The 72089-nt window shown below is 40.7% G+C and overlaps 2 protein-coding genes across 5 annotated transcripts; both read left to right on the top strand.

Annotated features, from left to right (window-relative positions):
• The first annotated feature begins 6945 nt into the window (after positions 1-6945).
• On the top strand, positions 6946-13121 carry KRT12 (keratin 12). Its single transcript, XM_068978415.1, has 8 exons — positions 6946-7503; positions 8550-8632; positions 9576-9732; positions 10797-10958; positions 11175-11300; positions 11413-11633; positions 12483-12553; positions 13024-13121. Exons 1-8 carry the CDS (start codon positions 6946-6948, stop codon positions 13119-13121), a joined length of 1476 nt encoding a protein of 491 aa, XP_068834516.1.
• Positions 13122-49585: 36464 nt separating this feature from the next.
• LOC138084109 (keratin, type I cytoskeletal 10) lies at positions 49586-71350 on the top strand. 4 transcript variants are annotated; one of them, XM_068978221.1, is made up of 15 exons: positions 49586-50161; positions 50954-51036; positions 51530-51686; positions 51772-51933; positions 52025-52150; positions 52459-52676; positions 53029-53325; positions 63855-64161; positions 64628-64710; positions 65522-65678; positions 66876-67037; positions 67219-67344; positions 70052-70269; positions 70876-70931; positions 71208-71350. In XM_068978221.1, the coding sequence occupies exons 1-15, from the start codon at positions 49586-49588 to the stop codon at positions 71348-71350; spliced, it is 2871 nt and encodes a 956-aa protein (XP_068834322.1). The 4 variants fall into 4 exon arrangements, with proteins under 4 accessions (XP_068834322.1, XP_068834324.1, XP_068834325.1 ...); XM_068978223.1 differs by lacking the exons at positions 63855-64161; positions 64628-64710; positions 65522-65678; ... (3 more) ...; positions 70876-70931; positions 71208-71350 and adding an exon at positions 53819-54165 and having other exon boundaries at positions 53029-53093; positions 53175-53417; XM_068978224.1 differs by lacking the exons at positions 63855-64161; positions 64628-64710; positions 65522-65678; ... (3 more) ...; positions 70876-70931; positions 71208-71350 and adding an exon at positions 53819-54165 and having other exon boundaries at positions 53107-53153.
• Positions 71351-72089: the final 739 nt, after the last annotated feature.

Below are 72089 nucleotides of genomic sequence, written 5' to 3'. Positions count from 1 at the left end.
CAATTTTTTATAATAAAGTATGCAATTCAGCTGTCTCTAGCATGTTCACAGAGTTGTGCAGCTATCACCGCTATCTAATCTTACAGCATTTTCATCACTCCAAAAAGAAGCTCCTTTGGCAGTCCCTCCAAACCTCTTCCCCTCAACCTCCGAAAACCACTAATCCACTTCCTCCCTCTATGGATTTGCCTAATCTGGACATTTCATATAAACGGAATCATACAATGTGTTCTTTTGTATACAAATGTTCATAGCAGCATTATTTTTAACAGCCCCAAAATGGAAACAACTCAAACGCCGCCCATCACCTGATGAACAGATACACAAAATGTGGTATACTTCAGCAACAGAATAGTGTTGCGTGCTCAGCCACGTCAGGCATGTCTGACTCGTCGTGAGTCAGGATTGTAGCCCGCCAGGCTCCTCTGTCTACGGGATTCTCCAGGCAAAAATACTGAAGTGAGTTGCCATGCCTTCCTTCAGGGGATCTTCCCGATCCAGGGATCAAATCCTCTGATTCCTGTGTCTCTTGCATTGGCAGAAGGGCACTTTACCACTGAGCCTCTGAGGAAGCCCCACAACAGAACAGTATTCTGCAATAAAAAGGAATGAAGTGCTGACACAGGCTACAACAGGGATGAACCTTAAAAACATGATACTAAGTGAAAGAAACCAGATACGAAGGGTCATATACTGTGTCCTAGTGAGACTTCTAAATTCTACATCTCACTAAATTTGCATTTTTGTGAGTAATAACTGCCTTCCAAATGTTTCCAGGAAAAAATTAATTTGCCCTCTATCATTGTATTCTAGGAAATGGATAGCTCAAATTTAAATTTTAATATTCACATTTATAAATAAATAGGATTTTGAGTGATTATTATATTGAAAATAATAATGTGATTCACTTAAGATAGTAATATCTAACATTTACTGAGCACTTCCTATGAGTTAAACAGTGTGCCAGCATTTTATATGCCTTTCCCATTTAATCTTTACAATGAAAGTCTTCTACCTGTGAGGCAGAGGGACTTGGATTGAGTCATATGAACTTGCCAACAGATGATCATCTTTGACCTTCAGAAATAGCAATTTTACCTGGTTTGACCTACCATATTATTCCCATTTTACACATAAGGACAAATGAGAATTATATATGAAGACACAAAAAAGTACTTTCCCAAAGTCACAGTTACCAAGTAACAGAGCAAGTTTGAACTCAGAGCTGTTTGTCTAAAGTCATCATGTCTTTTTCAGCAACTAATTACATTGACAAACACTTACTGAGTCACACTTGGAATGAACACCTATCCTTAGTTGTTTTGTCATTTACTCATTGTCACTTTTCACTAGCCAGACACTTACAACATCCAATTATCACAAATGTCCAGCTTACATCACACACAAGATTTGATTCAGCACAGCCTTTGTCAGAAAAGATATTATTCTCATCGCTTCTCAATCTATTACTTTTCAAAGTAGTAAAGAGGTTTCTTTCTCATTTCTTAATTTCCTTCCAAGTCACTTTAGTTAGTAAATTGATTTTAAAGATGTCAAGAATATTTAGAAGTGAATTCTTTTTCACGTCCTGAGACACGTTCCGGAAGAGTCTGAAGCTTTAACATACAAATATCTGACATTGTGAGTCTAACTAATAAAAAGCTTACAGGAGATGCTTTTGAAATTCACTACACACGACCATAGTCATATGACAATAATGATGCTTTATTTAAAAAGAGGTGGGACCATTATTTTTGACTCAACTTCCTGTCATAAAAAATGAAGATCAATCCTTGCCTTTTGGTCTAACTCTAGTTTCTTCCAAGTAATCTTTCAAAGAAAGTAGATGAGACCATACATACTCATGGAACCAGATGGTTCTATCTCCAGTTCTACCAGTATCAACTGTGTGAGAGTTAAGCATTAATCTCTGTATCTATCTATGTACTTCTTACAGGAGCTAAGAACCAGAACAGGACAATCCAATTTCTGACAGGCATACAGATCCAGAGCAGGTTCGTAGTCAGTAAATACAGGTGTTTTTTTTTTAATCATACATTAGAATTATCATCAATGTGTTTTGTTACTTTATATGAGATTGTCAGTGCAGACATGGAGCTATCCAATGCAGAGAGAATCCCTAGAGGTGAAGTTAGGGTGGAGAGAACATTTTTTTTCCTGGGCTTTGGGAATTATTTCCACACAGAGTTGTTACAACATATAAAAAGAAAAAAATGAAATGATATAAAATCAAAACTTTACCTGAGGATACCCTCTGCTCTCACTCTCACTCACTTGGTAGTGATCTCAGGTACCTGATTACACCCTCAAACAACAATTCCAACTTAAGGCATTGGGCTTCCCTGGTATCTCAGCTGATAAAGAATCCGCCTGCAACGCAGGAGACCCCGGATCGATTCCTGGATCGGGAAGATCCCCTGAAGAAGGGACAGGCTTCCCGCTCCAGGACTCCTGGGTTCCCCTCATGGCTCAGAGGGTGAAGAATCCGCCTGCAACATGGGAGACCTGGGTTCTATCCCTGGGTTGGGAAGATCCCCTGGAGAAGGGAACTGCTACCCACCCCAGTATTCTGGCCAAGAGAATTCCATGGACAGTATAGTCCATGGGGTCACAAGGCACTGGACATGCCCGAGCAACTTTCTCTTTCAGTGATCTCTATTTTTTTAATTTCCCTTTTCTCTCCTAGACTCACTTTCAAAATTCACCTTCAGTTCAGTTTAGTTCAGTTCAGTCACTCAGTCATGTCCAACTCTTTATGACCCCGTGAATCACAGCATGCCAGGCCTTCCTGTCCATCACCAACTCCCAGACTTCACTCAGACTCACGTATATCGAGTCAGTGATGCCATCCAGCCTTCTCATCCCTCTGTGGTCCCCTTCTCCTCCTGCCCCCAATCCCTCCCAGCATCAGAGTCTTTTCCAATGAGTTAACTCTTCGCATGAGGTGGCCAAACTACTGGAACTTCAGCTCTAGCATCATTCTTTCCAAAGAAATCCCAAGGCTGATCTCCTTTAGAATGGACTGGTTGGATCTCCCTGCAGTCCAAGGGACTCTCAAGAGTCTTCTCCAACACCACAGTTCAAAAGCATCAATTCTTCGGCGCTCAGCTTTCTTCACGGTCCAACTCTCACATCCATACATGACCACTGGAAAAACCGTAGCCTTGACTAGATGGACCTTTGTTGGCAAAGTAATGTCTCTGCTTTTGAATATGCTATCTAGGTTGGTCATAACTTTTCTTCCAAGGAGTAAGCGTCTTTGAATTTCATGGCTGCAATCACCATCTGCAGTGATTTTGGAGCCCCCAAAAAATAAAGTCTGACACTGCTTCCACTGTTTCCCCATCTATTTCCCATGAAGTGATGGGACCAGATGCCATGATCTTCGTTTTCTGAATGTTGAGCTTTAACCCAACTTTTTCACTCTCTTTCACTTTAATCAAGAGGCTCTTTAGCTCCTCTTCACCTTACCAGGGTATTATTTTATCTTCCTACTTCTCTTTCTTACCACGGACAATCCTCCCCTGCTTTTGAGAATCACTGAGCTCTGAAGTCCAGAAATCAACCTCAATCATGACCACTAGGATCCTTGTTCATCCTCATCTCAAAAGCAAAGCATTCTATATCAGTAATTCAATATTCTTTCACTTACTAATAGGATAAAATGTTATTCAAAGCAAAAAGAAAAGGTGTTACGAACCAAAAAAAAGAAAAGCTGTTATGGACCAAGTGATCAGTGAATTGCATAAAGTGAAAGGTCTATCTTTAAGAGAAAGAACTCAGGAGGAAATTCTGCAGTCAAAGACTAGGAAACTAACCAATCTGACATAAGATGAGCACACATTCTACTTAATAAAATCTAAAGATTTACAAATGCCATGTCAATAATCTTATTTTGAATATTCCCTAAACTCTACCAAAAAATGGAGATATGATTCTTTTGAACAGTTCACCCTGGTTGTAGTCATTTTCCCCTGTGCCTCATTTTGCCAACAACCCCATTTTATACATTTCCACCTTCCTATATTTTTACAGCTGTCAGAAAAGTTACTTGCACTTCTAAAAACTCTAAAATATGAAATTCCCTGATGGGAATTGAGGGAGTGGTTGAGACTCTGCATTGCCAATGCAGGGGATGTTGATCCCTGGTCAAGAAACCCTGACCCCACATACTATGCTGTGTAGCCAAAGAAAACAAAAATTCTCTAAAATACAGGCCTAATTATTTAACTTAGCCTCTCCTCCCCCTACAAAAAAAAAAAATCCACTGAAGAAGAAATATTTCTCTTTTCCACTTCTGAAGTTGCTCCCCATTCACCATCGGATTCAGAATAAATCTTGTTCAAATCATACCAGTAAATTAAAGCAAAGTCTTTTTCAAGTGAAATAAATTTTAAATGACAGATTCAAATATATTAAGGATTAAGTTCTTTCAAGTGCAATAACTCCAAGTATGCAAGAATGAAGTTTAGCAAACACTAGGCTAAGAGTCAGGATACAAAATGAATTAGATATAGTCCTCACCTGAGAAGCTTTCAGTCTAGGATAATATATAAAATGTATAAAAACACAAAGGTATATGTGCAAACAGTGTTACATATTGAACCAAATTATTTAAATTTTACATATAGGCATGAGATTTAGAAAGTATACATTTCAGCACAAAATTGTTTCCAAGTTCAAAAATTCAAGTTAATCATATTTCCATTGTATGTGATATCACGAAGTTATAGCTCAGAATTTGGCACATTCCTTCTGACTCTGTAAGCAAGTAACATTTGCTTTCATTTCCAGGGCCAAAAAATGGAATCACTCTGTCTTGCGGGGCTGTCACTTAACTAGTACTTCATAAGATCTCTGGAGATGTGGTTACATTTCAAAAAGTGTAAGTAAAAACACATTTGCCTATATAGGTTTGCAGGATTTCATGTGTGATGCCATTTCTTGCAAACCTGAAAGAGAAAATCGCTAGGTCTCATGGTAAACACTGAGAAATGAAGTTCAATTTTGAAAAGGGAAAGAACTAAAACTCCTGGTTGGTGGGCAGGGCAGAAACCTAGTTTCACAATTTGGGGGTCAGAGTGACCCTCTGTCCTTTTTGTTTTTACTGTTAGAGGCAGGGTTGTGTTGTCTGTCTATCTGCAGCCCCAGCTCCTGTCTTGGTCATCTCCTGGCTGTGTGGCCTTAAATAAGCCACTTGACATCCTCACCCTCAGACTGCTCATCTATAAAACCATCTTAAGAGGTTGCCACGGAAGATTAAAAATAATGTCTGTAGTTCACCTGCCCACTGTCTGGAACATCGTTAAGTATACAATAAGTACTAATGATTCAAAAAAGACAAGCTCGGACAAAGTGCTGGTAACATAGATGAATGGAATTCTTGGAAAAAATCTCCGTATGGAACTGGAACCCCTGACATTTTAACTTAACGAGTTTCCATTCTCTCAAGAAATGAAACAGATGGCTGGATGCTGTCCTCTCTCTTCAAGCTGAGTCTGCTTTGGACTGCTGCTCCCTTTCTATATCTAATGTGAAAGAGAACATGCGATTTCTGCAAATTTCTTGCTTTAAAAAAAAATCCTTTATTTAGGCATCCCACTAGCTTGCTCTTTGTGATGTGTCTAGGTTGGGAGAAAATATGTCCTTTGGCATATGTCTCTCCTATAAAAAGGTAAAAGGAAGTTGTAGTAGGATTTCACTTTGAGTTCATCAATCCCTGTCCCTAGGGAAATATAAAGAGGGTCACAGGATCCTTCCATTTGTGAGAGTTGACATTAGGCGTTCCCTCTAGAAGTCTGATATGGACTTCAAGTGGAACCCCCCTGATTTCCCCAAATCAACTAGTGGGCACAGGTAGACCCAGCTGTTCACAGGAGTGTTCACACAACTGAAGAACCTTACCTTCAGAGAGGCTGGAGTCAGAGCCAGATAATATTCAGACAATATCTGGATATTTGGGGGTCCAGGGGTTGAATGTATGAGCATTGATACAATTTCAATAACAAAAAGAGCAGTAACAAAGTTGGCAGTAGTGAACCATCAGACGAGGTTCCTGATTTCACAGAGTTTGCTAAGGTCAAATATTATGTAAAAGAAGATCGGCTGGAAATATTACTAGTATCATATTCTACTCAAAAATAGCATTTCTCAGGGAATTCCCTAGTGGTCCAGTGGTTAAGACTTCATGTTTCCAGTGTCAAGGGACTAAGAGGAACTAAGATCCAATGGAGTGCAGTAAAAAGATTTTTTTTTTTAAGTATTTTCAATGTTTAAGAGGTATTCTTATTGAATCAGAAAAAAAAAATGCAACAACCTAATGACAAGATTTTTAACTCCTTGGAAACTCAAATTCCAGTATCAATCTGGAAAATGCATCTGTTCCCCCATTTCTCCCAGTGAATTTTACAACTGTTTCTGAAACGATATTCTGTTAGAAGATAGACTAGATCATGATCAGATGGTTCATACTGAGTTTTCCAAAGGAAACAAATAGGAGATATGAGGGAAGAACTTTAAGAAGCTTAAGGTTTAGGAAGAAGTATTCATTAACCTCCCCACGCAGCAATCCCTCACTGCTTTCCCACTATGCATAAGACACTGTGCAGGGCAGAGAATGTGAGCAACAGAATAATTTGGGGAAGAAAAATCCTTTATGACAACCTATCTGCACTCCACCCAGATTTCTTCTTTCTATCACAAGTATGTAATGGGGAAAATAACTCAATTATATCTATACCAGTGAATTGTCAATATGCATGAATCGTTTTCCTGTTAAGCTGGCCAAACAAGGGGGGCCACTATACTTTGGATGGAGAGAGTGAACCTTCCAAGGCAACACCCATTCAGAGACCTATAAAAGGTTAGCCTTCCTGCCTTGCTGACACTGCCCCCTCCTGAGCTCCAGGTCCCTCCAGCAGCACCATGTCCCTCTCTGTGCGCACCTCTGGGCTGCCTCAGTGGCTGTCCTCCCAGAGTGGGACCCTGGGCAGAGCCAGGGACATGTCTGCCTCAAGCATTGGAAGCGGCTACGGGGGCAGCGCCTTTGGCTTCGGAGGCAACTCTGGGGGAGGCTTTTCTGCTGCTTCCATGTTTGGTTCTAGTTCTGGCTTTGGTTCTAGTTCTGGCTTCGGTGGTGGTTCCTTTGCAGGAGGACTGGGTGCTGGTTATGGAGGAGCTGGAGGAGGGGGCTTTGGAGGCCTGGGAACCGGATTCGGAGGAAGCTCAGGAGGGGGCTCTGTAGGGATTTTCCCTGGCATCGATGGAGGCCTTATTTCTGGATCAGAAAAGGAAACCATGAAGAATCTTAACGACAGATTGGCTTCCTATCTGGATAAGGTTCGAGCTCTAGAGGAGGCTAACACTGATCTAGAAACCAAAATTCGAGAGTGGTATGAAACACGAGGCTCTGGGACTGGAGATCCTGGGTCACAAAATGATTACAGCAAATATTATCCATTGATTGAAGACCTCAGGAACAAGGTAACAAAATGGTTTCTTTCGAGGGGCTTTGGGAATTATTTTTTACTTTCCTTTGTTCTATTTCAAGATTTTACAGTGATAAATCACCTAAAACTTAGATATTTTTCCATTCAACTGTATTTGGAGTAAATTCTCATCTCAAGATATTTGGGCTGTGCTTAGTCAGTCAGTAATGTCCAACTCTTTGCAACCCCATGGACTATAGTCCTCCAGGCTCCTCTGTCCATGGGGATTCTCCAGACAAGAATACTTGAGTGGGTTGCCATGCCCTCCTCCAGGGGATCTTCCAAACCCAGGGATTGAACCCGGGTCTCCTGCACTGCGGGCAGATTCTTTACCATCTGAGCCACCAGGGAAGCTCAAGAATACTGAAGTGGGTAGCCTATCCCTTCCCCAGAGGATCTTCCCAACCCAAGAATCGAACTGGGGTCTCTAGCATTGCAGGCGGATTCTTTACCAACTGAACTTCCAGGGAAGCCCATAGTTTCATTTTATCATTTACCATAAAATGACTGTATTCCCACTACCTTTTCTGTGGGATAGGTATGTTTCTTAATTTTTAAGTAAGATTCTCCACACATATCCTCTTTTAAAAAGTAAAGCTGCTTTATACTCTTCATAAAATAGCACTTTCAGTTCAGTTCAGTTCAGTCTCTCAGTCGTGTCCGACTCTTTGCGACCCCATGAATCGCAGCACGCCAGGCCTCCCTGTCCATCACCAATTCCCAGAGTTTACTCAGACTCCCGTCCATCAAGTCCGTGATGCCATCCATCCATCTCGTCCGTGATACCATCCATCCATCTCATCCTGGGTCGTCCCCTTCTCCTCCTGCCCCCAATCTCTCCCAGCATCAGAGTCTTTTCCAATGAGTCAACTCTTCGCATGAGGTGGCCAAAGTACTGGAGCTTCAGCTTTAGCATCATTCCTTCCAAAGAAATCCCAGGGTTGATCTTTAACATCACCTAAAATTTTCCTGCCAAAGATATATTTGCGAAACACCAGTATTTGATGACTTCACTTTGTGTGTCTTCCCCTGTTTTGCCAGATCATTTCTGCCAACATTGCAAATGCCCAGCTCATCTTGCAGATCGACAATGCAAGACTGGCTGCCGATGACTTCAGAATGAAGTGAGTAGGATAAACGACTAATGATACCTGGCATGTCCCAGCATTTCTTCTTACTTTCTATTTTCCTTCCTTCATTGATGGCAAATATTTCAAGCCTTCCTCACTTCACAGGTTCCACACATGTTTTGGTAAATTTACACTGGGCATTCTAGAAAGTATCTAGATTCAATAGAGTCACATTACATGTCCTTAATTATAAGTTGCTTAAACCCAGGGCTGTGGATTACCATATCTGACATTTGCTATTGACTCATGAAGTGCCAAGATAATTCCACCAGCATCCTAAACCTAAGTCTTCTGTGCATCAAAATGAATTAATAATGTTTGTGCCTGGGAGTTAAATAAAATGATCTTTTTCCTGATGACACATACAACTAAAATATTAACCATGTACTTATTTTTATATCCCATCCTCCTTTCTACACCACCCCCTCCCCTCAGATATAAGGAGGAAAAGCCTAAGGTCCTATTTGCTCCACAGAATTTCCACTCAAGATGTTGCTTTGGTGATGATCCTGAAACCTAGTACAAGTTACTAAAGGAATATTGATGCTTTAAATTAAATCTTGAATAAAAGTTAAGCAAGATGACTAGATGATTATTTTATTTTCAACCACTTCTAGGCTTCTGTCAGAAACTCCACCTAGAGAGGGGTCGCTACTGTTCATAGTCAGGGCAGTCAACCAGAAGTAAAGTTGTAAGCCTGGGATGCAGTGCTGCTGGGGTTCACTGCTGATAGAAAAGTATAATTTTTTCACTCCTCTCCAACTAAGCAGTAAATTATCATTTTTTAAAAAAAGGAAAATAAAAAGTTAGAAAAGCAAAAACACCATCATTCATTACACTGCTGCCAGATTTATTTGCAAAGTAGCCCTGAAGATGCCAGGGGCCTTATTCAAATGGGTGTGTGGATTCCCTAGACTGTTTTGCACTTGATTTTCAGATATGAAAACGAGCTGGCCCTCTGTCAGAGTGTGGAGGCTGACATCAACGGCCTGCGCAGGGTGCTGGACGAGCTGACCCTGGCCAGAGCTGACCTGGAGACGCAGATTGAGACCCTGAATGAGGAGCTGGCCTACCTGAAGAAGAACCACGAAGAGGTGAGAGCCAGAAAGGACAGCTCTCTAAGCAGCTTTTTTTCTGCCAGATTCAAAAATTATCATTTCAAATGTATAAATATGGAATTAGAAGAGATATGCATGATCCATTGGACAATCAGAATTTTAATTGTCCTGATTTCATGATTTTAAAAATACAGTTTGGGTGTTTTTGTTTGGATGGTTGGTTTATGGTCACACCAAGTGGCATGTGGGATTTCAGTCCCTTGATCAAACCTGTGCCCCTGGCATTGGAAGCCCGGGACCACCAAGGAAGTTCCAAAAATACAGTATTTTTAAAGTTCAAAAATAAAAGTCTACCAATAATACATACTGTTAAATATGCTAGAGAAACTGGTTATACCCAGTGCAGTACACACATGGAACTCTGATATACCACAATGTATATCAGTAATTAAGCATAACCTGGCACACTCCTAAAGAGCTTTCTACTGGAAACCAATGACTATGGTACAACCGGTGAGCAAACCCAGGGACTATCTGCAGCCCTCGGTTTGGCAGGTGCGGTTCAAAGCCCCAGGGGCACCAATTCCACCAGGCCTTCCCATCTTGTAAAGGCCATGGAGCCCCAAAAAGCAGGGCCAGCTCATCCATCAGGCACAGCACCAAGGATCCGCAGTGAGTTTAGGGGCCCATCTCTGCTGCTGCTGCTAAGTCACTTCAGTCGTGTCCGACTCTGTGCGACCCTAGAAACGGCAGCCCACCAGGCTCCCCTGTCCCTGGGATTCTCCAGGCAAGAACATTGGAGTGGGTTGCCATTTCCTTCTCCAATGCATGAAAGTGAAAAGTGAAGGTGAAGTCGTTCAGTCGTGTCCAACTCTTCACGACCCCATGGACTGCAGCCTACCAAGGCCCATCTCAAGCTCTTTCAAAAATCAGAAGAAAACTACTAATGTTTAGATAAAAGATGTTTGAATAGTTTGTATTAACTGGTTTGTCTTTAAACCAACGCAGTTGTAAAAGGTAACGTTTCCTATTTTTTGTGGATGAAGAGGCCCACGAAAGTCACAATGGGCCCCTTCGCCCCTCTCACCCACTATCCCCAGGAGCTCCAAAGCTGCCGGGCCGGCGGCCCAGGCCAGGTCAGCGTAGAAATGGACGCTGCCCCCGGAGTGGACCTCACCAGGCTCCTCAACGACATGCGGGCGCAGTATGAAACCATCGCTGAGCAGAACCGGAAGGATGCGGAGGCCTGGTTCATTGAAAAGGTACTGCTAACAAAAACAATGGACGCGAGTCTGAGTGAACCCCGGGAGTTGGTGATGGACAGGGAGGCCTGGCTTGCTGCGATTCATGGGGTCGCAAAGAGTCGGACACGACTGAGCGATTGAACCGAACCGAACAAATACAAAAGGTGTGGATACGCTTGTATTAAAGGGGAGCAGGGCTGACTCACGTCCCCTCACCCCTCTTTGTTGTGGCAGAGCGGGGAGCTCAGGAAGGAAATCAGCAGCAACACGGAGCAGCTTCAGTCCAGCAAGAGCGAGGTCACCGACCTGCGGCGCGCGCTTCAAAACCTGGAGATCGAGCTCCAGTCCCAGCTCGCCATGGTAGGGCACGTGCCAAGAGATGCATCCAAATGAGTAAGACGGGCCATTGGCAGCCTTCCGCATTTCGGTGCCCTCTATTGTTACGTTTGTGCCGTTTCTCTCCCACGTGCAGAAGAAATCCCTGGAGGACTCGCTGGCTGAAACCGAGGGCGACTACTGCGGCCAGCTGTCCCAGGTGCAGCAGCTCATCGGCAGCCTGGAGGAGCAGCTGCTGCAGGTGCGCGCAGACGCCGAGCGCCAGAGCGCCGACTACCAGCGGCTGCTGAACGTCAAGGCTCGCCTGGAGCTGGAAATCGAGACCTACCGCCGCCTACTGGACGGCGAGGGCCAAGGGTAAATAGATAACTGGGATTGAAAACAACCTCAATGGCTGATCGACAGTGGACACCGGATGCAGTTTAAGGGCAACAGAATCGGGAAGGGGTCTTTAGTTGACAGAAAAGAACACATCTGATAAAGACCTAGGGGTTCCTAGGTGGCTCCACGGTAAAGAATCACCTTCAGTGCAGGTTCTATTCCCGAGTGGGGAAGATCCCCTGGATGAGGACTTGGCAACCTACTCCAGTATTCTTGCTTGGGAATCCCATGGACAGAGGAGCCTGGTGTGCTACAGTCCATGGGGTCGCAAAGAGTCTGGCGCAAATGAGTCTCGCATGTCTAGTATGCCTTAGCATTATTAAATGCTCTACACTTTGCAAAGTGTTGTCACCATTATCTCCCTTGATAAAAGTTCATAAAATGCTGGGATGAAAAACGGCGCCACAGACAGAGGCATACTGCAGACGTGTATTAGAACAATCGGCCAGTAGAGTTCTGATTTTAATGCTAAGAATGACACATCAAATATCAGCCATGTAACCACCTTGAAACTACTATAGGGAGTTTTCCACAAGTAACAGCAGCCTGGACTGGTGGGAAGAATTCAGGATCATAAATTGGGAAACCACATCTTCCATTAATTGTCAGTTGGCTTCACTTCAAGAACCCTTTTTAGACAGGGTTTGAAAACAAAGGTAGCTGCACCACTGATTACTCTCAGGATGCACCACTCCATCATTCTTAATCAAGAAATTTAGAATACCTTCTCTCATTGGCCATTTTAAAAGCCCAAACAGCAAATTCCTTCTTCCTTCTCATTCCAGAAAGCATCATGTGATATCAACTCCCTTGTTTTCTTTACAGTGACTCTCTGGTGGAAAGTTCTTATGTGACAGCCTCCACATCTCAAGCACCATCAACTGATTCCTCTAAAGGTATGCAGATTCCCTAGGAATCATGTAGAACAAGTCAGAATCACATCTATTAATGACCAAAACTGTAAGATTATAGCAGTGTATATTTGAAGTATATTTGTATTTGGAGCCAAGAAAAAATATTTATGCATTCCTGCAGATAAACTGAGTAGTCTGCACAGGGTTAAAACTTTCAGCAAGTTCAGCAAGGAAAAAAAAAATCTACTCTACAAAGAGGTATTGTGAGAATCATAAACAATTCTTAAGTATTTAAAAAGGAAATCATTTTCATTTGTACATAAGACAACACTGAAAACATTTTATTAAATAAAATGGATTTTGTTTAGAATGAAGAGGTCACACCTGAAAGTTTAAATTCCGTTGACTGTATCAGTAAATACCTAATTTAGAAGCCTAAGTTAAACAACAAATGTTAGATGAATATTTGAACCACTAACTTTTGCTCTGTTTGTTCCATGTTTAATTTTTAGACCCTAACAAAGCCCGGAAAATCAAGACAATTGTGCAGGAAGTGGTGAATGGTGAGGTGGTCTCGACCCAAGTTAAGGAAATTGAAGAACTGATGTAAAATTTCACAAGATCTGCCCCATGATTAGTTCCTTAGGAACAAGAAATTTAGAAGTAGAAATTATTCCTTTTAGAGTAAGATGATGTATTAGTTCAATCTCTGCTTCTGTTTGTTTCATTTTCTTTGGATTCCCTGTTAACTTTGAGTCTGTTTTTTTTTTTTTTCTTGGCCTTCGAAACAAACTTTAATTACAAATCATTGTGGAAATGTGGATCTCAATAGCAAATCAAAATTGCCTTACATCTTTCTGGACCTGAGGTAGTCCTTTAATAAACTTTATTCTAGTGACCTAGAACATATTTTTAATCAGAAGACCTTAATCAAGTAGTACTGTTTTAATAAAGTTAATTTTAATAAATGGTGAATGGTAATAATGTGAAATGTGTACCTTCTTGACACCAACAATACAGTCAAGGGCGTAGAGAGAGGTTTGTGAAATACTACTGATGAAGTCGATAAACACTGAGCTAAAGATGTTGAGGCTGGAGATTAAGTTAAGAAGATTCTTGGGACTTCCCTGGCAGTCCAGTGGTTGGGACCTTACCTTCAAAAGCAGGGGGTGCAGGTTTGATCCCCGGTCAGGAGCTAAGATCCCTCATGTCTCATGGCCAAAAATCCAGAACATAAACAACAGAAGCAATAATGTAACAAGTTCAATAGACTTTAAAAATGGTCCACATCAAAAAAATAAGTGCTTCTTAGCACTTAATTAGAATAATTAATAACAACAAAAAAGATTCTTATAGTTCTTTCCTTTTTACATCAGCCCATCAAGGTTACAAAAAAAAAAAGTATTGTTCACTGCAGGGTATAACATTTGTTCTGTTCATTTTCCAGCACCTTCTTTCATTCAGTCAAGAAACTCTTATTGAACCCTCATAGTGTGCAGACTGGAGAGGTATAGTCCTTGCCTGGAGAAACTCACAACTGAGATTGAGGGCAGAGATAGACATCTACCAGGAATGGTGATAAGCTGAGACAGGGTGGATAGAAGATCAAAGGACACTAGAAGGAAAAAGAAAAATTCATGATGAGGCAACCAAATACTTCATACAGAAACCAACCAGGCAGAGAAGGGAGAAAGGGAACAGAAGAAGCATGTATGAAAGGGCATAGGGACATGAACACACATTGCTCTGATGGCCTTTCTCCTATCTGGCACCAGCAAGGCCCAGGGTGGGGTTTCTATTGGGGTGGGTCAGACCCACAAGTCAATAACAGATGTCAAGTTCTTGGCTAGGGCAGAAGATGGCCAAAGTCTAAGCCTGAGTAGATGGTGATTCAGACTGGTTCAGTCTGAGTTGCCAAATTCAAAGCCCTAAAAGGAAACCATGAGCAAAATTTACTGATTAAGAGCCAAATCTCTGAAGCCGGACTGATTTCAAATTCTGACCTTAATACTTAATAGCAAGTAACTTAACCTCTTGTATGCCTCAGTTTCCTATTCTTATAGTGGAGCGGCTTTGTGAAAATTAAATGAGATAGTGTACATGAAACAGTAGGAGCAGTCCCTGGAACCTAGCAAGTACTCAGTATTTTTGTCCTATGATTGCTTTTTGTGTGTAACCAAAATCCTATGGAGAAACCAGGGGAACTGATGAGCAAGGAGTGTCAGAGGAGCAGAATGGAGAGAAGAGGGTCGTACAGGCCTGGAGGAATTCCAGTGCTGCGTGCAAAAGCCCATGGAAGGTTAGTTATTTGGTCATTCTCAGCTGACACGCTTCGTATGCAGCTTTCTGAAGTCACACTTTCTTTTAAATTCACTAGCGGTCTCGGATACTCCATTCTTCTTCCTTTATTGTGGATGGCAGCTCAATTCTCCAGCCCTCACCTTCCAGATCTAACTCTAGGAGAACCTTACTGTTCAGACCCCAAGAGATTATCAAGGTCTTTCCTGCACAAGCTCTATCACCCACAAATAATACATGAGGCTACTTTCTGGTACTCAAAAGTGGCTGCAAATAGTTACTGTTTTAAACAACACCTGTTTTGCTTACAACTACATCTGAATTGTGTGAGACTCCAAGCAGACTCCTTTGTTGGTGGCTCAGACGGTAAAGCGTCTGCCTGCAATGCAGGAGACCCGGGTTCGATCCCTGGGTCAGGAAAATCCTCTGGAGAAGGAAATGGCAACCCACTCCTGTATTCTTGCTTGGAAAATCCTATGGATGGAGCCTGGTAGGCTACAGTCCATGGGGTCGCAAAGAGTTGGACACGACTGAGCGACTTCACTTCACTTCACTTCCAAGGAGAAATGGGTTTTGCATAGGTATAAATCTGGTGATCATTTCTTAACTATTATCTTAGTTTCTCAGCCTTCTCTTCTTTGGAAATATTTTCTCCACTGGGCTCCCAAAGGCATCACCTCCCTGGAGGCTTTCTCTGACTCTTCTTTGTGACCTCTAAGTGCTGACTTAATCCTGCTATCTTCTCTCTCTACTCTTACTCCCTAGGTGATCTCATCTAATCTCATGGCTTTAAAGTAACCATCTGTGGATGGATGTTAACTAGACTCATTGCAGTCACCATTTCCCAATATATATAGAAATATTAAATCATTACATTGTATACCTAAAACTGTTATTATAATATTGCTGCTGCTGCTGCTGCTGCTAAGTCGCTTTAGTCATGTCCAACTCTGTGTGACCCCATGGACGGCAGCCCACCAGGCTCCCCTGTCCCTGGGATTCTCCAGGCAAGAACACTGGAGTGGGTTGCCATTTCCTTCTCCAATGCATGAAAGTGAAAAGTGAAAATGAAGTCGCTCAGTCGTGTCTGACTCTTAGCGACCCCATGGACTGTAGCCCACCAGGCTCCTCCGTCCATGGGATTTTCCAGGCAAGAGTACTGGAGTGGGGTGCCATTGCCTTCTCCAATAATACTAGGTATCAATTATACCTCAGTGAAGTAACCAGATAAGGAAACCACCTATGATGACTACTCCTTGTGGTTCCTCCAAGATGGCCCCAGGGAGCCTCACCTCCTATTACAGAGGCCCCTGAGCATTGTCCCCTCCCACAATGAACACAGCAGACCTGCTGAAGAAGTGACTGTATACCTTCCAAGGTTAGGTCACAAAAGCATTTTTGTCTCACTTGGTCTCTTGGATTGCTCATTCTGGGGGAAATTAGCTGCCCTTAAGGTAATACTGTGGCGGGGGTTGGAGGGGTGGCAGAATCTACCTTTCAAAAAAAAAATCAGTGATTTCACAAAATTTCCCACTAACACACCAACAGTGAACATCTCCTGGAACAGCCAGCAAATTCAAAAATCACAATACTATTCAGATAAAATCTTAGAATATTCTATACTCTTCAATTGGCAAAAGGAAGCTTTAGGCTTCTTATTATTTAAATTCTCCTTACTCCACGCTCACTGCCAAGAAATGCAATTAGCACAGAATTCTTATCATGAAAGTCCAGGCATCATTCACTGCACCACATGCCCTAGTTCAACACCAACAGGAAAGGTCCTTTTGGACTCAGCAATTAATGAATTGCAGAAATGAGAGGTCTTTCTTAAAGGAAAACTACTCATAAGAAAAAGCCCAGGTACAGGATCAGAAAACAAAGGCAAGCATATCATTATGATTATTTTAAATTCTAAATTTTTACTGATGTAAATTTTAACTTTTATATGCACATATTGTCGGGGGGGGGGCTAGAGAAAGGTCTGGAAAATATTGTACATACTAAATTGTTGGAGTGGTTATCTCTTGGAAATTAATCAAGGGGTTTGAAGACTATTTCTTCTTTTGAACATTTTAAAATGCTTAACAAACAGTATACATAACTCTGATATTTAGAGGAAAATGAATTTAAGTTATCCAGAACAAATGGGTTTGCAAGGAGGTGAAAGTAGAAAGAGAATCATCTAGAAAACAACCATGGATTGCCAAAACAGAAGTCTTTAGGCTTTGTAAGAGTGCCACCTACTGGAAATTCAGGATATGAGATTTTAAAAATTAATCCTGCCATTTAAGCCACTTGAGATATGTCACACGCTAGCTAGAGGGAAAAATAACTAATCTACAGTGACATAGAATGGATCCATGGCGGTGGTTTACTGGTTAAGTCTCCATGTTTCCACTGCAGGGGGCACGGTTTTGATCCCTAGTCAGTCAGGGAAGTAAGATCCTTCATACTGTGTGGCAAAAAGAAAAACACCAGATCAGTGGTTGCCTGGGCTGAAATGAGTGGTGGAGTGAAGATTAACTGGTTAACTAGAAAGGGTCACAAGAGAACATTTAAGACTAATGGAAATGTTCTGTAGCTTGATTATGAAGATGGCATATCTATTTGTCAAAAATCTTCAAACAATACGCATAAAATGGGTACATTAAAGAATTGATGCTTTGGAACTGTGGTGTTGGAGAAGACTCTTGAGAGTCCCTTGGACTGCAAGGAGATCCAACCAGTCCATTCTGAAGGAGATCAGTCCTGGGTTTCTTTGGAAGGAATGATGCTAAAGCTGAAACTCCAATACTTTGACCTCATGCGAAGAGTTGACTCATTGGAAAAGACTCTGATGCTGGGAGGGATTGGGGGCAGGAGGAGAAGGGGATGACAGAGGATGAGATGGCTAGATGGCATCACTGACTCGATGGACATGAGTCTGAGTGAACTCCGGGAGTTGGTGATGGACAGGGAGGCCTGGCATGCTGCGATTCATGGGGTCGCAAAGAGTCGGACACGACTGAGCAACTGAACTGAACTGAACTGAGTAATTAAATAGTCTGTCTTCATGACAATGCTATGTTGAAAGCACCATGTAGGATAATCGATCATGTACTAGGGCAAGGTTGTACTTGCTCTTAAGTGCTGATCAATAAATATTCAGCAATTTCACAAGCTGGTTATTAAACCATTGGATTCAACTCCTGGGTCAGGAAGATCCTCTGCAGAAGGAAATGGGAACCCATTCCAGTATTCTTGCCTGGGAAATCCCATGAACAGAGGAGCCTGGCAGGCTACAGTCCATGGGTTCGAAAAAGAGTCAGACATGAATTAGCGACTAAACAACAACCTGAAATTGGCCATAAGGGGAACATCTACACTATGGGCTTTGGGCTCTACTTATGTATTCTGCTGAAGAGCTCGCTTAAACCCGCCCACCACTGAGCACAGTCATCAAGAACACAGATGCAGAAGCTGACGCCTGGGTTTGGGTTCCAGCTCCACTACTTTTCAGTGGTTTTATTTACCCTTCTGTTCTTCAGTTCTTTGGTCTGTAAAAATCAAGGCAATAATAGTACCATGACTATTATGAGGCTTCAGTGAGTTAATTCTCATTTCACAGAATAAGCATGAAGTAAATGGTAACTGTTGTTATAGAAAGAAAAACAAAGTCACTCTGTAACTAAAGAAATTAATTTGCAGATTTTCTTTCAGACTACTAGACTTATTCATTCTTTCCCTTCTCTTCATGCTATCTCCCAAACAATTTCAATCTCAGAAAAGTGCCATTTTCTTTTTCACCTGAAGTATTTCTCCTTAGCTGAGTGCTAAAAAGGTCAAATTTTCTAACAGGACATATTGGTGTAATAATATTTATCCTCCCTACATCACAAGCTGTTGTGAGCATCAAAAAGACCAGTTTCTGTGAAAGAGTATTGTAAGCTGCAAATCATGTCAGAATTGTAAGACACTGATTTTAACACCACTGCTCAGATTGAATGGAAGGGTTCTACATGTACAGGACGTAGAAAAGAGGCTGAGGAAAACCTTTGGACTCCAGGGGATTGTCACAATTTTCAGGGTTGTTTTTTTTTCCTTTAACATGCATGGTATAACTTTTAGAAAATCCTGAGTAAATGCAATGCTTTACATATATGCCATAAATAGCAAATTTCAGAGTAAATATTTAAACTCTATAGAAATGCAAACACAGGGCCAGCAGCCTTTTTAGAAACCACTTCTACACTCTGATCTTCCTTCAGATTAAATTACCTGTGAACTTTCAGTTGATGAAAGATGCTATTGCTTATGTTTCACAATGCATATATTCTTAAAGAAATGCAATCTTTTCAAAATCACGGAAATAGACTTTAGAAGGAGACTTGTAAATAAAATAGTCCACAGAGAGGTAGGGGGATCTACCAGAAACTAGATGGTATTTCAGGCTTCATTCAGTGAGTCATTATTTTACTCAAAACAAGTTACTCAACTTGAGATGATTCACCTTCTGGAAAAGACAAAAGAATAGCATGTATAATCACATTAACCCAGCATTTGGAATTCTCAGGAAAAACACTGTAAATACAGGGTATTATGAACTTGGCTGGTCAGAATATATTCATTTTAGTTATCCTCTTGTAAACCACTTCCTAAAATTACATACACATGAAGTTTTTGCTGAGGAAAGTGTATCCATTTTGAAATATTTCATTTACTTGAAAAATATCATGCGATTTTTAAAAATTGCTTAAGGCTGGAAAGAACCTGCCTGCAATGCAGGAGACACAAGAGACGCAGGTTGGATCCCTGGGTCAAGAAGATGTCTTGCAGTAGGGAAAGGCAACCCACTCCAGTATTCTTGGCTGGAAAATTCCATGGATGGAGGAGCCTGACTACAGTCCATGGGGTTGCAAAGGGTCGGACACAACTGAGCAACTGAACACACACACACACACACACACAACCAGTTGAAGTATAATATTTATTTTTTTTAATGTTTAGGAGGTGCACTGGGATGATCCAGAGGGATGGTATGGGGAGGAAGGTGGGAGGGGGGTTCAGGATGGGGAACACGTGTACACCCGTGGCAGATTCATGTTGATGTATGGCAAAACCAATACAGTATTGTAAAATAACTAGCTCCAACGAAAATAAATAAACTTAAATTAAAAAAAAACATTTAAACTAAATATTTAAATAAAGCATCCCATATTCATTTATTTGTGTATTCATTCATTCAATAAATATTTATTTAGCACCAATTATAGGTAAGTCTTTCAGAGAAGGCAATGGCAACCCACTCTAGTACTCTTGCCTGGAAAATCCCATGGACAGAGGAGCCTGGTAGGCTGCAGTCCGTGGGGTTGCTAAGAGTCAGACACGACTGAGCGACTTCACTTTCACTTTTCACTTTCATGCATTGGAGAAGGAAATGGCAACCCACTCCAGTGTTCTTGCCTGGAGAATCGCAGGGACAGGGGAGCCTGGTGGGCTGCCGTTTCTAGGGTCGCACAGAGTCGGACACGACTGAAGCAACTTAGCAGCAGCAGCAGCAGCAGCATAGGTAAGTCTTTACATAATCTAGTGACAATAATCTCAGTTTTTATGAACTAAAGGTAAATGCATGATAAGGTTTCATACATTATTTTTCTTTGCTGCATAGGCATAAATGGAATAATGTAAGTCATCACCATTTTTAATTGGCAGAAGTGACATTGCTCCACATGTGGTACATACTGATTATTTTTTAAAAGTGTGAGAGACTTAGTCAACTCCTCCTAGAAGATATGACACCTCCTCATTCATTTTATGGGAAAGGCTATGGCACCCCACTCCAGTACTCTTGCCTGGAAAATCCCATGGATGGAGGAGCCTGGTGGGCTGCAGTCCATGGGGTCGCTAAGAGTCGGACATGGCTGAGTGACTTCACTTTCACTTTTCACTTACATGCTTTGGAGAAGGAAATGGCAACCCACTCCAGTGTTCTTGCCTGGAGAATCCCAGGGACAGGGGAGCCTGGTGGGCTGCCGTCTATGGGGTCGCACAGAGTCGGGACACAACTGAAGCGACTTAGCAACAGCAGCAGCAGCATTCATTTTATGGGTTTGATAAGTTAAACCAATATTTTGAGGGCATATTTTAAAACTATGATACTCTTAAGTATTTAATTACATTTTATATTACATGTTTCATTATGTAAAAGTAACTCCAACGTACTTTAAGTTATTTTTATCCAACACTCATTTTAAACAGTCTTATATGCTGGTTCTGAATAGAGCAATTTCGATGTCTAACTTCTCTATCTTACCTAATAAATGACTGAGTAGGCTTAAGATAAATTTTCATCGTTATTTAAAAAAACAAACATATACAATCAGCATCTAATCAATAGATAATCCTGAAACAAAAAGCACAGATTTAAATCCATACTAATTCAGAGTTCATTGGACAGAGATAAAGCAAAACAATAAAGTTGGCTTTCCTGTTTCATGAGTCAGAGACTGAAGGGAAGAAAAAGTCCTCCAAGGGGTGACATGAAGGTGGGAGAATTTGACTCAGTTCCCCACTGAAGCCTGCAGTGGAATCTCTCCCTCTCCTACGTGACTCTGGTGTTTTTACAGCTTGTAGATTTGGAACGAGCAAGGATACCTGAATGATAACTGGTGGGAAGATGAGAACAGCTCTAGGGGAAGGTAGGTCTCAGGGAGAAGCCAGTGAACATTTAGTCATCGTTATCGGCATTATCTGTCACCTCCAGGATACACAGCAAATAGGAGATGATCTGAGGAGTTAAAGGAAAATACAATATTGTAACTCCCTTGATACAAAGCTCCAGCAACAGGTTACACAATGATTTCTTGATTAGCTGCCCTTTCCAACCAATGGGACCCTGAAAACTTAAATCATGCAAAATTTCACCCCAAAAATGGGCTATGTGCATCACAAGACACTTGTTAGATACACATGTATCCTGACATCTTACAGCATCATTATAACTTATGATTTAGGATGTTTGGGGTCACTTAATTTGTTTGTTTTGGTAAGAAAAATCACCAAATAGGAAAGCACTATTTCAACAAACTTTTGCATCTCAAATGGAACTTTAGCTAAATAATTCAAGTAAAGTTATCCCATCATCAACATTGGTCTAAAAATCCTTCAACTGCAGCTTTTCCACTAGGTCAAGTTCCATGTCTCCTGAATCCATCACTTTATTTATTCATTCATTCAACAAGTAAATATAGAGCACAGTAAACAGGCTGAGGAAAACCTCAGGGCTCCTGGGGATTGTCATGCATAATCTTAGGGATCTGTTTGTTTTGTTTTGTTTTTGACAAACATAGAATAACTTTTAGAAAAATCCTGTGTCAATGCAATGCTTTGCAGACATGCAACAGATTGCAAAATACAGAATAAATATACAACACTTACAAAATGCAAACATAGACTCGTCAATGCACAGAGAATAAGTGGTTGCCATTACATAGGTGGCATTAAGAGGATGCTCTGAATATATTTAATTTTAATCTATTAATTTTGGCTACTTTATTTCTTTAAATGCATGAGTCACATGGATATAAATCTCACTTATTGCACTCTCTTTAAAGGAATCATGCTGTCAGAGACCAAAACACCATTAAGAAAGTGTTTGCATCGGTCCCCTAGAGGGAATCATAATCCAGCCACCATAAGCTCCAGAGCTAAAGTGATAATTATCAGAACGAGGAAAGCTCTTCTCATAGTCTCCGGGAACCCAAGTAAAGTCTCAGAATAAAAAGTCACATTAAAAAAAAATGTTAATGTCGTTTGCATTTTACTGAGAAATTGATTGGATTCTATTAATATTTTCAGAAAACTTTAAAGATAATTGACACTCAGTGGAGACATAAATTTTTTATCTGAAATATATAACTCCTAACTTGGCAACTTCATAAGACATATTGATACAGATCATATTGCTCAATACATTGCTTCTGATGACTCAGTAGAAAGTTACCTTCAGTTTCAAAGAGCAGTCTTTTAATTTATGACTTTTTAAGCAAACTAATCTGAGGACTTTTTCCCATCTGTCTGAAGAGTACTAGGAGTTGTTTTCACACGAGTTACTTGATTTCTATGAAGTATTTATAAGAAAAAAAAATATGTATCCATTAACATTCATTTGTAGAAGCAACCTCAGAAACCTCATGAGAGTGTGATCTGTACGTAGGAAATCCACAAACTATGGATACAAACTGAAACGGAATTCTCTTGAGGAAACTTGTGGAAGACTGGTTTTCCATAAAAAAAAAAAAAGAAAACATTGAGTCTAAAATTTTAACACTCCTGGCAACCAAAACCAAAATAAAACTTGTTCTCCCTTAGGTAATCAAGGTGTTCCACCTAAAATAGACTTTTCTCTCAATCAAACTAACATTTATTGGGCATTATGGAAATAACTGTGAGCAAACATAGACATACATGCAGATAACCTTACCTTGAGGTGTAAGGAGACTTGGTGATGAGAGAAAGTGCAGACGAGGAGCCAGAGAAGTTTGGAAGAGGGAGAGAATACACAGGGCTGGGGCACGAGGACTAGGGCCACTCTTTTGGGGAAAGAAGCATTTGAGCAGAGCCTAGACGAGTATATAAAATCTCAGTGTGTGGTGTTAACTGGAAGTGGATTGGCAGGAACAGGAGCAAAGAGCATCTCCCTCGATATGCTTTCTCACAAGACTAAGTGATCTTCTTCCGAGAACCCATGTTCTTTGACCATGGTGGTCTGAACTTTATTTTTTAAAGAGTTGTGTGTGTCTCAAGGCAAGAATAATGAAGTGGTTTGCCATTCCCTTCTCCAATGGACCACGTTTTTTCAGAACTCTCCACCAAGACTGGTTCGTCTTGGGTAACCCTACATGGCATGGCATGGCTCGGCTCATACATAGTTTCATTGAGTTAGACAAGGCTGTGGTCCGTGTGATCAGATTGGTTAGTTTTCTAACCAATTTTCATATTGTGGTTTTCAGTCTGTCTGCCCTCTGATGGAGAAGGATAAAAGGCTTACAAAAGTTTCCTGATTGGAGAGACTGTTGAGAGTCCCTTGGACTGCAAGGAGATCCAACCAGTCCATCCTAAAGGAAATCAGTCCTGAATATTCATTGGAAGGACTGATGTTGAAGCTGAAACTCCAATACTTTGGCCACCTGATGCGAAGAACTGACTCATTTGAAAAGACCCTGATGCTGGGAAAGATTGAAGGCTGGAGGAGAAGGGGAGGACCAAAGATAAGATGGTTGGATGGCATCACCAACTCAATGAACATGAGTTTGAGGAAACTCCGGGAGTTGGTGATGGACAGAGAGACCTGGAGTGCTGCAGTTTACGGGGTTGCAAAGAGTCAGACATGACTGAGCGACTGAACTGACTGACTGACTGTGTGTGTCTGAGTCCTCTTCAAAGGCAGGACCATGTATTGTTGGTCATCTAGAGATAAATACCCAGCACTGAGGCAGGGTCTGGCAGAATGTAGGTATGCCAAATACATGTTGATTGAAGTGATGATTAGAAACATCATACTCAGTTTACACACTGTCAAAATAATTTAAAAATTTGGGGGAAAGTATTGGATAAAATTCAACTAAAACTATTCATCAAGGGAAAATTCCCTGGTGGTTCAGTGGTTAGAACTCTGTGCTCCTACTGCAGAGGACATAGGGTTTGACCCCTGGTTGGGGAATTAATATCTTGCATAAACTACTAATCAAGTCCATCATGCAGCACATTTTAAAATAAAAGCATATGTTGACTGAATGTTTCATTGGCACCAATTATTCTGTCACATCTGTATGGCTCTAGTTCATGAGTCTCTCAATTTCTAAGCTGGAAATAATCATGTATTTGAATTACTACACAACAGCAAGTGAGGACACAGGAAAACCAAAAAAACAATACTGCAAAGTGCCCACTGATTGATCTTTGTTAGGAAGAATGTCCTCCTCAGCACTTAACAGTTGAACAACCCAGAGAAAAAAATACGTATTGTCAGGAAAAGTTGCTTAGAGGGAAAAAAAATCCAATGTGTATTGTTAGATTTTGCAATAGCCCATGTTGTAATATAGAAATGTAATTTTAATTGAAGGAGGAAGATAATTACAGCTTAGGAACCAACTAGTTAGTCAACACCACAATCAGAAATATCTAAGGGACAAGCCTTGGTCCCACACCCAAGAAAAGGGGGTGAACCCAAAAAGTGAGTAAAATGAGCTTCCATTAAAATGCGTTCAAGGCATGTGAGCCATTCTGAAAGTCCTGAAACCACAAGGAAGAGAATTTTGTTACTACTGATTAGTTATTAAGTTTAAATAATTTCTATAGATTTAATAGAAATCTAAATTTATAGATTTAAAGCAAGAAATTCTGCACTGTATTCTATCTCCAGAAGTAATATTATGCTGGGAATTGATGAAATGAAATAAAACATAGCATACATATATATATATATTTTTTTTTTTTTCCTGGAACTAATGCTAGAGATAGAAAAAAACAAAAAGGCCAGATAAATCCTGCAAATTTGGAAGTGATCCAAGTTATGGCAACATAGACATAATGGAAGTATCATTTAGGAAGAATTGAATGGACTGGTGACCCTATAGCTTAGAAAAGAAAATATTTTAAAAGAGTTGAGTATTCCTCTTCAAATATCAAAAAGACTACAAAGCTAAATTCTATGTGGCAAAGCAAGTTATATTGTGTGGCAGATTTCCGTTCAATATAAAGACAAACTTTTAAGTAATTAGAGCAGATCAAAATTGAATATCTTGTGAAACAATGAGCTTCCCTTCACTAGAAATATTCAAGTAGAGACTGGAGAGATCTGATAAGGTACCTCATTGTTGAATAGAATATTTTAAACAAGAGAGGCAAGAAGGGAGCTAACATTTGTGAGGATCTCATTTGCAAACACTTTTTATGTGCTATCTGAATTGGTAGTCTCAAACTTATGAAATGGATATGACTTCCCATATGAAGATACTGAGCCGTAACTTACTACTTTCCCAGTAAGAGGAAAAGCTAGGATTTAAAACCTGGGATGACTTCAAAGAGGCAGAGGAACCAGAGGTCAAACTGCCAACATTCGTTGGATCCTGGAGAAAGCAAGGGAGTTCCAGAAAAAAATGTACTTCTGCTTAATTGACTACATTAAAGCCTTTGACTGTGTGGATCACAACAAACTGAAAAACTCTTAAAAAGATGGGAGTACCAGACCACCTTATCTGTTTCCTGAGAAACCTGTATGCAGGTCAAGAAGCAACAGTTAGAACAAGACACAGAACATCTGACTAATTCAAACTGGGAAAGGAGTACAAGGCTGTATATTGTCACCCTGCTTATTTAACTTACATGCAAAGTATGTGCATGCTAAGTTGTTTCAATCATGTCTGACTCTTTGTAATCATATGGATTATAGCCCGTCACACTTCTCTGTCCAAGGGATACTCCAGCCAAGAATACTGGAGCGGGTTGCCATGCCCTCCTCGAGGGGAATCTTTCTGACCCAGGGATCGAACCAGTGTCTCTTCAGTCTTCTGCATTTGTAGGAGGGTTCTTTACCACTAGCACTAACTGGGCAGTCCTATATGCAGAGTACATCATGCAAAATGCCAGGCTGGATGATCACAAGCTGAAATCTAGATTGCTAGGAGAGATATCAACAACCTTAGATATGCAGATGATACCACTCAAGGCAGAAAGTGAAGAGGAACGAAGTAGCCTCTTGATGAAGGTGAAAGAAGAGAGTGAAAAAGCAGACTTGAAACTCAACATTAAACAAACTTAAAATCATGGCATCTGGTCCCATCACTTCATGGCAAATAGAAGGTGGAAAAATGGAAGCAGTGACATATTTCATTTTCTTGGGCTCCAAAATAACTACGGACAGTGACTGCAGCCACGAAATTAAGACACTTGCTCCTGGGAAGGAAACCAATGACAAACGTAGACAGCATATTGAAAAGCAGAGACATCACTTTGTCAACAAAGGTCCATCTCTATAGTCAAAGCTATGGCTTATCCAGTAGTCATGTATGGATGTGACAGCTGGACCATAAAGAAGGCTGAGCCCTGAAGAATTTATGTTTTTGAACTGTAGTGTTGGTGAAGGCTCTGGAGAGTCCCTTGGACTGCAAGATCAAATCAGTCCATCCTAAAGGAAATCATTCTTGAATATTCATTGGAAGGACTGATGCTGAAGCTGAAACTCCAATACTTTGGCCACTTGATTCAAAGAGCCAACTCACTGGAAAAGACCCTAAAACTAGGAAAAAATGAAGGCAAAAGGAGAAGGGGGCAGCAGAGGATGAGATGGTTAGAGTGTATCACCGACTCAATGGACATGAGTTTGAGCAAACTTTGGGTATTAGTGAAGGACAGAGGAGTCTGGCATGCTATGGTCCGTGGAGCTGCAAAGACTGGGACACACCTGAGCAACTGAACAACAACTGATGACCTGCAAGGTCTCTTGCAAATTCTTTTCTGGTTGACACCCCCATGGCAGTGAATGCATTCACTGCCTAAATAATTTCATTCTGATCATTTCTGTCAATTTATCTAGTCTGTCAAAATATTCAGGGACTTTTGGTCAAAGAGCCTATCTGCTTTCTCCATGACGTCAAACTCAGAGGATTAACCATCCTTCCCATCCTTCCCTGATGAATTCCATAACTTTGATGGCCAGAATCCCCGACAACCCATCTAAACTAGAAGGGCAGAGTTTTACCTCACATGGATCCAATCTAGGCTGCTGGTTGTGATATTCTGGATTAATGTCATTAAGAAGAGTTCTATGGTCAGTCTAGGTTCATGAGGAAAGAATGTCATTATCAATTAGTATGTTCGCACAAATACAGGACAGAAGAGTGGTAACAAGAATGCTTTGTGTTTCTCATCTCTAGTCTACATGTTTTCATTCAGTTCTTGAGTGAATACAAGCTCTATGTTCTTTACCAACTAACTGTTGAAAGTGATGACTACTGACAGTATTCCTAAAACTAGTGGCGGAGGATATGGAAATACACAAGGTAGACAGAAGGCTGTCCATGAGACTAATTATCAAGAAGGTTTATACATGATATAAATAAGAATGACTTTGGAAAACTTTCTACAGCCTAGAATCTGTTCTTCTCAGTCTTTCGTGTCCAGAAACTTGACTTTAGTAGTATACCCGAGGTGACCTGGCACTTGAAGACAGACTGACAATATTTATACAGCACTAATGTACAGATTAGCCTAGTCAAGGCTATGGTTTTTCCAGTAGTCATGTATGGATGTGAGAGTTGGACTCTGAAGAGAGCTGAGCGCCAAAGAATTGATGCTTTTGAACTGTGGTATTGGAGAAGACTCTTGAAAGTCCCTTGGACTGCAAGGAGATCCAACCAGTCCATTCTAAAGGAGATCAGCCCTGAGTGTTCTTTGGAAGGAATGATGCTAAAGCGGAAACTCCAGTACTTTGGCCACCTCATACGAAGAGTTGACTCATTGGAAAAGACTTTGATGCTGGGAGGGATTGGGGGCAGGAGGAGAAGGGGACGACAGAGGATGAGATAGCTGGATGACATAACTGACTCTGATGGACGTGAGTCTGAGTGAACTCCAGGAGATGGTGATGGAGAGGGAGGCCTGGCATGCTGCGATTCATGGGGTCTCAAAGAGTCGGACACAACTGAGTGACTGAACTGAACTGAACTGAGTGTACAGATTAGAATTCCAGTTTATTTTAACAATAAGGGACATTTCTTTCAGATGTTCATGCCATACTTTGTAGAATGAATTAGGAATCATAAAGTTGCTACACAAGAACAGATTCAAAGAGAGGTTTGAGGACCACGTCCTTCAGATCCTACTCAGTCCAGGTGAAATATCTTTGCCCCACATGCGGCAATTCCTCTCTAGTGACTGGACTGTCTATGTGCCCAAATTCAGCATCTCTCTGCCTAAGATGAAGCCAAAGCCACTTTCTCTGAATTCTCCTTTTGATATTCCCTAATGACCACACTCCTTACCCGGGTGTTGACTCTCAGAGACAGATTATATTTTGGTTTTAATAGTTCAGTTACAAAGGCAACTATATTTCCCTTTCTCCCAAGTTCATGGGGATACCTCACTGTCACATCCATATTTATAGCTGTAGCCACCTCTTTCAAGTATCAGAGGGCAGCCCCTAGGCTCATGGCATATAAGAATAAAGTCTGTTATTTTAAAAATACAAAGGAGAACCATACACACCTTCCAGGTTCAATGCCCATTCATCACAATGACTCTTCTAAAATACAGAATTTTTTCAGTCATTTTTTTAATGGTACCACACATCTTCTCTTTATGAAAAGTTCCCTGTGATGAAATTTAAAGTAACCATCCAAAAGGTGGTTTCCTGCAGCACTGAGGCTTCACTTGCTCTTGGATCACTATTATTTGATTACCCTTTTTTTCCAGGTATCTAAGAGTTATCTTACTTCTTGGCTCCCTCAGTGTTCTGCTTTTTTTTTTTTTTTGCTTGTTTTGTTTCCCAGAAGCTCAAGTAGCTCCAAAATTCTACTTGCTTCTGTTTCCAAGTGCATTCTACACACAGCAGTCTTGTCGTCACTCCATCCCTGCTTCCCTCCTCATCATCCTTTGTTCTTCATGCCCACTCTGCATGCTGTAGCAACACAAGACAAAGGTGGCTTCATTCCACCACCATCCTTTCCTCTCCTAGTGACAAGAGTTTTGGCTTCTGGGCCTGAACTCTCCCAGAAATTCTTGCTTTCAGATCTTCAGGGGTCTTGTGGCCAATATAATGGACATTTTCCTAGACCTCATTCCCCTTGATCTTTCTGCAGAACTTCCAGGAGGTTCTGTAAACTCCACCAGGTGAATCACCCAAGCTTTAATCCATCCTGTGATTCCCTAAGGCTTTTTCAACCTTTCAGATTACTCCTATTCACTCCCTTTATCAGTTACTTACTTTTCCTCTGTGCTAAGCTTAATTTTGAGGATATCCTCAACTTCCAATCTTAACCTTCTGCTCTTCTCTACCTTAAAAATGTAGTTGTTCTCAAGGCTTTGACTATCACCTCAGTATGGATGATCCCTTAAACCCTCTCCTAAATTTTTCTATCAATCTGCTTTTAAAGGAAATTAAAGATTTCCTTTAGTCTGAGCAAATGGTCATGTAATATAATTTACGAACTCTAAAGAATGAGCATCTGTATGTATTTTAGTTAGCAGCCTTAAGAGAACTCTTAAGTTTTTAAGAGTATTTATACAACGATTATATTTATACAGCACTAATGTACAGATTAGAATTCCAGTTTATTTTAGCAATAAGGGACATTTTTTTCAGATGCTCAGGGCATACTTTGTAGAATGAATTAGGAATCATAAAGTTGCAGCACAACCACAGATTCAAAGAGAAATTTGAGGACCAGTATTTATATAGTCTTTCCAGAACCCAAAGCAGCCATATTGAAAGTCCTTGTCCTACTTGGAAGCTCTGAGCTGTTGAATTCTTTGACTCTGTTGACCATCGCTTTTTCTTGAAATTCTCCTTTCCTCTTGAAACTTCTGTCTCTTGGTTTTTTCTTTTTCACTTTATCTTTCAATCTCTCTTGTTTTTCCTTAAATGTTAATTCCTTGAGGTTCCTTTTGTTCTTGGTCCTCCATCAAAGTTCTTGGTCAAAGCTCCATCCCTAGTCTTTGTTATCTTGGATTCATTATCTTTCCTACAAAATCTGCTTCTCCTTCATATTTCCATATTAGTTAATGGCACTCCCCAAAGTCCAAAACTGGAGACCGCTTGTCATTTAAGACTCCCTCCCTCTCTTCCATCAACCTGTAACTAGTTAATAGTCAAATGCCACCATTTCTATCTTCTAACTTCCCCTTCCTACCAACCCACTGCAACTTTCTTGGAAGTTGTCATTGTCTGTCACCCTCTTCCACAGACCCCTGAAAATTCTCCTTTCTCATCTCCTTGCCTCCAGCTTCAACTCCAGTTCATATAGTACACTGCCAACAATGTTATCTTTCTAAAACTTAAGATTATATTCATCCCCTGCTTAGCAACCTTCAGTGATACACCCCCTGACTATGGGACAAAGTCCAAATTCCTTAGACTGACAGTAAAGGTCCCTCCCCTTGCCCAAAAAAGGTCCTTCCCCACCTGGCCCCAATCTATTTTTCCAGTCTTATATCTTGGCACTCATTCACACAAACTTCATGCCCCAGCCAAATCAAACTTTTCAGTTCTTCAAATATGTTGTGTATGTTTTTACACCTTCTTTATGTATGCTGGTCTCTCTGCCTAGAAAAAGTTTTCCCCACTCATTTTTTTTTAATTTTATTTACTTATTTTTGGCTACACTGGATCTTCATTGCTGCACATGAGGTTTTCCCTAGTTGTGGTCTGTGGGCCTCTCACTGCAGTGGCTTCTCTTGTGGAGCACGGACTCTAGGCCTGCAGGTTTCAGTAGTTGTGGCTCACGTGCTTAGTTGCCCTGTGGCATGTGAGATCTTCCTGGACCAGGGATCGGACTTGTGTCCGCTGCATTGGCTGGTGGATTCTTAGCCACTGGACCACCAGGGAAGTCCCCCGACTTACTTTTTTTTAATATTTATTTATTTTTTTTTAATTTGTTTGGCTGTGCTGGGTCTTATTGCGGCACCCAGGCTTCTCTCTAGTTGCTTCTCTCTCGTCTGACTCTTTGCAACCCCATGAACCATAGCACGCCAGTCCACTCTGTCCATGGGGCTCTCCAGGCAAGAATAGTGCAGTGGGTTGCCATTTCCTCCTCCACTGGATCTTCCCTACCCAGGGATCAAACCTGCATTTCCTGCATCTCCTGCATTGCAGGCAGATTCTTTATGACTGAGCCACCAGGGTAAAGTTTTTTATGACTGTTGTTATGGTGACGGTCTCTCCAACCATACCCACCTGTGTTGGTAAGTAACACCTTAGATTGAATTAAACTAACCAGATGGTTATCCTCTTAACACCTGTTCCCACACAGGCTGAAAGCTTCAGGAAGAAAGAAAAGTAAGGGAAATGGAGCCCATCAGAGGAGGCAAAACTCAACTGGGATGCGGCTCTAGGGTACTGGGGAGCAACTGCACAGCAGGGGGTTACTGGAGGACGTGGGAGAGGAAGCAGCAAAACAAAGGTCCGTATTCAATGACGGAAACTTCGGTAGGTTCTGCTGCTTCTACTTCTCCCTAAAGATGGGGACACACCCTCTCTCACACTCAGCAAAAGTGGCCCCACCTCTGCACATACACTTAGCTCTTCACGGGAAGAACTCGTCTCCCATTGTTACTTAATTCTTGCTGACTCTCGTAATGTAACTATTGTTCCCACCTATTGCCCCCATCACCCTGCCTTTTGGGTAGTGAGGAGGCCAAGGAGAGAAGTGAGCTGTTTTCTCTAGTTCTAAGACATAGGTTGCCACAGAGGATTAGATCTAACCTATTTCTTTCTTCCTACCTTACCTGCAGCAGTGAGCAGGCCTTCTATGAGGAAGCTTGGAAGGGAGAAGCCCAGAAAGCTTCCATGGAGTGAATATAACATATATCCAAAAATGCTTTCTCTCCTCTGAGACCTGTGTCAATCCACCTTAAAGAAACCAAAGCCAAGGGCTGTCCATGATGATGCCCCAGCTGTATTGAATGTGTGACTTTTGTTGTGGTTTCAGTAAATTAGCCCTACAGAGCACCCAGCTCCTCCAAACCTGTTCTCCTGCCTTCCTTCGATTCTAGAAGCCATTGATATTCTTCTAGAAAATTCCTTTGTTTAATGCAACCTGTCTGTTTCTGACTCTAATGAGTAGCTACACTGGGCAGCCTACCTGGAGCCTCCTGGAACAGTTGCTCAATTCCGTCCCCATTCTCCCACCCATTATACCTACCTCCACTTCCACACTGGCAAGCACCTGCTTACACCTGGCACAATGCCAAGTGTCAAGAAAGAAACAGGCATAATATTTGGTTTCTACCTTCAAAGAGTGTACACTTTGACAAGTATTTATTAACCATGGCATTGTAATTGTGCATTTTCCTATTAACCTCCTGTAGGACAAAAACTTTATACAAGTCCTACTATACAGCAGAGCCTAAGCAGAAACAACTTAGGCACTAGAATTAGGGGAAATCTAGAAGAGTTTAGTAAAAGGACTATCTGCCAAAGTGTGGCAAATGATGTAGGGAAACCACTGGGAGTAGTAACTTATGACCCCCACATCCAAAGGATGAAGGCAAGTGAGTCAGAAAGTGAAAGTCATAAAGAGGGCCGCCTTGAGAGGAGCTGTGCATTTCATGGACACTCACAGTCAACATGGAGGAGATGCCAGGGGGAATAAACACCCTAAATCCATTCTCTTACCTTCCTGCAATTTCCTGATTTGGTCCCCATTGGGCAAACCTAATGAAGGCCAGAGGGCAGCTGATCTCCTGGAGGAGAGAGCAGGCTGGAGAAAGGAGGAAAGTGGATCTGGAAGGCAAATGGTTTTGTAGGGTCAGCACTCAATACTCATTTGTTGGATTAGACTACTATCACTACTTGTCTCCAGACAATGTCTAGTTTCTCTTTTCCAATTTTATGGTTCTCAAATTGCTATATTAGTGTTTTCATTGACAGTTTTCCTAACACATGTTCCTCCTCTCTGCTACAGAAATAGACACATGCTTAAAGACAACTGTCCATAATCTAAATTCCCAATATTCAGTGTCTACTCTTGAAACCCTGGTGAAAGCTGAGACTCTTATGTCTTTCCATGCATTTTCATCCCCTCCATCCTGTGCACCTAAATGTAACAAAATTATGAGTTCTCAGGGCCATGGGAAGCTGACATAGATAGAAAAGGCTGAACAATCCCCAGGCTGTGGGCATGGGATGCAGTGGGCTGAAGTGGAGATCCTGGCACAAGGGAACAGGGTAGCACTGAGCTTCCACATATGGGCATCTGGGAATCTTAGGCAGACTGGGAGATAAGAAAGGGAAAAGAAGTGTCAGAGAGACAGAGAGAGAGAATTTGAAGAAGAGGCAACTTCCTGAAATTCAGAGCAGGCTCCAGAGACGGAAGTCTGAGAAATGGGCATGAGAGCAGGAAGAGATCTGGGCACAGAATAAGGAATAAAAAATTTTGTGCCTTCTTTTTGGTCTACATGCATTCTAAAAGAATGCTTATTCTTAAAAGTTGCCCTTTTAAGTGGTCAACTGTGATTTTCCAACAGACTTCTGCCCAAAATAATCTATCTTCTTCTCACCAAGAACTGAAATTCCTATTACAAGGAGCAATCTCTTATTTTACACCTGAAGAAAAAGTTCAAAATGCTAAATGCTTAGAGTGCCTGGAACAACAAACGGTGAATACAGCTATATTTCTATTATGGTAAATGAACAGTTTTGACAAACCTAGACAGCATATTAAAAATCAGAGATATTACTTTACCAACAAAGGTCCATCTTTGTTGTCAAAGTTATGGTTTTTCCCGTAGTCATGTATGTGTATGACAGTTGGACCATAAAGAAAGTTGAGTGCCGAAGAACTGATGCTTTTTGAACTGTGCTGCTGGAGAAGACTTTTGAGAGTTCCTTGGACTGCAAGGAGATCAAACCAGTCAATCCTAAAGGAAATCAGTCCTGAATATTCATTGAAAGGACTGATGCTGAGGCTGAAGTTCAATACTTTGGCCAGCTGATACGAAGAACTGACTCACTGGAAAAGACCCTGATGCTGGGACCCTTTTGCTTCAATCTAGGCAAAAGGAGAATGAAGTGACAAGAGGATGAGATGGTTGGATGGCATTACCAACTCGATGGACATGAGTTTGAGCAAGCTCTGGGAGTTGGCGATGGACAGGGAAGCCTGGCATGCTGCAATCCATGGGGTTGCAAAGAGTCAGACATGACTGAGTGACTGAACTGAAATGAACAGCACTGTATCTTTTCTTTAAACAGAAAAAAAAAAGTTAGAACACAAGATAGCCCATGGCTTCAGATGAAAGGCAGAGAGTCTGACCTCAAGAAGATGGAGCAAATAAAGAAAAGAGTAGAAATGCCAACAACAAACTTTAACAACTCCACAATTTTGTCTAAAGGTAACTCCTCAAAGTCTGAGATGTGTATGAATATCTAGAATCAACGCATGCTCAGATGTTGAGCTTATAAGGAAATGTGATCAAGAAGCATGCATGCTCATTGCCAAAAATCAAGGGCCTGTAACTGTCTAAAAAGAGCCCCTGGCACACACTAAGCACTAAATAAATATTCCTTGAATGAAGGTGTGGTATAATTAGGTATAAGTGAGTGTTAGAGATCACTGTGAGCTAAAGTGGGGAAATAAGAGGGAGCAGTGAGAGAATGAGAATTTACTGAGTGCCAACTAAGTGCCAGGCACTATTACTTGTTTTTCATTCATTTTCCTAACATCTTTTGGAAGTTTCACAGATAAAAAAAAACCGAGACTCAGAGACGATAACTAACAATTACCCAAGCAGGAAAACAGCATGCCAGGACTCAATCACTGCTCTGTTTAACTCCAGAGTGTATGCACTACTCCACATGTACCCCCTGGAAAGGGACTAGTAGTGGCTTGAAAAGTTACATGGAAGGAGAGAGAGAGACCTGAGCTAGGCTCAAGAGCATGAGGATGACATGAATATAAGGTCAGAAAGAAACAAAGATTCTCTGTTAAAAGAGTGTCTGCAATGCAGGGCTTCAAAAAAACAATGGTCACTCAGCATAGTCAGAGGGCAAAAGCAGGAAAGGACGGGCGTCTCTGTTTCTCCCACTCACACAGTTTTCTGTCCCATATAATCAAGACCCTAAGGAGGCATCGCTTCAGTATATGTGGCTCACCAATTGCTAAACTAAGGGGTAGAAAAATTAAGTTGACTCAAAAAAACCATACTTAAAAATCTTCTCATTAAAAATGTTGTGTTACAGTTGTACATACGTGTTAAGCTCTACCATAGTCTCACTGACTTGGAGGCTATACTTTGACCTTGACCTCAGCTACTCTTGCACTCAATGGCTTATTCCTCTGGGTTTTAGTAGCAGAGAAGTGCTAGCAGTGGCTATGGGTCTATTAAGGCCTCGGGGGAAGCTGTGGCCCGAAGGGGGCTCAGAGAAGTAGGGCGTGGAGGTGTTTATGGTGCTGGGGCTGGGCTGGGCACTGGCACAGGGGGGAAAAACATTGAGTGCTGGAACAAATGGAAGCATTGGAAATGCTGGTGGCTCTGATGCTGCTGCCTTATTTCAAGTAATTAGAGGGAAAATATGCATCAATTGATAGTCTCCTATTTTGATAAGGTGCATCACCTAGAAAATAACAGTGCTGACACTGAATTCAAAAAAAAAGATGGTATGAGAATTTTGGAAACAGAGGCATGAATGGTCAATCTCAAGACTACAGCAGACATTACATCAGTAATGGAGGACCTTAAAACTCAGGAAAGTTGTCTTACCTAGAAAATACTTTTTTCCCTGGCCAAATCCATCATATCAAACAAATTGATGCATTTAATACAAACAGAAAAATATCTAATGTGCATAAAAATTAACATGAAATGGCTTGACACTCATTTGAAAGAGGAATATTTGCCTTTTTGTGTGTGTATTTCAGAAGTTATAAAAGAAAATACATTTAGCTGAAAAGTTCCATAACCATCTCAGAAAGGTATGAATTTAAACTACATAGATGTTTATCTAGTTTATACAAATATACTTATGATTGGCATATAGTTATGATAACTGAAATCAGTGAGGTATATAATCTGGACCTAATAGCACCCAGTGAATTCTGTTGAATGATATGGTTCCTTTCTCTCTCTAAAGTCAACACAAACATGACTTTGGAAAACGTCAACACTCTGCCTCAGATCAACGGTTCCAGGCTCACTGTGGATGACTTCCAGCTCAAGTTAAGTCAGAAAACATGTAAAGGATTGATTATCAAGAAAATATTTTCTCCATAATCACTCTAACTTAACGAGCAATTACTACCAAATTTACAATATCATTCTTTCATATTATTAAACATCCCAACATATAACAATCTGTTTTAAAACATTTAAATTACAATAAATAGCAACCATCAGGTAGCTATCTGGAAACTTCCAGCTCTTTGAAATGTAACATATGGCATGAAAGTGAAAGTGAAGTTGCTCAGTCGTGTCTGACTCTTTGTGACCCCATGGACTGTAGCCTACCAGCTCCTCCGTCCATGGGATTTTCCAGGCAAAGGTACTGGAGTGGGTTGCCATTTCCTATAGCATATGACCCTCAAACCATAGGTCAGAGACCTATTTTTACAAAGTTGCAGAACATCCCCAGGACTTTTCTCAGTAATTAGAGAACCTAGCACCTTTCCTGGAGTCAGGAATTACATGAAATGTAACCAAAAGTCTCAGTACAGCAGCACACATGAAGATACAATGGTAGTGTCACTGTGAGACACTCCTTTCATAAAGCACAGGTAATATAACACAGACTACAAAGTTAACATGTCTACTAGGTTTTTCCCATCTCCCTCCCCCTACCTAGCCCTCTGACCTCAGTAATGACCCATAGGCGCCTGGGTCATGACAGGGTATGGATAAATATAATGCTTTCTCAGAGCAGCATGGTAATGCATCATGCTGGAAAGGACACTCAATCAGAAGCAAATATGAAAAACCAGGGTCAGCAATGATGGGTGGTGGGAATGTGGAATTTCTTATTTATTAATATCTGCATCCTTCTGAATCTTAATCCTTGGTGCTTTTTCATATTTTGCAAAAGTCTCCAAATTTTCAAAACAGTGCTGGACTAAGAATCAAAAGACTTGGATTCAGGTCCATGCATTTTCATCCATGGCTTTGTTGAACTGTTACTGAGTCTCAACGATTTGCTAATTAAAGAATAATAACGTCCCTTCCCCCTCCTCCCAGCAAAACTTACCCCTCGCGGTGACAGTAAAGATCAAATGGATCACACCAAAATCCTTTTAAAATATAAAAATGTTATCTTTTATCACATTGATCCTCAATACTTTATTTTTTTTGGCTGCACCATGTGGCTTGTGGGATCTTAGTTCCCTGACAAGGAACTACAGCAGTGAAAGTGCCAAGTCCAAACCACTGGACTACTGGGGAATTCCCTTGACTATTTCTGCAACAGAGTTGTCAGATAAAATACAGGGAACCCAGCTAAACTGGAATTTCAGATAAACAATGAATAAAGTTTTAATACAAACATTTCCAAATATTATATGAAAGTGAAAGTGAAGTCGCTCAGTCATGTCCGACTCTTTGCGATCCCATGGACTGTAGTCTACCAGGCTTCTCTGTCCATGGGATTTTCCAGGCAAGAGTACTGGAGTGGGTTGCCATTTGGGGCACATTCTAAAAAAAAAAAGTATTCATTATTTATCTGAAATTCAAATTTAATTGAGCAGGCATCCTGTATTTTTATTTGCTAAATCTAGGAACACTATTTTATAATCTTCTAGAAATTTTTTTAAAACTTAAAAATGATTTCTAAAATCTACATTCCCATTTTCATCTTTTCAACCCTTTTAAATTACCATATTGCAGATGCAATAAAAAGTAACCTGCAGTGTTCTGTTCAGTTCAGTCACTCAGTCATGTCCGACTCTTTGCAACCCCATGAATCGCAGTATGCCAGGCCTCCCTGTCTATCACCAACTCCTGGAGTTTACCCAAATTCATGTCCATCGAGTCGGTGATGCCATCCAGCCATCTCATCCTCTGTCGTTCCCTTTTCCTCCTGCCCCCAATCCCTCCCAGCATCAGGGTCTTTTCCAATGAGTCAACTCTTCACATGAGGTGGCCAAAGTATTGGAGTTTCAGCTTCAGCATCAGTCCTTCCAATGAACACCAGGACTGATGTCCTTTAGGATGGACTGGTTGGATCTCCTTGCAGTCCAAGGGACTCTCAAGAGTCTTCTCCAACACCACAGTTCAAAAGCATCAATTCTACGGAGCTCAGCTTTCTGCACAGTCCAACTCTCACATCCATACGTGACCACTGGAAAAACCATAGCCTTGACTAGACGGACCTTTGTTAGCAAAGTAATGTCTCTGCTTTTAAATATGCTATCTAGGTTGGTCATAACTTTCCTTCCAAGGGGTATGCGTCTTTTAATTTCATGGCTTCAATCACCATCTGCAGTAATTTTGGAGCCCCAAAAAATAAACTCTGACACTGTTTCCACTGTTTTCCCTGTGGTGTACTGATTGTTTTATTTTGGATCAGGAAATGAGGGTTGACAATGTTACCTCATATTGAAGTCAATGTAGAAATCAAGATGGCCCAGGAATGGACCTGACTGCCCTGCTGAACCACAGGAGGGGGCAATCTGAGGTCTCAGCAGAACAAACCACAAAAAAACTGATGTCTGGTTTAATGAAAAATTAAACCTATCATCACCCAAGAAAAGCATCCAATATTAAGCAGAACTCATGAAAGCTGGTACAACGTTTATATTTTTATTCTCCTCTAATATTTTAGGGTAAAGAACTGAATAGGCAAGTACCAACTTCTGCTAACAAGACAAGTTTCAACAGGAGCAAGACGGTAAGCTGCAGCAAACCCTGCAGCCACTGGAATTAGAGCTTCAGGTCCAGTGATCTCTGGTAAGAAGGTTGTTGTTTCCAAAGTCCACTATCCACACGTGACAGTTACTGAGAGGTCACAGATTTCTCAAACTATTTCATGTCTCCCTAGAACAATGTCTGCACTATAAAAATTAAATACAACTCTGTCTAGGGGCTAAACGAGAGAAGAACAGTAGATTAGAAGAACAGAGAAAGACACAATTCAAAGAATAAATAAATTTAGAACAGCTGATTTTAAATTACAATTTAAGTTTTGTCTGGTAGTAGTTTAGATTACGTTCCGCTCTGTTTTGCTACTCTGAAATTTTTAATGAATCACCTTTTTACGTTTACTTCCATTCTTTCATGAAGCAGTCCTTGGATTCTAGTTTGATAGAAACCAAAAGTACCAATAACTACTGTTGTCAGCGTTCACAAACGCAAGAAATGATTAGCAAGGTGGGCGGGGTCAAGTTCAACAAATCAGGGTTCAAGCAGAGGGCCTGAATGTTGAACAGAACAACTCCTGTGTGAATATTTGACTGGAAAATGAGATTGAAAAGTAGCATAAGCTAATGAATGGAAAATCTGGGCAAGTGGTACAATAAATCATCCACTAAAACCCTAGCCATTTGATGAAATACTCAGTTCTTAAATTACTGGGTATACTTAATCAAACCTAGACTATCAGGCTAAATAGCATGTGGCATAAAGTAATTTACCATTGTGACTGATCCATACCTAAATCAGTCAAACCCATACCCTCAAAACATATGCAAATCACAGTGTTGGCAGAACATCGTTTAAAATAATATTTTAAAATCAGCTAGACAAAAAGGGAACATTTTTCAAATCTGCTCCCCTTAAAAATTTCATTTAGTTCATTTACAGGCTGGAACAGGTTCCATCTTTACCACTGTATTTCATATTTGGGGGACTGTCTTTGAAACCACAAAGCAAAGTTTAATTAGACATTCGGCAGTAAAAGGTCATGGTTACAGAGTATGGGATCTAGGGGAGGCAGACTCAGCTTCAACTCTCGCTCCACTATGAATTTATTAGCTGTATTACCCGTGTACAATATATAACCCCTCAAACCTTCAGTTTCCTCCTCTGGGGGGAAAAAAAAAGATCTAAAGTGGTATCTGCCTTATAGAGTTGTACATAAAGCCCATAGAGTGCCCAGCACTGAGTAAATGTTAAACAAATGTTAGTGTTGAAAGTGGTGACAGTTCTTGTTATTCTTAATATTCTTACAGCAACTTATTGGATATCATTGTGACAGATTGCTAGTGATAATTATCCTGATAGGGGTTGTGGAGTCCTCATCCTTGGATAGTTGAAAAAAAAAAAAAAGTAATCCTACTACATCCTATTTGCGGCTGCTGCTGCTAAGTCACTTCAGTTGTGTCCGACTCTGTGCGACCCCACAGACGGCAGCCCACCAAGGCTCCTCCATCCATGGGATTTTCTAGGGAAGAGTATTGGAGTGGATTGCCATTTCCTTCTCCAATGCATGAAAGGAAAAGTGAAAGTGAAGTTGCTCAGTCGTGTCTGACTCTTTGAGACCCCATAGACTGCAGCCTACCAGCTCCTCCATCCATGAGATTTTCCAGCCGAGAATACTGGAGTGGGTTGGCCATTGCCTTCTCCAACATCCTATTTAAATGGTAGCAATTATATCTGAGATGTCAAGGGGAAAATAAATAACATACAACACTTTACAGTTCTATAAATATCCAATCATTTCTATCTAAGCGTTAGGATTGAAAGTGAAAAGTGAAAGTCACTCAGTTGTGTCCGACTCTTTGTGACCCCATGGACTAAACAGTCCATGGAATTCTCCAGGCCAGAACACTGGAGTGGGTAGCTGTTCCCTTCTCCAGGGGATCTTCCCAACCCAGGAATCAAACTGGAGTCTCCTGCATTGCAAGTAGATTCTTTCCTAGCTGAGCTACCAGAGAAGCCCTAAGTTTTAGGGTTAGAAAATTCTAAACTCCACATTTTAACCAAAATGATCAATATGGAAAATATTTGTGAGAGACATCAAAGAGTTTGATAGCTTTTGAAGCTGGGAAGTCCCAAAGCAACAAAACCCCTTTCTGTCACAGTTAACTATTAAAATTAGTTCAGAGATGCACCTTGTGTTTACATGTAAAGAGTAAAAACCTGATTTTTAAAATGCAGTTAATCTCTGTAATGGGTGTTAGCTCTGAGTGGAAAAACCAGCATTTAAGAAAGGATTAACACTGTGATTAATTATGGTGATTAATCATGGTGGCTAACTGCTCTGGTTTGTAACTTTAATGACTAGTCTGGAGCTTAGGACAATCCTGACAGAGTTAGGAACCCCTAGAAAACCAAGTAGGAGGCACCTTCAGAAAGTTAAGAGTGTAGCCTAAGTAGATGAGACCTGTCTGACCTCTTCAAAAGCAAGAACTGTTGCCGTATTAATGCTCTTTCTTTTCAAAAGCTTTCTTTTCATATTAGTCCATCTTTTCATCACAAATGTAACCATGATAAGAACAGCTTGTTTGGGCTTCCTTGGTAGCTTAGTGGTAAAGAATCTACCTGTCAGTGCAGGAGACTCGGGTTCAATCCTTGGCCTGAGAAGATTCTACATGGCGCAGAGAAACTAAGCCCATGTACCACAACTATTCAGCCTGTGCTCGAGAGCCCAGGAATCAAAACTATTGAGCCCATGTGCCACAGCTACTGGAGCCTATGTACCCTAGAGCCCATGCCTCACAACAAGAGAAGCCACCACAATGAGAAGCCAGCACACTGCAAGGAAGAGCACCCCCAGCTTGCTGCAACTAGAGAAGAGTCCGCACAGCAACGAAGACCCAGCACAGCCCAAAATACATAAATAAATTTTAAAAATTATTTTTTTTAAAAAAGAAGAGCTTGTCCTACCTGAGAAAGAAAGTAAAATCCCTTATGTTCTTGCTAATTTCTAAGTTACAGGACTAGAAAATGCAATTCCACATTACTTCAGGAGAGCTGTAAGCATTGCTCATTGTACTAAAGCGAAAGCTCTCAAGATAGGTCTGTGTTCAAATTCCTTTATTGAATAATTCTGGGCAAGCTACTAATTTTTCAGTTAAAACAAAAGGTACCCCTTTCACTTGCTGTCCAGATTTAATGACAGAAACATTCAGGTCAAGTGTTTAGCACAGACCCTTGGAACATAAGAAAGTTTTAATAAGCTCTAAAAGCTTTAACTATCTGAGGATTGACTGCAAATGCTGCATATTTAATTAATGCATTTACTCCAAGACATTATAAACTCTTCAGTTGTTTTCAATCTTCAGCCTTGTGGAGGAAGGTCACTGAACAGTTATGGTAAATTTTCTCTACTGCTATTGTGTTACAGTTAAATAATTATTTAAATCTATTCCCTATCATTCCCACTGCACACACAAAAATGAGTTGATTCTGACAAGAGCTTTTCTTAATTTGTTATGAAACTGACAAGTTTCTTGACTTCTTTTCAGTTCAGTATTTTAAAAATCTCTAAACAATAAAATTAAGAGATTAACTTCATAAGATTTTTTTTCAATCTAGGCACATTACATGTATCCACTTAAATATGAATAATACTTATTTATTCTATAACCCCCTGGAGGAGGAAATGGCAACCCACTCCAGTATTCTTGTCTGAAAATTCCCATGGACAGAGGAGCCTGGCGGGCCACAGTCCTCAAAGAGTCAGACACGACTGAGCAACTAAGCATGGCACATACATAATCTAAGGTATATATCATCATATATTTTAAGATATCTAAAAATTCCTATGCAGAATCTTAGATTTCTTATTGTTCTTACACAACATTCTCATATCTGAAAGTTATTACAACTGGCTTTAAAGAAAAATCAAATTAGTTGTCTTCAACTAGCCTTGATTTAAATTTTAAACTTGTATATTGCGAAAACATAGGCGAGAAGAGTTTTGAGACCAAAATAAAGGCAAAGAAAAGAAAACGGGAAAAGGCTCTGAGATAATAGGAAAACATTTAGAAAACATTAAGTATCTACTAGGTGCAGCAAGAGAAAAAGGTACCCTCCCTTCTCGAAAGGAGCTTTCGTGTCTTATCTCATTGGGAACAATAATAATTATATCATACTATAAACTACTAGGTTGTACACACAGGAAATGAAAAGAAAGAGACAGCCATGGCTAGACTAATGGTGAGAAGCCTCATGAAGGAGAGGAGCTTGGACTTGATTTGAATAAGGCCTATTGTTAGTAGTAGTACTATATACATATTTTAGTATTTACTATTATTATTATCCATATTTTATAGGGTAGTAAAATGACACACAGGCTCATTTTTAAAGGCTGAGTGTTTTGCCCAAGGCCACATATTTAATAATTACTTTACAAGGAGAATGCAACAATTTTTCCACTCTGCTACCTTCACTCACTGCAGGAAGAATGGGGTTGGACAGACAGAATAGGGCAGGGCTACCAAAAAGACATAATCTACTAATAAGAGAAATCCTTAGGTACTTATTATGCATGTGGATGAAGTGATGACAGTATTTTTCAAGAGCAGTCATCTTGCAGCCATGAATAGAACAGATCTTAGGTGACATGGCACCGAGCCAAGAAAACCACTTCAGAAGCTGGTGATGTAATTGATGACAGAAGTGATGAAATTCTGGATTAGGACAGCTGTGGTGGGACTAGACAAAAAAACAAATATATCAGATGGGGCAAAAGAAAAAGTGACCAAATTGGTAACTTGGTGGATGTCAGAGATAAAGAAAAGAATGAAGTTAAAAATGAGAGCGTGTGTCATTCAGGGGAAAACAGCATGATTTGTCACAAAGTTATCAGATAGAACAAATAGAACACCTTTCCCCTGCTGGACCATCCCCCAACCCCAGCCATTTTCTCCTTCTCACTAGCTGTATTTCAACTTTGAATTCTAGCTTTCATCCACTCATATTTTACTGACCAACTGTGGGTTAGGCTCTGATCACAGTAACAGTAATAACAGCAACAGAAAAACCTTTTTAAAGCACTTATTCTATAAAGGCCAGCATGCATGCATGCTAAATCGCTTCAGTCCTGTCCGACTCTTTGGGATCCTATGGACTGTAGCCCGCCAGTCCCCACTGTCCATGGGAGTCTCCACGCAATACTGGAGTGGGTTGCCATTTCCTTCTCCAGAAGGAAATGTCAGGCACTGTTCTAAATGCTTTATATTAATTCATTTAACTCCCACTTACACCTCTATAGGACAATCAAAATTGTGATGCCACATTAGAGCTGAGAAAACTGAAATAAAGTCATACAGTAAGTGGATGGCCCTGGATTGTTACCCAAGCAGTCTGATTCCAGAGCTCACCCATCTAACCACTCTGCTACACTACACTGAAAAGCCTTCATGGTATTTCCATATTTTGCACAGTGTCCATCATAGTGCAGCCTTGGAAGTTTTAGAAAAACTGTGTAATATGGGAATCTCTCCAGATTTCAGAGCCCTGAGTATTAGAAGTTTTCCAACGACAAGACATGGGCTTTACCAATATCTTGATTGTCCTAATTATTCAGCTATCTGGGAGAAGGGTACCAAATCCATCAAACACTTGTACAGCTTTCCACTTGGTGTTGACTCCATAGGTCATAATCACAATGGCACATTTCAGCAGTTTGCACAGTCACAGAACATTCAAGCAAAGAATCCCTTATTCTCAAATTTTACATGATAGATAAAAAATTCTAAACATTTAGCTTATCAACCTTGCCATCTTGAGACATAACTTGCATTATCAGTTTTGTCTTTCTGCCACTAAATGATTTATTACATCTCAATTAATCAGAGAAGAAATGTGCAAATAGAATTTTCAGTTAGAAAAATTCTTAAAAAGAGAATTTTACTGGAGGCAAAATAAGAAAGAAATAGAAAAGAGATCCAAACCCCAACAGTGAGATGAGTCAAGCTGATAACAAAGTAAACACACACACACACACACACACACACACACACACACACACATACACATTTCAAGAGCCACAAATAAATTAACCCAACGAGAATAAGAGCTACATCCATTCTAACCATGACTCAAAACTCAGAAGCAATTGAGAAGAAACTGATAAATAAAATACTAAAAGCAAAACCATCAATTCCAATATACACAATGGACTGTCCCACCACTACTCTACTAAGTCTGCCCTCTGAAAGGGGGCCAACAGCTTCTAAATGACCAGTGATCTTTCTTCAGTTCCCTTTCTCCTTGATCTTCCTTTAGAGACCGCTCCACTTTACCTGGGTTCTTTCCCCCCTTGACTTCCATGATCCTTCTCCCTGCTTTCCCAGATTTAGGCATCACTCTTCTCAATACTATTCTCTAGCTTTTCACCAGCCCCTCAAGTGGTTGTCTCCCAAAAAGTTCAGACTTGGACCCTCTGCTCATTTCTCTAAATTCCTTCCCTTAGGGGACCTCACTATCCTGAAATCTGCTCCTCTAATCTCTCTCCTGAACTGTAGTCCTATGACTCTAAGTGTTAATAGACATTTTCACAGTATTATTTCAAATTCACGAGTTTTAATCTAAATTGGTCTTCTCCTCAAAACTTGATCTATTCTTTCACTGTGCCCTCACACATAACACACACACACACACACACACACACACACACACACACACACACACACACACATGCCAAACTGTCAGACTCCCTTCTCTTAACTTCCTCAACACCCTGTCCATGCCTCAACTGCAGCCCAGATTACCCTAATTCTGATTCATGGGTATGTTTGTTTGCCTCTCCAAGTACACTCACTGAGGGGCAGGAACTGTCTGAGTCACCCATGTATCCCCAGGGAATAATACTGCAGATGCTGAATAAAATCTGTAAGAGAAATGAATAACCAGACAAATCTGTTTCAGCCAAACTGGTCTCCACCTGCTTGGCATTTCACAGTCCCCGCTCCCCAGCCCAGAACAGTCCTCTCTGCTGCTGCACATAAGGAAAACTCCCACCCATCCTTCCGGAGACTCAGCTTAAATTCCACTTGTCAGGTGACCCCATTCAATCAGACTCCTTGCTCATCAGTCTTAAGGTGACAGGCAGTTCAGTGTCATAAACCCAGTATCATCTTTGAAGCCACTCAGGCAAGTTGTAGCAGAAACCAGCTGTGTTACTCTTGGCAGATCCCTGAAGCTTTCTAAAGCTTCATTTCTTCAGCTATAAAATGAGATAAATAATATCCATCTGGAGAATTTGGGGGAGGATTAAAGAAGAGTAAACTACCTAGAACATAGTAGATGTTCAGGAAATGTTAACTCCTCCCTCCCACTTCATTTACCATTTACATAGGACTTACAGTGCACACTTTTGTCTCCATGACTAGATTGTAACAATTGGTAAGATCTGTGAGGGTAGGAGATGCATCTCATTTACGTTCCTATCGTTTAAACATCTCTCAGTGTGCCTTACATAGAGATACAACAAAAATTGAGAACAATGAAATTACAATTACAGTGGATTATGGCAATCAGGTGTAAATAGGGCCAACACTAGAGCTGGCCATAGTACATTTTCCATCTAATTTAGCTGCAGGATTATCACATGGCACCTCTGTAGTTTTTGCACATGCCAAAAGCTGGTTTCAACAAATGTGTGGTCATTTCTAGTGTGCACAAGTGTAGCAATTTCTAGTGTGCACAAGTCAATAAGGAGTCTTTGATAATAATATTAAAGTTGGCTTAAATGCTGCAGTCAATATTAGACGCTTCTGTATTTGTACTTTTTCCCATATACTTTTAGGAAGCTTTCTACAAATTCTGTATTTAATGTGATAGCAACAGAGCTCTTCATACTACCTGTTAACTGAAACTAGATTGAGATGCTTCTATTTTTCCACCAGGTTTTTTTTTTTTAAGGCTGATACTAAAGCAAAACTAGCAAGATCAACTCCCAAAATATAATTACAGGTAAAATTTAGCAAAATCTCTTTAACTATTTTTTCTAAATTAATTTCACTAATATCAGGTCTTCAACATCCTCTCTGAACTTGTTGGAATGTTTTTTTCCAGTCTGGCTTATCATAACCTTCCTTTACTATATATTATCTTCAGCAAGAATCAATTCCCACGGTTGAGTTTCATTTTTTCTTTTAACTCTGCCCCACTTGCATGTGGTAACAAGTTGGAGAAGCTGCAATTGTTGGGTAGTAACCTCCACTCTCCCAGTCAACACCTCATTCACACTCCCAGCCATATTCCCTTTCCCTGCAGAAGCTAATTCAATAGTTTTCATAAACTGGAATGTGCAACTTTAAGTGTAATTTGAGAAAGCAATTAGTAATGGAAATGTGTGCCAAACATCCTACCCTTTCAACATATTCATGTTTCCAAGTACTTTTTGTTTTGTTTGTTGCTTCCCATGTGGAGAAGTTTATGGTAAGAAAAAGAGGCATTCAGCTCTCTGACCAAATCCACCAGAACAGAGAACACAGACACACATTGATAATGCAGGAAGAGCCAAAAGCCAGACATCAGACCAATTTTCTAACCTCATTTATCCATCTATTTTATCTCTTTAGGCAAGATCATAACCGCTCTCAGCTTCAGCTTCCTCTTGTATAGAGACAATACCCTCCCTATCTCAGCAGTTTGAGTAATAAAATGACAGCATCACAAATAGCACTGTATAACTGTAAACTGTGTGTGAATATATACAGAAATATATATGTGTGAATATACTTTTGAATAGCAATGCCGTATCCTATAGATAGATTAAAAAATAATTTTGTATCATGTGTTAAAGTGAAAAGTGAAAGTGCAAGTTGCTCAGTCATGCCCAATTCTTCATGACCCCAAGGACTATTAAATTCTCCAGGCCAGAATACTGGAGTGGGTAGCCGTTCCTTTCTACGGGGGATCTTCCCAACTCAAGGATCGAACCCAGGTCTCCTGCATTGCAGGGGGATTCTTTACTAGCTGAGTCACAAGGGAAGCGCAAGAATACTGGGATGGGTAGCCTATCCCTTCTCCAGGGGATCTTCCCGACCCAGGAATTGAACCGGGGTCTCCTGCTTTGCAGGCAGATTCTTTACCAACTGAGCTATCAGGGAAGCCCATGAGCTATCATGTGTTAAAAGTCCCAATTAAATACTTTATTAAATAGTTATATAAAATTCTACACACAGTAAATCCAAGGGAAACATTTTTTTTGAGAAGCAGAATCTAGCTTTCAAACACATGTTCACAGACCACTTCATAATTTTGAAGCAAGTATCATTTTCCAATCTGGTATATTCTTGTAAGAAAATTTTTACTCATAATCACTTCCTTTTCTATTGGCCAAACTTAGAGTAAACAAAACAGTGGAGATTAGTTCATATCTTGTGCTAAGAATTTCTGCAATGCGGTCTTCATTACAATGAATTTAAAAATTAAAAAAAAAATCCAGGATAACTTCCTGATGTTAGATTTAAATGTTAAAAAGAACAGCACCAATAAATTAGAAGATTCCTAAATCATTACACACTTCCAATTTCCTAGACAAAATATCTGTGTACTTTCATTCTCCAAATAAAAGATTTTCTATACACATACACACACATGAATTTCTTAAGTTGTGTTTTTATGTCTTTATTTATATGTGGTAACTTTTGAACACAAATCGTTTAACATGTTTTTTATTTTCATTTTGGTTGCTTGCAGTTTACTCTACAGCCCTATCATGGCATAATTTTATCTGAATTTATGCTGTTCTAATTAATTAAAACTGTTTAAAACATGAATTTGAAAAGTATTAACTATGATTTTGTAATTTAAAATTCTTTTTCTAAACTTTGCAAACATTCTGTACAAACTAAATTAGCGCCGAGGAAAAAAGGAAAAATGCACGTCAAGTTGCTCAAGCTTCCTAAAAAGGTGAAAAAGTTTAATGAAACAAATGTTCATATGACCAACACCCATTTTCAATTTCAACATAGCAAACCTCCTGTTTGTTCTTAAGGCTAATTCAAAACCAAACATATTGGGGCTGGTGATTACTTAAGATAATTTATGCAATCATAAGCCGAAGATGCAAATTTGGCAAAAAGAAAATCAAGCAAGTAAGCAAAACTCTAACACACGTGGGACACACCCTCTCAGTATATAAAGGCCTGTCACTGTCCTTGGTACCAGGCACTCCCTGAGCTAAACAGCATCACCATGTCTGTTCGATACAGCTCAAGCAAGCAATACTCTTCCTCCCGCAGTGGATGTGGAGGAGGAGGAGGATCATCCCTCAGAATTTCAAGCAGCAAAGGCTCTCTTGGTGGAGGATTTAGCTCAGGGGGGTTCAGTGGTGGCTCTTTTAGCCGTGGGAGCTCTGCTGGAGGCTGCTTGGGGGGCTCATCAATTGTCTATGGAGGAGGATTAGGAGGTGGCTTTGGTGGGGGCTATGGAAGTAACTTCGGTGGGAGCTATGGAGGAGGCAGCTTTGGAGGGGGCTATGGAGGAGGTGGCTTCGGAGGGGGCAGCTTTGGAGGGGGCAGCTTTGGAGGTGGTTTGGGTGGTGGATTTGGAGGAGATGGTGGCCTTATCTCTGGAAATGAAAAAATAACCATGCAGAATCTGAATGATCGCCTGGCTTCCTACTTGGACAAAGTTCGGGCTCTGGAAGAATCAAACTATGAGCTAGAAGTCAAAATCAAGGAGTGGTATGAAAAGCATGGCAATTCAAGCCAGCGAGAGCCTCGTGATTACAGCAAATACTACCAAACCATTGATGATCTTAAAAATCAGGTAAGGGGCATTTTTTAAATGCAACTTTTTAAGTCTCTTTTTGTGCATGTAATTCTGATAGATAATTTTTTAATCAACTACAATGTTCACTGTGTTTGACTACATTACTTTCTTGCTTCCCTGAGCAATCCAGTCTCTTCAAAGGTAAACAGCTGTGAGGGTACAGTCATTGCAATCTTCATCCAACATGTGTATTGTGTATCTTGTAGGATGAGGGGATTACTAAGAATTTTTAATGTTTTAATGAGTGTAAGAGTCCACAGTTAAAATACATTAGAAAATGTACAAACACAGGGACTGAATTATTCAATGAATCAGAAAATATTATTCAAATTGATAACAACAACAAATACTCACTACTGACACTGTAAGAAACATGAATTTTCCAGTATGAAAATGGAGTATTGCTTGCCTTGAGGGAATTTTTGAATTGCATTGTGTGCGGTTTATATTCACTTAGAATATATATTTAAAACAAGTTAAACCAAATACAAGTATGAGTCAGTCAAAAGTTAGCTAAAATACATGGAAATTACACAGGTATAAGAGCAGGACATGAATGCAGCTATATAACTCCAGTTAGTTTTCAGAAAGGGAGGATATAGAAATAGAAAAGTATGGAAACTTCAAGAGAACAAACGACTCAATCTTAAGTATATAGGTAAGACTTCAATGTCAGATTTAAAATAAAAAATTTCCCAAGACTTAGTAATAGAACACCACAGAAATGTAGTTCATCTCTGCCACTATAAAAGCTGTGTCTGTGTCTGATTTCTTTGTCTCTCCCTCCAGATCCTCAACCTGACAACAGACAATGCCAATATCCTGATTCAGGTTGATAATGCCAGGCTGGCAGCCGATGACTTCAGGATGAAGTAAGCTAAGCAAATGCGGTACAATACTGTCACAATAAATACATGAGATGTTTTTAACAATGTATGCCCACAAGAGCATTTACATTTTCCTGAATTCATTCAAATTTAAACAATACTGGAGCTGTCAAGAGAAATTTTCAACCTCAGTATTACCTTTTCAGTTGAGTTCAGTCGCTCAGTCGTGTCCGACTCTTTGCGACCCCATGAATTGCAGCACGTCAGGCCTCCCTGTCCATCACCAACTCCCGGAGTTCACTCAGATTCATGTCCATCGAGTCAGTGATGCCTTTTAGGCAATATTATAAGAAGATGCGCTTTAAAGTAAATGCTAAGTTTCTTCGCATTAAACCACTAATATCCCTGTGTTAATCAGAGTATGATAAATGTTGCCAAGATATAAAGTCAACTCTTTACTTGGTTTCTAAACAGTCCCCACCCAGGAATATCTCCCTGATATAAGTTATACCCAGTATTTGTATCATGCTTGTTTCAGGTATGAGAATGAGGTAACCCTGCGCCAGAGCGTGGAGGCCGACATCAATGGCCTGCGCAGGGTGCTGGATGAGCTGACCTTGACCAAGACTGACCTGGAGATGCAGATCGAGAGCTTGACCGAGGAGCTGGCCTACCTGAAGAAGAACCACGAAGAGGTGACATAAATAGTTATACTTCCCCCAGCCAAAAAGGGACTCAGGGTCATGAAGCAGTCATTAAATATTTCTGTTCCTCAAACAGGAAATGAGAGACCTTCAAAATGTATCCACTGGTGATGTGAATGTGGAAATGAATGCTGCCCCAGGTGTTGATCTCACTGAACTTCTGAATAACATGAGAAGCCAATATGAACAACTTGCCGAGAAAAATCGCAGAGACGCCGAAGCCTGGTTCAATGAAAAGGTAGTTCATCTTCTTTTGCAGCAAAGTCAATGGTGGTTTTCTTGTTAGTTCAGATTTTTTCTCATCAGGTCCCCTGTTTTTAATATTCTAGAGCAAGGAACTCACTACGGAAATCAACAGTAACCTTGAACAAGTATCGAGCCATAAATCTGAGATTACTGAGTTGAGACGCACTATTCAAGGCCTGGAGATTGAGCTACAGTCCCAACTAGCCCTAGTAAGTAAATAATTCTCTCGAGAAATAACATCACTTTATCATGCGTTTCATCTTCACATAAGAATAGGCAACATAAAAGAAAATGCAGAGTCGAGGGTAAAAAAGTAGAAGTAAAATTGAAGCTTTTTGTTAATGGGAGAAAAGTATTATTGGCATTGATCGAAAAATGCTGAAATTGAAATATTATTAAACACAAAACACAAATCTGTTCGTTATCTTTATTCTTCTCATGAAATTATTAAACAAGCCTCACTGTACTTAAGTCAACAATGAAGTAGTTAAGTTACAATATATTCCTTCCTCTGCAGAAACAATCCCTGGAAGCCTCCTTGGCAGAGACAGAAGGTCGCTATTGTGTGCAGCTCTCTCAGATTCAGTCCCAGATCTCCGCTCTGGAAGAACAACTGCAACAGATTCGAGCGGAGACCGAGTGCCAGAATGCCGAGTACCAACAACTCCTGGATATTAAGATACGACTGGAGAATGAAATTCAAACCTACCGCAGCCTGCTAGAAGGAGAAGGAAGGTAAATTACAGAAAATGTTTAAATCATCCCAGTTGCTTTTATTGTGTTCCAAGCCGCAAGGCTTTTCCCAAAACTCAAGGATGTGTCAGAGGATAGGAGAAAGTGGAAAGAGAGGAGGCAAAGTACACAAGAAGGCGTATGCAACCAGTCTCAGTGTCCCAACGAATTTGACCCAAGAAAGATTCTTAGGCTTGGGTGCATATATAACTGCTTTAAAAGAACGAGTTCATAATCGGCAGGGGTGATTTTCCTCAAAACATGTTTTGCCCAGGTTATAAAGTAACAATAACCTGGAAATAGACTCACAGCTTCCAACGTTAGAGCTAACGGAAATTAACATTTACTCTCCAAGTTCCGGCGGCGGCTCCTACGGCGGCGGGCGTTCCGGCGGCTATGGCGGAAGTTCCGGCGGCGGCGGCGGCGGCTACAGCGGCGGAAGTTCCAGCGGCGGCTACGGCGGCGGAAGTTCCAGCGGCGGCTACGGCGGCGGAAGCTCCAGCGGCGGCTACGGCGGCGGAAGCTCCAGCGGCGGCTACGGCGGCGGAAGCTCCAGCGGTGGCGGCCACGGAGGTAGTTCCGGCGGCGGCTACGGCGGCGGAAGCTCCAGCGGTGGCGGCCACGGAGGTAGTTCCGGTGGCGGCTACGGCGGCGGAACTTCCAGCGGAGGCCACAAGTCCACCACTTCAGGGTCCGTTGGAGAGTCCTCATCTAAGGGACCAAGGTCAGCAGAAACTAGCTGGGGTAATCAGAATTAGTTTTAACTTTATGATGGGTTTTTTTGTTGCTGTTTTTTGGTTTTGCTTTTTTTAAGTTCTGTAACTTTTTTTTTTAGAATTATTTTAAAAATTAAAATCTTATAAAATCTTTATTTGCTTTTTCCAACCGACTATAGTTGTTGACTCCAGTCTTGAGGGGAAAACGGTATTGTCTAAAATGCTGTAGCTTTTGGTATTTTTAAAAGTAGCTGTAAAGAAGTTTTCCTTTTTTCACTTTTGTGGGTTTTTTTTTTTTTCATTTAGATATTTTGATATAGATATTTTGGGTAGTAAATATCTTTGATTTAGCTATTTTGCTCATTAATTAGTAAGGACCCAACAAATTGTATTCTAAATTCTGTTGTTTTTATTGTAATTAACTTACAGATACTAACAAAACCAGAGTGATCAAGACAATTATTGAGGAGTTGGCACCTGATGGTAGAGTCCTTTCATCTATGGTTGAATCGGAAACCAAGAAACACTACTATTAAGCCGCATTAAGAGGAAAGAGTCTCCCGTCACCCAGGCCATTATGCATAGATGCATGAAAAAAAATCTCCAAGAAAACACTTCAGTCTTAATGGCCTATGGAAATAGGTCCACTCCTTGATCATAAGGTGTCTAAACGGTGTTTTGTGGTTTCTGTATTTCTCCTTTTCACTTTACCGAAAAGTATTCTTTAATGGAAAAAAAGAAAAACTTTCTATTCTCATTTACTAGTGAATTTCAATAAACTTTCTTACTGATGCAAACTATCCAATTTGGTCAGAGTTGTCTTTATTTGAAGTAGACAATTTTTAACATTAAAGATTAGTAAAGTATCATTTGAAGATTGATTTATCCAGAAATTCTGAAGACAGGTTATCATTAGGATTTCTCTGAATCCGTTTTTTAATCTTATGGGTATGTTGGACCAATGTTAATAATCTCACTGAGGAAAAAGTCCATGAGTCACCAGTTACTCTTTCTTTAAGATACAAAAGTATGTTGATAGTTCCCAGTTCTCTGGCTTTGAATTAAGTCCTAGAAACTATGGAAAGTCTCATACCCCAAAGATTAAATTAATTGGAAATTTCACATTTTCTGATCACTTGCCTTCTCACATTTAGCTGTTCTTATTAATATTTTCTTCTCATTACTATGTTGCTTCTGCCCAATTGCTACACAGCCAAAGAGATAGCTTCCAACACTAACTAGCCCAGTAAAATCATATCACCCTGACAAAATTATTTGGTGTCTGTCAGACAAACAGGAGAAGCACTGTCAAGACATGGTAATACCAATTTAACCAAAAGGACACCTGTAAGTCTCTTTTACCAATTAGTACAGTGACCAGTACTAAAGACTTGGTTCTTACAAGGTCAATGCAATCACATCCTTCAGTCAGTAAGAACCCAACTGACATTACTCTGTGAGTATATGGGGTAGGTAAGGGTTGGATTTAGTCTGTGACCCTAAGACTACCTTGTGTTCCCTGGTGGGTTCCTAGGTTATCCTTGTCCACCAAATAGCCTTTCTTAGTATCCTTACTGATTTGAGTTCCAGTTCTCCCAAGGACCTGAAACTGGCCACTTGATTGAGACTTCTGCTGGGTAAACCCCACACTTTATCCCAAACTGATCGCTGAAGCTGTGTTTTACTGTGAATGGACTTTGTTATAGTGAAAACGCCATGACCTCCCTGGCACCAAACGTTACCACATACACTGCTTTAGTGCACATGACTTTCTATGTGTACTGGCCGCCCTTCTTGGGAGCCAGTCTGTTGAAGTCCCAAGATGCTGCCTTGAAATGCCCTGAAACAGGGATGGGTAAGGATTCTTTGAGAGGAGAAGGCAGCAACAGAGGATGACAGTTGTATGGCATCATTGACTCAATGGACATGAATTCGAGCAAACTCCAGGAGATAGTGAAGGAGCGGGAAGACTGGTGTGCTGTAGTCCATGGGGTCGCAAAGAGTTGGACATGACTTTTCAACTGAACAACAACTGTGTATATACTATTATTCAAAAAAACTCTGTTATTATTATCTAGCAAAATTAACCAAGTCCCTGGGACCTAGATTATTGTTCTTAACCTGAGTTGGCCATTCTCATTATTCTGAATAAGGGTTTTCATATTCAATAACATGGATTTGAGACAAATACAAATACATTATTATGAAATAGTTATGTGCTCCAAGCCAGGATCTCAGCTGGTCAGTTATTTATCTGGCTGGGTGGTGACCCAAACCTTCATTCCTTAAAAGTCTGAGTCATGGTGGTCCTGTCTTCTTATTTTTTCCATCTTCTAATATCTCTTTAAAGCATTTATATTTAATTTTCTTTATAAAGTAACTAGCTTATCTCTGATGGAAAACTACTTTCTTGATGGGTGTTGACTAATCTGATTGTGGTAATTATTTCTCGACACATGTATTAATACATCAAGTCATTACACTGGACACCTTAAACTTATACAGTACTGTATATGATATCCCAGTAAAACAAACAGACAAAAAACTACTTTCTTGACTGAACTCCAAAACTATAGTTTCATAAAGAATGTATCTAAACAAACAATTTTATTTTAACAAGGACATTTGTTTTTATAGTTTAAAAAGTTATTGTTAGCTGTGCAGATCACTATTTTTACTACAAAGATTTATCATGTAGCTATTAATCAAAAATCCTGTACACATTCTTACAGATTCTAAAGTTGTTACAGAGTCCTGCTATTTAAGCAGGGAAGTGTCCACTGAGACTACCAGACCAATTTTGAGACTCATGTGGAATCACACTAAACAGCAAAAGCTTGTATCTCCAAAGATTCTGCTTTATGCTGCTAAAAGCCTTGGAACTTTGCACACTAACATTGATGTCCATAATGACTTGATATTTTGGGGGGGTCTTGGAGAATAACTTTGTTATGGCCAGCATAGGGAAGCAGCTTGAGTTAGTTTAATTAAATAAGGTTCATCCAGCATTTCCCATCTAGATTGCATCTTAAGAGTGGAAATTAGGGAAAGAGCTCATTTGTAGTTATAGGCATGCATTTCAAAGTCAGTGATTCCTGGACTTCATATTCTGGCACTGGCATTTACAAATCATGTAAATTTTGGACAAGTTACTTTAACCATCCTAAGTCTCAGTTTTCTTATCTATACAGTAGGGATAATAATTACCTCATATGAGATTATTGTTTCCCCATTTGGGGATAATATGAGTTAATAAAAATGTGTGCTTAGTCGCTCAGTCATGCCCAATTCTTTGCAACACCATGGACTGTAGCCCACCAGGATCCTCAGTCTATGGGGATTCTCCAGGCAAGAATAGTGGAGTAAGTTGCCATGTCCTCTAGGGGATCTTCCCAACCTGGGGATTGAACCTAGGTCTCCTGCATTGCAGGCTGATTCTTTACCATCTGAGTCACCAGGGAAGTTAATAAAGCCCTTAAAAAATGCCCACTGTACTGAAGAAAGAGTATTATGTTCATTTTCAAAGAAATATGCTTGTTGGCTAAATAACTGAGTTTCTCCAAAGATGGACAAGAGCATCACAATAAATTGTTAGAGTAGGTGATCACTAACATCATCTACCAAGAGGTAGAGAACCAGGTCAGGTTGCTGTCCTAGGGATGCAAAACTAAATTCCAGTGTCACAAAGGGTTATGATTAATCCAGTTCTGGGAATGTAAAGTCTGATAAAATATAGCAAGAAGTTTGTGAAAGTAAGTGGGAAGGACCAGATGATCACCCCAAAGATCTGAGATAGTTGACCACCCCTGAAAGCTACAGCTGTGGTCAGCCTAATCACAATGCAAACTATCCAGGCTGTGTCCTCGGATGACACAGGGAAACAAATGATCACAACATATATAAAATCTGTCTGGAAACTAGGTACGAAGGATTTTTTTTTTTTTTTGAAGGATACTTTTTGAGCCAGGTTGTCCCACAGAAAAAGACATGCCAAAAGAAGAAGGACTCTTTGAGTTGTCATCTTGCTCCTTAGTCTCTAGATAAAAACACAAACACTGAGACTTATCTGGTGGTCCAGTGGTTAAGAATCCTCCTGCCAGTGAAGAGGACTTGGGGTCATTCCCTGTTCTGGGAAGATCCCACATGTCGTAGAGCAGCAAAGCCTATGAACCACAACTACTGAAGTCCCCGTGCCTAGAGTTCATGTGCTGAAACAAGAGAAGACACTGCAGTAAGAATCCTTTGCCCACAGCAAAGAATAGCCCCCAACTGTCACAACTAGAGAAAGCCTAAGCAATGAACACCCAGTGCAGCCAAAAATAAAACTAACTATTTTTTTTAAACAACCCAGAAACACCATCCTCATGCTAACATTGAGTTAAAAGGTCTTTCCAGCCTAACATCAGTTTGGAAAAGAAGAAATTGTTGTGAACTGGCATAAACATTGGGTATTACCTCAGAGAACAATTTGGGTAGTGTTCTGAAAATAGTGTTGTCCAAGATTTTAGCAAAGAAAAAAAAATCACATACTTAAGCTTTCAATTAATCTTTCCTATACAGACTAAGTTATCTAAGAAGAAATGCTAGAAAAGTATAAAGAAATGGGTTCGAAGGTTAGCTGAACCATGACCAAGCTAAAGAGCCCTTTAGAAGAGGAATTCTCATTAAAAGTTTTGACCTACTACTATGTGTTGGAATGCAAACTGGTGCGGCCTCTATGGAGAACAGTATGGAGGTTCCTCAAAAAACTAAAAATGGAATTGCCATATGATCCAGCAACCCCACTCCTGGGCATATACCTAGACAAAACTATAATTCAAAAAGATACACGCACTCCTATGTTCACAGTGGTACTGTGGCACTATTCCACACACTGGAATAATACTCAATCATTAAAAATAATAAAATAATGCCATTTGCAACCACAAAGATGGACCTACAGATTATCAAACTAATAGAGTCAGAAAGAGAAAGACAAATACCGTATGATATCACTTATATGTGGGATCTAAAATATGACACAAAATGAACATACCTACAAAGCAAAAACAAACTTACAGATATAGAGAACAGACGTGTGATTGCCAAGGGGGAGAGGCAGTGCGGGTGGAGAACTGGCAGTTTGGGATTAGCAGACACAAACTAGTTTACATAGGATGGATAAGCAACGAGGCCATATTACGCAGCACAGGATATTCAATATCCTGTGATAAACCACAATGGCAAAGACTATGAAAATGATGTATATGTATAACTGAGTCACTTTGCTATACAGCAGAAATTGTACAACACTGTAAACCAACTTTGGCCACCTGATGTGAAGAACTGACTCATTTGAAAAGACCCTGATGCTGGGAAAGATTGAAGGCAAAAGGAGAAGGGGCCAACAGAAGATGAGGTGGTTGGATAGCATTACTGACTCCATGGACATAAGTTTGAGTAAGCTCCAGGAGTTGGTGATGGACAGGGAAGCCTGGCGTCCATGGGATCACAAAGAGTTGAACACAAGTGAGTGACTGAACTGAACTGAACCGAACTGTAAACCAACTATGTTTCAGTAAATTTATTTGTGTTGATCTATAGAGCCTCTGTAAGGTTTTGTGAAGTAAGAAATTTGAAGGGGAGACTAAAAGCAGAGGGCTTCCCTGGTGGTTAAGACTCCCCGCTTTCAATGCAGGGGTTGTAGGTTTTGAACTTGTAAGGCTTGATATAAACATAAGGGGATTTTGTCTTTATATTCATCATGCTCTAGACTTTGAAAACATAAATGTTGAGGTAGGTTCTTGCTGTTGTGCTGTGTGTGTGCTCAGTCGTGTCCAACTCTTTGCAGCCCCATGGACTATAGGTCACCAGGCTCCTCTGGCCATGGAATTTTCCAGGCAAGAATACTGGAGTGGGTTGCCATGCCCTCCTCCAGGGGGTATCTTCCCAACCCAGGGATCAGACCTGCATCTCTTGTGTCTCCTGCATTAGCAGGTGGATTCAGGGGTTTAATAATTTCCTGCCGAGGGCGTGTATGATCCAGGTTGAAGTCAGCCCCAAGAACATACATTTGCAGCTGAGCACTGCCCTCTGGTGGAAATAGAAAGGTAGGGGCAGGGGCAGTAAATGACGTGGGCGCACCAGAGGTGATGCCGAGGAGCCACTTCTTTAAATTTATGCATTACTGGAGCCTATTATGCAGAGTGAAGTAAGCCAGAAAGAAAAACACCGATACAGTATACTAATGCATATATATGGAATTTAGAAAGATGGTAACGATAACCCTGTATGCGAGACAGCAAAAGAGACACAGACGTATAGAAGTCTTTTGGACTCTGGGAGAGGGCGAGGGTGGGAAGACGGGAGAATGGCATTGAAACGTGTATAATATCATATATGAAACGAATCACCAGTCCAGGTTCTATGCACGATACTGGATGCTTGGGGCTGGTGCACTGAGACGACCCAGAGGGATGGTACGGGGAGGGAGGAGGGAGGGGGGTTCAGGATGGGGAACACGTGCATACCTGTGGCGGATTCATGTTGATGTATGGCAAAACCAATACAATATTGTAAAGTAATTAACCTCCAACTAAAATAAATAAATTTATATTTTAAAAAATAAATAAAACTGTTGTAAAGCAAAAATAAATAAATTTATGCATTAACAACAACAACAACAAAATCTTCCTCTTTTTTTTTTGTCACACATGTTCCTTTGGAAATATTTTCTTTACATATACAGAATGTGGACCTGTTATGCCAAAGTGAAAGTCGCTCAGTGGTGTCTGACTCTTTGCGACCCCGTGGACTATACAATCCATGGAATTCTCCAGGCCAGAATAATGGAGTGGGTAGCCTTTCCCTTCTGTAGGGGATCTTCCCAACCCAGGGACTGAATCCAGGTCTCCCGCATTGCAGGCAGATTCTTTACCAACTGAGCTATCAGGAAAGCCCGTTACACCAATTATTTGTCTAATTATTATTACTTACAGTTCTCTGGGGGCTCAGATGGTAAAGAATCCGCCTGCAATGTGAGAAACCCGTGTTTGATCCCTGGGTCAGGAAGATCCCCTGGAGAAGGGAATGACTACCCACTCCAGTACTCTAGAGAAGTCCATGGACAGAGGAGCCTGGTAAGCTACAGTTCATGAGGTTGCAAAGAGTTGGACACGACTGAGAGACATGAATTCAAATTCAGTGATCACGCAAGCAATGAAGAGAGTCACAATTCTTTATATATTTTAATATCCTAATTCTTTGTTATTTCAATCATTCAATAACTTAAAAGATAATTTCACAACCCATATAGCATTTTAAGATTATTGATGGCAACATATAAAGCAGATATTCAGTAGAGTTATTACTTATATCTGAAATATGCTCACGAGACTCTCAAGGTCACCTAAAAATATGCACATCTTCACTTGGCAGGGAGCTGGTGACACTGAGCAAATTGTTTAACACTTCTGGGCCTCACTTGCCTCATCTGTCAAATTAAAAGGCTGAAATTAGTGATGTCTTTAGGCCCTCTGCAGCTCTAAAAAGATCCCACAACTTTGCCCAGAAAATGCATTTAAAGGCCATGTTGATGCCAGCTTCGGTACCAGCTAACTAGGTTTCAGACTGCTTGTGCCAACAGAGTTCCAGGAGACACCCTGACTGTCTTGGTGGCAAAGCTACTTCATTCCTCTCTCTGCCACAGAACTGGACCGAGTCAAGCCCAACCAAGGCCCTCCTGCTGTCCTCTCTTCTTCCTTCACCCCACTCTCCCACCAAAGCCTCAAGAGGAGGCTTCTCAGGTCATTTCTTGCCCACCTCTGCTTCCGTCTCAGCTTGACCTCCCCAGACTGTCCACACCAGCATATAACACAACCACAACAATAAAGCTGTCCTTCGTTGACAGCTTTTCATTTACCGGGCGTTGTACTGACCCAAGTCTCCTTTAGCATATGAACAAAAAGGGATGGAAAATCTTTTTATCCACATTTTGACAACTCCCTAAACCTTTTCTGCAGGTTTCCTTGCAGAAGGGTTCAACTGAAAAGATTTTTTATAATATTACACTTAATGTGTCTTTCTCCCGAATTCGCCCAGGAACTTTTTCTATTGGAAACTGATCATTCATTTCCTCTCTCTACCTCCCAACCCTCTCCTTTCTCTCTCCTCTCCTCCACTTCCCTTCCACCTTTCTCCTCATCCCCTTCCAACTCCACTTCCACGTATCTAACATATGGACTTCAAGGCAGAATCCGTATTCTCTATATACCCAATGCCACATCCAGCTTCCTGTCATTTCATTCTTCAGCTAAAATTCTTCTTTTGAGGCTGATGCTATCCAATTACCCCCCACCACACCCTGCCACATCCAAGGACATCGGCACCTGGTTCACAGTCCACTTCTCTTCATCTCCTACCATCAGAGGAGACTTCCTGGCTATATAGATGGCTTATCTAACACTCCAGTCAAATTCCTACTCCAAGACTTCAGCGTCAGTCCATTTCTAACCTCTTATTCCAGCGATTGTTGGGACCAGGCCCCATGGCTATTCACTAAACTTTATCAAGATCTGGGGTTATATCTCAATTAGAATTCTAAACTCTGGCTTCCACTGTCCAACTTTAACCCACCATCCTTCATCTCTGTCAATCTCCTGCCCATTCCACCTGCTGTATATCCTCAAAAAAGTGCCCAATGACTCAATCTTTGTCTTTGCTCAGTGTATCTCTTCCTCTAGTCTTACTTTCTTCTTTACATTTGGTCAATCACAGGTTCCCCAGGTGGCTGAGTAGTAAAGAATATACCTGCCAATGCAGGAGATGCAGGAGATGGGGGTTTGATCCCCGAGCCAGGAAGATTCCCCTGGAGGAAGAAATGGCAACCCACTCCACTATTCTTACCCGGAAAATCCCAAGAACAGAGGAGCCTGGTAGGTTACAGTCCATGGGGTCATAAAAGAGTTGGGACACAACTGAGCAGCACAAACTGTGGTCAGTCACCTCAACTGTTTTCTCAAGAACACCAGAAACTTCTTTGCTATTTTTTCCTTCTTCTGAGCCTGTCTTCAAACCCCAAATGCACATCAGCCAATCATCTCTCCTCCTACACGAAGATAACTTCCAAACATGCATTTAAATGTCATTACAAATGAGAGCTGGTCCTTCATTTCTTCCTGACAATCCTTTCGCTTGTTGCTAGTCAGGCATTTTCCCCCATTCCAAGTACTTATTCTAAACATTCACACTTCCTATCTTCATATGAGACACTCCACCAACCCCTAAAACTCAGCTGGACCAAAGCTAACCCCAGTATCTGCCTCCTCCTGTGTTTTCTATCTCAGTCAGTATTACAGGATTCCCAGCATCTGAAAGCAATTACCTAAGAGCCATCCCTAATTCTTATTCCTTATTCTCCAAATTCAATCAATGACCATATCCTTTCAACTTCTTTCCATCCGACTACCCTCATCGTTTCCACCTGAACCATTGTCCTAGCCTTGTAACTGGCCTTATTTTTCATTTCAACCTGATTATGTTGCCCCCTGCTTTTACTTATGATTCATCCCAAAGTCTTTAATACAGACAGCTAAACATGATCCAGCCCCTATCTGGTCCTGACCATACATTTCTCAAAGATTGTAACTATGCATTTTTCATCTTTGCATTTATTTAGCATCACGTCTTTATTTTTACACTTCGTATTGACTAACAAATGTAGTAGTTATTAAATAAAGGAATCAGTCAATATTTCAGTTATTGTTCAAAGTAACAAATAGATGTAATAATCACAGTAAGACAAGAGAAGTTAGTAGGATCATATATTTTTTAAAACAACACAATGTTTCTTGCTGTGGTGGGATAAAATATGTGTTTCTGTAGCTAATGGTTCTTTATATCAATATATCTCTCTGGTAATTAAGACCCTACTGTAGCTGATGGTACCCTATCACAAGCTTAACTTTTAAAACTTTATAATAACCTGTGTCAAAGAATAATGGTATATTCTTAGGGTCTAGATGAAAGTAAAGGATTACTCACCCAAAATTATAAGTTAAAATAATGAACTTAATATAGAATGAACCCTATTATATGTAAGATAACAAATATCCTGAAGCAACAACCCAGGATGGTAGACATTAATTTAGCCCCCCAAATCACCCAATTATACATAATTTCATGCTAATTTGAATGATGCCTTTTTTTCCTTTTGGCATGTATAACTCAAATAGAGACACCCCCCACTGTGTATAAAAGCCCAAAGAAGCCATCAGCACACACTATTCTGTTCTCCTCTGAAGTTACGGCTATCCAGAGACAAGGTGACCATTTCTCATACTGCCATGTCTCTCCGATTTTCTAGTGGGTCCAGGCTTATTTGCCTACGGTCTGGAACTGAATCTCTCAGACCATCCAGTGGAGGCACAGGCTTTGCAGGTAGCAATGCTTGTGGTAACTCTGGTGCTGAACGTGGATTTTCCTATGCTTTGGGAGGCGGCTTAGGCAGTCTTCCTGGCGGGGACCATGCTGGTGGTATCCCGGGAAGTGGTACCTGTGCTGGCTTTGCTGGAAGTGAAGGGGGACTCTTCTCTGGGAATGAGAAGGTGACCATGCAGAATCTTAATGACCGCTTGGCATCCTACCTGGATAACGTGCGAGCTCTGGAGGAGGCAAATGCTGAACTAGAGAGAAAAATCAAGAGTTGGTATGAAAAACATGGTCCTGGATCTTGCCATGGACTTGATCATGACTACGGCAGGTATCACTTAACAATCGAAGATCTTAAGAATAAGGTGAGAATTCACAAATTTGGAACTCCTCAAAGTATTTAAAACTAAGAATGATCTAGCAAAAGACAGAAGTAGAACAGGAAATGCTTCAAACTGTTATGTATCACTTATATCATATTTATTATCTATTTTGAAACATTATTCTTCCTACTAGCTAAAAACAGGCACTTTGATTCATGAATGTCTATGCAACTTAAATGTTACTAGTTCCATTATTGCTTATTTTGAGATATATTCATTGATAAAGAAGTATTACAGTCTAAAAGTTATATGGAAAGAAGTAAAACCATATTTGCAATTTTTAAAAATAAAATTTTAAAACTTTTTGGTTATTACATAAGGAAGTGAGATTTTTTAATACCAAGGTTGATGGTGCAATGTTTTTTGTTTGTGTGCTTGTTTGTTTCCTGAAATAATAGGTTGTTAGAGCAGACTTACCGGTTGTGTTCTCCCTCCTGATTTCTTCCAGATCATCTCTTCCACTACGGCAAACGCTAATGTCATTCTGCAGATTGATAACGCCAGACTGGCTGCTGACGATTTCCGGCTAAAGTAGGATATAGAAAATAATCACACCTAGAACATGGTTCTAGTCCACTTAATGTGTTATATAAAATTTCAATTTCACCCCAAGTAGAATAAGCTATGGGCTTCCCAAGGGGCGCTAGTGGTAAAGAACCCGCCCGCCAGCGCAGAAGACATGAGAGACACAGGTCTGATCCCGACTTGAGAAGGGCATGACAACTCACTCTAGTGTTCTTGCCTGGAAAACCCCATTCGACAGAGGAGACTGGTGGGCTAAAGTCCATAGAGTTGCATAAAGTCGGACATAACTGAAGTGACTTAGCACACACGCACAGAACAAGCTATAACCTAAGAGATTAAAGGAAGTAACATGTGACAACGCTACAACAAAATGCAATACAAAGCATGTTTTAAGATTACAATCAGCTAGACTCACAGTTTTACATATTTATGACATTCTTGAGCCAAAATATCACTGTATTTCTAGGCCTGCCTAAAAGAGTGCCAAGTACAAAGTAAATGTAAATATTTGTTTTAATTGACCAATTTACAATTTTTACTTTTAACTTCAATAAAATCCTGAAAAGCTCTATTTCTACTTAATTGGGATATGCTATTGGAGTTTGCATGACCAGATATTCATGCTGATTATTCTGTACAGAACTGTGTGAGAGGACTGGAGGAGGACTTTCTTTTTATGCATTTATAATATTTAGAGACCTGATTTCATTTCTAACTTTCACTTAAAAGCAGTTGAGCAGTTGAGTAAAGCAGGTTTTACTTTTTGGTCTCTTGAGCTAGTCTACTTGGTGCTGAGATTCACTGAATGTTTCCCAAGGTACGAAAATGAGCTCGCCCTTCACCAAAACACAGAAGCTGACATCAATGGGTTACGGCGAGTTCTGGATGAACTGACGCTCTGCAGGACTGACCAGGAACTGCAGTATGAATCCCTGAGTGAAGAGATGACCTATCTCAAGAAGAACCATGAAGAGGTAGGGGAAGATTTAGCTCTAGTTATTTTAAATACTTGGGGGTGAAGACTAAATTACAATAGTAATTCATGCTCCTTATAATAATTCAAACAGTGCCAAGGCATATAAAACAAAGAATTCCATGTCTCCCGCTCTGCCCTTCTAATCTCCTCCCCCAAGGTAATACATGATTAACACGTTGATCTGTATCCTTCAGTTTTCTGCCTGTCACAGCCTAACCTTAGGAAATTAATACATTACTTTTCTCTACCACGTTCAAATCCAGGAATGTTCAAATCCCAGTCCTTTCAGGTACTAAGTATTTGGGGCAAATAGTTTAACCTCCCTGTGCCTCCATTTCCCAATCTAAACTAAGTCTGGCAATAGTACCTACTGGTTAGAGATGTTAATACCCCTTAAACTGCTTTAGAACAATGTCTGGCATATAACAAGTGCTCAAGTGAGAGCTATTGTCCTTAAGGTGAGAGTTCCAAGAGGGCAGGGATTTTTATCTGTTTTTCCACTGCTCTAGTCCCATCAACAAGCACTCTCACTGACATTTAATCGAGAATTATATGCTTGATGCAAACCACTATACATAACATAAACAACAAGATCCTACTGTACCACACAGGAAACTATATTCAATATCTTTTTTTTTTTTTTTTTTTGCTGCACCTCATGGTATGTGAGCTCTTAATTTTCCAACCAGGGGAATCCAACTCATGCCTTCTGCAATGGAAGCTGGGTCCTAACCACTGGACCGCCAGGGAATTCCCTACATTCAATATCTTGTATAACATTATCTATAATGGAAAAGAATCTGAAAATGAATAGATATACATATAAACGGATCGTTTTGCTGTACAGTTGAAACTAAAACAACATTGTAAATCAAGTATAATAAAATATGTTTTTAAAAAAATAAAGGGAAAAAGAATTTAAGAACTCTCTGATCTTTGTACCCACGTCTCATTTAAAAAGATAAAACACCTCTCTGGATGTGGTGCTGTTGGTTGTGGCTGTCTTAACAAATAACGAAGTAAATAGATGATTGGCATGACTACTGATCGAATAAGTCAACTTAAAAAAAAAAATCATTCGTGCCTTAACTTGGACAACTCGAATTTAAGTCACAAACTGAGACCACCTAAAAAAGGAACAAGAGCGTAGGTGAGCACACACCGGCTTCAGGCCACAGTCAACGTCTCCCCGCAGGAAATGAAGGCTCTGCAGTGCGCCGCGGGAGGCAACGTGAACGTGGAGATGAACGCCGCGCCCGGCGTGGACCTCACGCTTCTGCTGAACAACATGCGGGCCGAGTACGAAGACCTGGCCGAGCAGAACCGCAGGGACGCCGAGGCCTGGTTCAACGAAAAGGTGAGGGATGCCCAGCCCAGCCCAGCCGGTACCCACCCCCGCCACACCGTACCCCCACACCCGTCACCCTGCATGCTTCCACCCCACCCCCTCATCCCCTCACCCCCCGCACCCCGGCCACGCACCCACCCACCCCCTGGCAAGCTCAGACCCGCTAACTCCCCGGCGCCCGGCCTTGCAGAGCGCCGGCCTGCAGCAGCAGATCTCTGAGGACGCGGGCGCGGCCTCCTCCGCCCAGGGCGAGCTCACGGAAATGAAGCGCACGGTGCAGACCCTGGACATAGAGCTGCAGTCCCTCCTGGCGACGGTAGGTGAGAGCGCAGGTCAGCGACGCTAAAAAGTCTCGCTGAAATTCTTCCCAGTCCCCCGGTTACAACTTCACCTCCGAATACGTAGTGGAGAGAGGAGGACAGACAGACCCCGAGTCCCTCAGAGAGACAGATGGCACCGCTTCCTCCCTGAGGTCTCTGAAGTTTCCTTCCCGCCCACGCTCAGCGCCCACTCCCCGAAATTGGTCCTTTCTTCAGCTGGATGCAGAGCAGACAGCAGCAGCGTTGATCCACCTGCCAATCAAGTGGCAAGCTTATGTCAGGCTGTCAGGCAAAGCAGAGCTGGGATCACCAGCATCTCCTAAAATTGCTGAAGTCCTGTTAAAGGCCACACTGTGCTTTCCACCATTTCACATAAGGACTGTTAGCCTCTTCAGCCTCAGGGCATCCAGGGGAGACCTCCCAACCTGACACATCCCAAAAGGCTTGGCATTCCGCCCTCTCTGGCACTTAATTGCCAATTATTTCAAATGTTTCCATGGACATAGCCCAGGAGGAAAACGGCTTCTCTTCTCCAGTGTCTGCTGGCAGCATTCAAAAGGCTTGGTTTTGAGAATTATGGCACATGTGGTGGTCTAAGGGTTCCTGTCCTCATCAGAGTTTCCATGCCCCCTGAGGACACCAGCTTGACACAAAGAGCCACTTTTATACACATGAGAACAGTAAGCAGAGAAGGAAAAGATACTCAAAACACAGGAGGACTGATTTGATGTAGACACCCTAAAAAAGGCCAGAGCTTTCTTACTGTATCGTATTTAGATTAGAAACTTTACCACTCACTAACCCCATCTGAACAAGTGTGCCCCTCTCCTCCTTCACCTTCATCACCACTGCTGGCTGGTACCCAAGACCCTCCTCCCTTCCATTTTGGGCCCCTGGAACCCTCCTCTCTTCCCCATTCCCTTCTTTCCTACAACTAGAACCTGAGGACCTATCCTGCTGCCACGCTCCCGAACACAGATCCTCCTTCTCGTTTTGGAGCTGCGCTGAAGGAAATAAATTCCTAAGTTCCCAGAGCAGAATTTTAAGCACTGTCACAGAGAAGTGATGATATTAGAAAGTAGCTAGATTCCGTGCAGCCAGTAGTCCTGTAGTTTGGGCTCATGAAATAATCCACAAAAAAGCCCATCTTAACTTCCAGCATATCCAAATAATAGAATAAGGGTAGCATGGAACCTAGCTTCCATTCCTGAGATTCTTTTGTGGTCAGATGACTTCTGTAGTTTGGAACACAAACTGTGAACACGCTGGGAGTTGTCTAAATATAATATCTCAATGTTTCACCTGCTTCCTGTAATGTACAAACTTCTAAGTTCATCCTGACCTGTCTCCTCATTTACAAAGCCAACCTTTACAGTAGCTTATGGTCTGGTCTGATTTAGGACAGTGTTAACAATCTTGACTAGGAGTATCATATGAGAACACTTTATCAGGGAAATTCAAGTTTTGAACACCTGAGCATGCACCTCCCTGATATCTGCCACTTGTCGCCTCAGCGTCTTATTACCATCCTGTTCACCTTCCACTTCTTTTCCCTGGAGAGCCCAGCCCCACCCATGTGATGTACTGGTCAGACTGTTTATCAAAGGCAGTGCTTCTTAGCTCCCTGAGACTCCTGTTTAATAATGAATCTTTTAGAACTCCCTCTTTATAATCCTAAAAATGGATAATATATTTAGCAATACACAAAAGATTTTTAAAACCAGTGCAATGCCATAACAGCAATCAAGAGGAAAAATAGAAGTTTTAAAATAATATATATTTAATATGTAAACACTTGGGCCCAACTACCCTGTAATGAAACAGACTGAGGCTTACACCTCCTTTTCATGGATAAGTTTCATTTTAAACAACATCAGATTGGGAGTTGGTCCACACAAAAATACAGAGAAAATGAAAGAGTGGAAGGAGGAGTGCACACTGAGGTAATAACTAGTATCAAGAGATGTAATAACCACCCGGATGTGATACGATAATAGAAAGAGGAAAATTATATTAATTAAAGTAGAGATTACATGACAAGACAAATTACACACTATGTAAGTGGAAATGAGGAGGTATAATATTCACAAGAGTAGAGTTGAAATAATGACCTGTCCTGGGTTATGAAATATATCTCTTGTCTTGAAATCCCACCCATGTGAGGGCATTTGCACAATCTCAAGTGCTTATTAAAAGGCCTTTGACTGATGACAGAAAATCAAGGATGAATTAGAAAAAGAAACAGCAGCACAAAAAGCATTGGAACAGCGGTGGGGTAGATCTTTGGAGACAGTAGCAGAATAAGATTGAAAAACAACAGGCAACTCAATACGATCTCAAAATAAAATTCAAAGATTTCAAAATAAGATTGATTTCTTATTATGGTACCCCCCAAACATGTTTTCATATAAAGATTGATTGTTATATGAAATAATACCTAAATATGTGAATGTCTGCTGGAATAATCATAAATCCGTGGGTCAGGTATCTCATGCCAGGACATCCATCGGGCCTGGTCCCCCCCACCCAGTAAACGCCAGTCACTTCCCCTTTCTCTCCACCTCCTGTTTAACTGCGACAAGTGCCTCAGATTTCCAAAGCTCACCTAGGGAGCAGTACTGCCCTTGGCTGAGAAACACTAGCCCACGTGTCCTCCAAGTGGTCCTCCTTCATCCCTTGTTGTGACATCTTTTATGTCCTCAGAAACACTCCCTGGAGTGCTCCTTGATGGAGACGGAGGGCAACTACTGTGCACAGCTGGCCCAGATCCAGGCTCAGATCGGGGCCCTGGAGGAGCAGCTGCACCAGGTCAGGACCGAGACCGAGGGCCAGAAACTGGAATACGAACAGCTCCTGGACATCAAGGTCCACCTGGAAAAAGAAATCGAGACCTACTGCCGCCTGATAGATGGAGACAGAAAGTAAGTGATGCCATTAGAAAATTCAGTTTTACCATTTCAAGCCACAACCGTAGACAGTCATTCCCTTCCATGCCTCCGAGCCTCCCCTCTTCCTTCCCACTGCAGAAAAGCATGGCCATCTCTTGCCTCAACTGTCCCCTCTTCCATACTTTGTACATCACAGTCGCATCTTCGTCTGCCCTGGGTGATCCCAGGCCTCCCTGCAGAAGTCTCCATTTGTCATTCTTTTAATCCTGGTGGGTTTCAAGCTTTATCCACCTTTCAGTTCATACCTAACATCACTGCTGTCCTGAAATAAATGTACTCTTTACAACCCCCCAAGATCTATATGTAAAATGTATACTTTTTCCTTAAGTTTTAAATTCTTGGGTTTTAAACAAAAATCAAATGTAAACAAGATTGTTTTATATCCTCTCTTTAGATAACATTTAGTTATCTAAATGTTAGATTTAGATAACTAAAAATTTTAATATTTTCCTCTATAGAAAATGAAAATCTGTTTGGGGCCTACAAAGTTTACTTGCATTCATGTTCTTCCCATGACTCAGTGAATATTTATGAAGTGATGAACAAATATTACAGAATAAACTGGATTTTTTTTAACAGCTCATGCTCTAAATCAAAGGGCTTTGAATCAGGGAGCCCAGGAAATTCATCTAAAGGTAATAAAATCTAGTTTTCCTTCTATTTCAGCAAATATTTTTACATTAATGACAATCATACACTATGGCAACAGCCTGTCAATATTTGAGTAATTTTAACTAACGTGCTCTGAACTTAAAGTATTCTGTTGAGTGGATACAACTATCCCAAACAGTTATTATAAACCAATACTTAACTCCCTCAATAAAAATGGACATAATATATTACGACAGTGGAATTCTTTGTCATGTAATATTTTAAGTTGAATATGTGTATTGCATATGTTTTATTTCTAGATTTATCCAGAACCACGCTGGTAAAGACGGTGGTTGAAGAGATAGATCAGCGTGGTAAAGTTCTTTCATCAAGGGTTCAGTCCATTGAAGAAAAGACATCTAAAATGACCAATGGCAAGACAGAACAAAGAGTTCCTTTCTAGTTGTCACTTTTGAGAAAAGAATCACTTGGGGAAAGATCCTGCAACACTTCGTTATTCTAAATATCAAGAGATAGTAAAAACACTTTCTACCTTAAATATTAGTTACTCACCAATAAAAAAATAATCCTATTGTCCTAGTTACCTTTTATAGGAAGTTGGGTGTTTGTTTTCAAATAAATAAAAAAGTTGATGTGCACTTATGTCCATTCACTCATGACAAATAAATAACTGAGAGTTATTTTCTCCATGTCTAATTCAGAGGGAAACATTTATGAAATATATTTTAACTGCCTTTTACCCTAGCTTTATATAATAGTCAATGCCACATGGCATTTAAATATTAAACATTCACTAGGCATAATCTTTGTTGTTGTCGTTGAGTCACTAAGTCACGTCCAACTCTTACGACCCCATGAACTATGAACTATAACCTGCCAAGCTCCTCTGCCCATGAGATTTTCCAGGCAAGACTACCAGAGTGGGTTGCCATCTTCTTCCCCAGGGCGTCTTCCTGATCCAGGGATCGAACTCATGTCTCCTGCATTGCAGGTCAATTCTTAATGCTGAGCCACTAGGCCAGCAGGCATAATCTTTAAATCATTTTTACATGAGCAGGCAATTTGGAAGGAAATCAGTCCTGAATATGCATTGGAAGGACTGATGCTGAAGCTGAAACTCCAATACTTTGGCCACCTGATGCGAAGAAATGACTCATTGGAAAAGACCCTGATGCTGGGAA

The sequence above is a fragment of the Capricornis sumatraensis genome, chromosome 8 (assembly GCF_032405125.1).
Source record: "Capricornis sumatraensis isolate serow.1 chromosome 8, serow.2, whole genome shotgun sequence".
Lineage (NCBI taxonomy): Eukaryota > Metazoa > Chordata > Mammalia > Artiodactyla > Bovidae > Capricornis > Capricornis sumatraensis.
Note: the sequence above shows the minus strand (reverse complement) of the source record. Positions and strands in the feature narration are given on the sequence as shown.

Excerpts from the sequence above, each read along its gene's own strand:
- LOC138084109 (XM_068978221.1), top strand. The coding sequence starts at position 49,586 with ATGTCTGTTCGATACAGCTCAAGCAAGCAATACTCTTCCTCCCGCAGT. Across the intron at positions 51,934-52,024 it reads AAGCCTGGTTCAATGAAAAG|AGCAAGGAACTCACTACGGA; the intron begins GTAGTTCATCTT and ends TTAATATTCTAG. Across the intron at positions 64,711-65,521 it reads GCTGACGATTTCCGGCTAAA|GTACGAAAATGAGCTCGCCC; the intron begins GTAGGATATAGA and ends ATGTTTCCCAAG.
- KRT12 (XM_068978415.1), top strand. The coding sequence starts at position 6,946 with ATGTCCCTCTCTGTGCGCACCTCTGGGCTGCCTCAGTGGCTGTCCTCC. Across the intron at positions 7,504-8,549 it reads TTGAAGACCTCAGGAACAAG|ATCATTTCTGCCAACATTGC; the intron begins GTAACAAAATGG and ends CTGTTTTGCCAG. Across the intron at positions 11,634-12,482 it reads CTGGACGGCGAGGGCCAAGG|TGACTCTCTGGTGGAAAGTT; the intron begins GTAAATAGATAA and ends TTTTCTTTACAG.